Below are 59,697 nucleotides of genomic sequence, written 5' to 3' on the forward strand. Positions count from 1 at the left end.
GCTCTATCTGTAATGGCTGCTTTTTAAAAACAGATTCGCTGTTATAAAAAAGGGGCACTTTTCCAACATTTTAAAGCGGCAGTAGGGTTTTCGCACCTAGGACTTTGATTCTTCCAGTTGACTTAAGCGCCAGACTTCACTAATTAAAATTTTCATTGTTTAAGTTTCCCACTTACTGTTCCAACTGATGCCTTCAACCTTCTTGAGATGCCTACCGCTATAGAAAAAGCAACTTTGAGTACGGCGAGCAAATAGTGCCTTCTGCCGATTTTTAAAGAACATTGAACACATTTCTTAAAACACCCTATATATGACCCATAAAACCATATTTTGAAAAGGTGTACAACTACTATCATCTCGCCATTTCAAGCTCTATTGTGTTCGTGCTTTATCTTGTGTATCATTCAAAAGGCGTGCTCTCAATGAGATCTGAGCGATGCATACGCAGGTTCTCAATTTAAACTTAAATAAATTAGTATTTAGTACGTTTAGTTTGCATCATTGCCCACAGAGCTATGGTTTAAGGATGTCCTAATAGTACTTAGAAACACCAGTTATGACGTGGGTACAATTATGACTAATATTTTTGTAAATTATGAGTATTTTTTGTTAGGAAAAGAACAGGAAGTATTGGGCACTGCTTTTCCAGCTTATGTCGGAAATGCCGGGCAAAAATACTTTTCCTGGTCAAGACAATGGATCATATCTTCACGAGATCACTGACTGAACGTTTGTCGATTTGTTGGAGCAGAAACCAAGCATTTCGTTCAAAGGTCTTAATAAAGTTAGTTACCCCTAAAACCAGCTCAAAAAGATAGGGGTTATAAAATGGTCTAAAAGTATATTACAAACCAGCAGTTTTCCGGATGCAGTAAGTAGTCTTTCTGTGCGTGTCAATATGGATCCGGTGAATTTATTTCTCACCTTGTTATTGGCAGCTTCAATTTTGAGCCTCTCTACTCAGAAAAGTAAGTTAGGAAATAACACAAGATGTATGCTTACAAGAAACAGTTGAACCGATGAGAACGTGTTAGAAGTAAATTAATGTTTGTTGTTGTGAATAGTGGGCAGAACAAAAATATATATTCTGCATAATTCTTCAGTAGCACTAGACGGGGCAAAAGCTTGTCAGTATAGTCTCTTGTACAAGCCCTGCCGGAAAACGCTGCCGATCCGTAATTGAGACCCCTGAGAACACTTGAAGAAATTTGACAAACTTTTTTTTTGCATTCCGGGGATGGTTGTCACGGCTTCCAGTGGATGTAGACGCCACAATGGCAACGAAGGCCTTGCTGCGTGCGTGAAGTTCGCGGGAATCGCCGTGCTTGTGGAGCAATAGTAGTGCAGAACTCAGAGCGTGGCCTGGAAGTTGGAAGGGAGGCGAGGTGATGCGATTGAATCCGGGTGGCATGTCTATGTCTTATGTGTGTTCTTAAAACATCGACACGAATGTAGGTTGTGATAGGGTGTTCATGAGCGATTGCGACAGTCGCAACTGAGGATGCGCATCTTAGAAGCTGGAGGCATATTCTCAGTGATTGAGCTATTATTGACTGGAGGACGCGTACGTTTGTTATTAGGGCCTTGCGAGCACAGGTAGGCTGTAGCGCATAAAGCCGACAAAAAGTGCAAGTACACAGTTGGAGCATGGCTCGTACCGATGCACCCCATAATTTTCCCGAAAAAAACCTTAAGACATGGGTGATCATGGTGAGTTTCTTTTTCATGTGAGCCATGTGAGGGCTCCAGGAGAAGTCACGATTCATTACTGCTCCTAGGAAACGGTAGGTCTTTTGATAGATGATCATGTGTCCATTAACTGTGATGACGTATGGGGTCATTGCCTTGCACGTAAACGCAACCAGCGAGCATTTCTCAGATGACAGCTCCAGTCCCCGCCCTTGAAGGTAGTTTGACGTCAGTGTAGCCGCTCTCTAAAGCCTGGAGCGTACGTGTAGACGTGTGACCCCTGATTCCCAGATGCCGATGTCTGCGTAGATCGACAGATGCACGGAGAGCAGTAGGACGTCAACGAGGCCGATGAGCACAAGCTTGAAAAGTATGGGGATTAGGACCCCCATCTTGAGGTAAACCACGATAAGTATAATGGTGCCTTGTTGCATCATCTTCTGCCTGAACGAAGAAGGTTGTGTCATTCAAATAGCTGTAGACCTATTGGAAGATGCGGCCCATCAATCCAATGTTGCCCAAGGCGTCCAGGATGGTTTCATGCAATACATTGTAATGTGTACTTTAAACATCCAAGAACAGTGCCGCCGATAATCTCTTTCGGCTTTTCTGCTATTGTACAGACGTGTCAAGGTCAACAACATTGTCTATGGAAGACCGTCCACATCGAAAGCCGATCAAAGCATCGGGGTACACATTGATATGCTTAAGGTACCACTCTAGGCAAGTCAGCACCATTTTCTCCACCACCTTTTTAGAACAGCTGACAAGCGCGATGGGGCGATAGGAGGCCCTGTCCAGTAGCGATTTGCCTGGTTTGAGCAGGGGCACAAGGTGGATGCATTTCTACGAAGAAGGAAATCAACCGTTGGTCCACAAGCAATTGTATACAGCTACAACGACACGCTGAGCCGTTTGTCCGAGATTAGCAAGGACCATGTAAGTGACTCCATCGGGTCCAAGCGATGACGAGTGCTTGCATGCTGCCAATGCTGCCTGAAGCTCCTCTAGAGAAAACGTATTGTTCATCCGAGTGTCTGTGGACATCGGCGCGTTTCGAAGGTTACTCACGGTGATCGCGGACCCCTTGTTGGCAATCCTGGCGCAGAAGTGTTCTGCTACATTGATTTAACGTTTGCTTTGGTGGAGAGCAAGGCATTTGAACGGGAGATGCTGTTGTGGCAATGTTCGTAGGCCGCGGATCATTCTCCATATCTTCGAAAGAAGTTTGGGGGGATCGAGCGACTCGCATAATGACTTCCATGGTAGTGACTGTACTGCATTGATTTGATGCTGAAACTTCTTTCGTAGACGTCTCACATCCCTGAAGTCATAAATAGATTTCGTGCACCTATAACGTCGTTCCACGCGACGACGGACTGCTCGAAGTCGCTCGAAGTCCACTTCTTATTTGCAAAAATCTGACAAAAGTCCACAATCAACCGTTGCCTCTTGGATAGCGGCTTTCATTATACCATCTTTCAAAAGAACCTTCTTGGTTGCATGCTAAAATAACGCTACAAAACTCCAAGTGGTCGAAATTTCCGAAGCCCTGCACTATGGCGTCTCTCGTAATTATATGGTGATTTCGGGACGTTAAACCCCCCATATCAATCATCAATCTTGGTTTCCCTCACACCGCTTCTCTGTGGATGGCCTTTACTTTGACCGGTCGATCCGTGAAGAGGAAGCGATCTACGACTTGCTTAGCCCCTTGATTTTTATATAGGTGGGGATGTGATCACTTCCATTAGTTTCATTGTCCGCAAACCACTGCACCATGGTACTTAGGCTGCTTGACACAAAAGTAAGGTTGAGACAGTTACTATATGTCAGACCCCGTAAACTTGTAGTAGTGCCGTCCTCTAAACAATATAGTTGGTGGTTAGATACAAAGAAGGACACACGTCTTCCCCGATGGTCCATCTTCTGGGTTCCCCATAGCGGGTGATGATTGTTAAATCACCAGCAACATTCCATGGCCCAAGTGTCGCTGATATAATGGCACCTAATCTCGCAGGGTCAAAGCTGCCTGAAGGCAAAATATATACTACTACTAGCGTGAAATTCGCGTTCTTACGCTGAAATCTCAGGCAGACGTATAGGTGGCTGTCATCCGGTGCTACTGGATGCTCAATATATGTGAGTTCGCACCTGATGTAAACAATGACTTTACACTTTTCGTTACATGTAGTAGATCTAAAAGCTTCATATTTGAATAGTCGTATAGCATTGTGAAGACGTGGTTCACAAATGACGATAATTGGGGAACTGGTTCTTGAATACAAAAGGTATCACGAACATTGCGGTCTATCTACAAAGTATTTCCGAGACCTAGCATGGCTCTATGGTAGAATACTTCAATTCAATTCAACTCTTTATTTGGAAACTGTGAAACATTCAGAAACATCACCACTGGTTGGACACATAGCCGAAGGCTAGTTCAGGGTCCAAAAAATAACTAAGGGTTCCATGTACAAAAAAGATATATCAGACGCACGCAGATAGTTATCGTGCATCATTAATTTGCACGAGTGACACAAAGGGAGAGCAAAAGTGTCGGTAAATGCACGATTGTATTTTAACAGTTCTAACTTACGAAAATACAAATGAACAAAGCAGATTGTTGCATTATTATGAAGGTTAAAATAAGCATAGCTAATACCGAAAACAAAAACCTAATCATTGCGTGACAATGGTATTTTTAAACGATTTCACAAGTTTCTGGCAGACACACATGCATACATACACACACACACACAAATGGCATCGTAATTGTTTTCATTGATAAACATTGTTCTCTGTAAGTAAGTATTTCTTGAGAACTGATGAAAAATTATTCTACTGTTTTATTTCTGCTGGTAGTTTATTCTAAATTTTTGGCCCTGAAAACTGCAGCAAACGTTGTCCGGAAGTGTTCTTCGTTGAAGGAAGATTGAAATTTTCATATGTTCGATTTCTCGTTACACGAGGGGATGTGCAAAATAAAGAAACGTGAAAAGGCGGATTGTTTTTGACAACATTGAAAACACACGTGGCAATTTTTAATTCGTGTACCTTATATTAAGGCAAAATATTCATTTTCATAAACAAAGGCATACTTGGCTCATTGTAGCAAGATTGGGTGATTATTCTCAGGGCTCGTTTTTGAAGTTCGCGAACAGGTTCAAGATATGTTTTATATGTCGTACCTTCTGACTTATTGCAGTATGAGATGTGGCTGTGAATGAGTGAAAAAATATAAAGTACGCACAGTATTGGTATCAAGATGATGACGTGCTTGTGAAAGTGCGTAGCATCCCGAGGAGAGCTTTGCACAAACTGCGTTTATTTGCTCTTATCAGTGCAGATTTTTATCAAATATCACGCCAAGATATTTAATTGAGCTGGCTTCGTCAAGTTGAAATTCGTTTATTTGCAAATCTAGTGATATAGGAGGCATGATGTTGTTGCGTGATCGAAACACTATATATTTAGTTTTTTTGACGTTTATGGTAAGTTTGTTCTTCACGAACCATTCATTTGGTTTGTTTAGCTCTTTGTTGGCTTTAGTTTGCAGATCTTGAATGTTGTCCGCAGTTATAACAATACAAGTGTCATCGGCGTACATAATAACTTCACTAGTGTCTGAAATTTGTGGGAGGTCATTATATATAATAAAAATAAATGTGGCCCTAGGACAGATCCTTGAGGGACTCCAGTGCGCATATACTTTGGTAATGACGTAATATCGTTCAATCTAGCTACCTGCACGCGCTCATGAAGGTAGCTAGTGAGAAGATATAATGGGCTACCGCGACAACCATAATGCTTTAGCTTATGTAAAAGTAATTTGTGATTAACCGTATCGAAGGCTTTTTTCAGGTTCAAAAATATGACACACACAAGTATATTACTTTGCAAAGGTACAGTAATTTTTTGAGTTAGTGTTAACACAGCTGATAAAGTAGAGTGATTTGGGCGGAAACATTGTTGCTGTGGGCACATAACCTGATATTTTTCAATGAAATTGTGGAACCGGCTGATCAGAATTTTTTCAAATATAATATTAATGGTTAGTGAGCAAGGATATTGGCCGGTAATTAGAAGATTATGATGATTACCACGCAGAATGTTAGGGTTCGATTCCTGCTGGGACACTGAAATTTATTCTAGCATTCGTCCGATCCACGCTGCCTGTGTTGCCCCGCCGCAGTGGTCTAGTGGCTAAGGTACTCGGCTACTGACCCGTAAAGCGCGGGTTCGTATCCCGGCTGCGGCGGCTGCATTTCCGATGGAGGCGGAAATGTTGTAGGCCCGTGTGCTCTGATTTGGGTGCACGTTAAAGAACCCCAGGTGGTCAAAATTTCCGGAGCCCTCCACTACGGCGTCTCTCATAATCATATGGTGGTTTTGGGACGTTAAACCCCACATATCAATCAATGAATCAATCAATTCAACGCTGCCTGTGTTGCCTCGCAGTGGTACATACCCTCCCTCGGGTATGTACCACTGCTTTTTGGAAAGTGTATGAACACGTACGTGACGAGATTGTGAGAGTATTCATACCATGACTGGCGCGTCGTAATCGTCAAACTATCTTGCCCTCCCGTACAGTTTTGGGTGTACCTCGAGCTCAGGGGATGATCATGACAGCACCGAAACGTAGGCGGCTAGATAGAGATGGATAAATGGGTATGCAGATAGACGCCAAAAGTGTCTCGAGTACTTCGAGGACTGCTTTTCATTCAAAATGCTCAAGATCATGACACCTGTAGACAAATGCATGAATATTTTTTGCCCCTTTATCACGTCCCTTATCTCATTCCCCCCGTTTTACGCAAATTTCATTGAACTCGCTGGCACGTAAAAATACAGCACTTTAGGCGCACGACAAATACTTCTAACGCCGCTTGTATTTGATGGATTCTGAAAAAGATATTGCCCCAGTCAGTTCGTGAAGCAATGCGTTCTTTTCATAAGATATTTTATGATTATTCGGAAATCATGCTCAGGCAAGCATGCTGCTCGTTACATAGTAACACACGTTCCAACTTACCGACTCGACCAACTTACTTTGTTTATTCGCAACAGTATGTGGGGTTTTACGTTGCAAAGCAACGATAATGCCATGAGACACGACGTACTGAAGGGCTGTGGAACCTTCAACCAACTTGCGTTAACGTCCGCTGATATCGCTCAGACGACGGTCCTGGGGCATCGCACCTCTAACGATATCTGACCACCGTGGCCAGGACTGTACCCAAAGCGATTGGGTGAGCTGTTGAGCATCATAAACATTCCTCTACCGCGAAGAATGCTGGGTAATTCAGTACCTGATAGTGCATTGTAGGGCCCCGTTATTACTATGTGGCGTGCAAGCTTGACTAGCTTATCGCACGCTTCGTAGGGTATGCGAATAATTAAACATACACTTGTATTTAATCCGTCTTGGGCTTTCGCATCTGGTGAGCCTCAGTCTAAAAACTTTAAATGTTGTTTTCATGAATGAAAAAAGATTATGCTGCTTGGCTAGTGGTACATTTGAGAAACACAGATCATCAATTCATTGACTTGAGGACATTTAAAGAACTCAGCTTACCGATAATACGACTGTCATGGCATTTTATTTCTTTTTCTTTAAGTATTTCTCAGTATCACCTTTCCTACAGTGCATTGGTTTTCTCAGTGACATTTTCGTCTAAGTCACGTTGATGTCCAAACCGCCATATCTTTAACAGTATAATTGAGGATTCACGGAAACGGTTGCCACCGGTTCTGTGAACTTGAATCTTAGACACTGACTCTTTTACTCTTGAATGCCTGACTTATGAAGCCCCCGAGCAAAACAAAATCATTTTCATTTTCCAACTTTAAGTAACAACTTGTAAATGTCGCCCATTGTCTATATACCACAGAAGCAAGAACCTTGCAACAAAAACCGTACTTCAGAGCTGCGCAGCATGTTGTGTGCCACCTACTCAGTACACCACACACCAAATAAACAAATTTATTGACTATAAAACTTACGTTCTCAAGGCGATACAAAACGAAGGAGTGAGAGTTGTTGCAGGCGCTCCTAAATGAGTTCCAAAACGATTGGTTATATCTTAGCGTACCTTGAACGAGACGGCGCCAGACTTTTCATGCTGAAAGCTACATGCCCCATTAGTGCTTGGCTGCCGGCAGTAAAGTTTGCACGCATTTCATAAATTATTTGCTCGGAGTTTTTTGGTTCGTTCCAAACTCGTGACGTCCGGCAGTGTAGGGTTGACATCAAAGCGTTGAATAGCTCTTTTCGCAGGAATTATGGTGTCGACATCGACCTGGGCGTTATTGGTTGTGAGCGAAAAATTATGTCTGTGATTGCAAAATTTAAGAACGTTGAAATAAAATAAAAAAAATGGCAGATCCCACGTACAGTGGGAATCAATGATATGCGAAGCACGAATTAGAAATGTAGATATGTCACTGTAACTTCAGCAGAACGTTATAAAGTGGAGGTAAATGATGCCGTACATGACTCCTGTGTCATGATTATCATGTTTGGATGTGCCGTTTACCTGGGTCATTTATTCACGTCCCGTGATACCAAGTTTAGTGTATGTGGAGCTAGCGAAACGACCGCGAGCGCGCTATGACCGTGGTATGTTGTCATGTTCTTACATGACACGCTTGTCAGGATTATCATGTGTGCAGCAGTGATATATATCGTCATCCGTTGACGTCACGCAACACCAAACTTGGTATATGTGGAGCTAGCAAAACGGCCGCTACCACATCATGAAGAGCCCAATATACTCCGATGTAGCGTTGACGCGCGCGTACGTTGGGGACAGCGACGCCATGTCAGCAAAACGCGAGAACTCTATAGTCTGACGCCAGGCGCGACCAGTGTCCGTCGGCGCGGCCCGATGGCAAGCGGTGTGAAAGGTGACATGCTGCATTTTGCGACGATGCATTACCCAGATGACACTGCGTCTCCCTCTTTTCGTGACGGAGAGACGTCGGACGCACTGAAACGTGCATGCGTCGAAGCAACACAGCGCGGCACACACCTGCTACTCTATGGCAGGACCGGCGCATGGCGTGGCAACGCCAGCGTGACGCGATGAAATGAACACCAGTAAGCACGGGAATGGCGTCACGTCGAAGTGTATTGGCGCCTTGACTGTGGCATGTAGTCATGTTCTCATATGACACGCACTCATGATTATCATTTTTGCACTAACCACATACCTTCGTCATCCATTGCCGTCACGTATAACCAAATTTAGCATATGTGAAGCTAGCGTAACGGCCGCAAGCACATCATAAGTGTGGCATGTAGTCATGTTGTTACATGACACGCATGTCGTGATTATCATGTTTCGATGTGTCATTTACCTATGTCGTCCGTTGGCGTCGCATAATACCGAGTTTGGTACACGTGAAGCTAGCGAAACGGCTGCGAGCACATCACGAGCGTGGCGTGCAGTCATGCTGTTACATGATACGCACGTCATGATTTTCAAATTAGGGTCTGTCGCTTGAGTGCGCCATGCAATCATGTCATACCATACCAGTTTTGGAGCATGCCGTGTGAACGAAACCACGGCAAGAGCTGCAGGACCATGGATTGTAAATGATGACATTCATGACATACATGTCATGATTTTCATGTTATAACTAGTCAAATGTGTTCTTCATACAGTCATGTTATGACAAACCAAGTTTGGTATCGATGCCATTATCGAAACGGCCAGGAGACCGCTAGATATAAAGATAGTAAGATAGATAGATAGATAGATAGATAGATAGATAGATAGATAGATAGATAGATAGATAGATAGATAGATACGCTCAAAGCCACCTAAGTTTGCTAAGAAATGCTTCGCATTTAAAATGCCCCTCCTCCCCAAAGTGAATCGTGAGGAAATGAGAATTAATTTCTTGCGCCGAGAGTATATGGCGTAGTAATTTTAATAACGTAAATTAATGACAAGACGAGGATTTGTTTCGTAATGATTTATTTACGCATTCATCAGCACTTGTTTGTGTTGTCATTGTACCTGATGGCCATAATGTTAGCGGCTTATCTATACAAATGCTACACAAACGCTGGAAGGCCAAACGCTACAAAGTCGTTTCAAGCGCATCGCACTCAGACGGTGGCAAGTCACGTTCAAGTAAAGGAGGTGGGGGCTCTAGTTCCTAGGGGTGAGAATAAGTGTGCTGTTGCAGACAGCTGCCGATGCTGGAGCGTAACATGGTGGGGCCTCCGGTTGCTAGGCACGCTTGTGCCCGCAGCTGTTGCTATGGGAGAGGGCGTTGGACGGATCCCGACGGACGTCTGACATAGGCCGACAAGGAAATGCATTCGCAATTTAAAAATGTCCCTATCTCCCCGATGGGAATCGTGGGGAAATGCGAATGCATTTCTTGCGCTGTAAGAGTGTAACGTTGCCGTCAGAAATTTGCCTTCATCGATTTCCGCCATCGCCTTGAGAGGTGCCCAGTCAGCTAACCATTGAGAGTGAGGAATGAGCAAAAGGGAGAGTAGCGTGCCAGTTTTCTCGGCTAGGCGTTGTCGTTGCTCACCGGTGTTAGCGGCATCTCGAGCACGCATTTCCAGGTGTTATTGAGAAGTGCCCAGAAGCGAACGGTTGGGAGTGAGACGCGAGAGAAAAGGAGAGTTGGGCGAAGCGAGGAGAGAGCGAACGGAGAAAGAAGGAGCAGCGAAGAACTACACCTACTCTCTCCTGCACTCTCTCGCACCACATGCTCAGTTTGCTTGGGGCCAGTATAAGCATGCTCGCCCACAGCTGTTGCTATAGGAGAAGGAGTGAGAGCGGAGAGATAACACCTGCTGGCGCTCGGACGCCGCGGACAACGCCGTATGTCTGACACAACCCGATTAAGAAATGCATTCGCGTTTAAAACTTCGGCAGGTCCAACGTACTTTGGGAATCGATTGTATGCGATGAATGCGGAATAAGGTCACTGTGTTGAATTTTTTTATTGCGTGAAAAATTAATAATTGTTGATAAAGATATGTCCAAAAAACGCAGAGAGATATGTCATACAGCTGCATACGTTTAATATGACCAGTTGTTTACAGCTGGGAAACTATGCCAACAGAACATGAAGACGTACCAGAAGCGGTAAGCTTATGTGAAGCGCTGGTGCTCGCGAGGATAGTGGCGTGATGGCTGTATCATAGGACTACACATGAATTATTCATAGAAACTGAATAGCAAGCACTGGCACCATATGTAAGTCTATGTGCTCAGATTTGAATGCATGTTAAAGAACGCCAAGAGGTCGAAATTTCCGAAGTCCTCCACTAAGGCGTCTCTAACAATCATAAGTTGGTTTTGGGACGTTAAACTCCACAAATCAATCAATCAAGCACTGGCACCATAATGTACGCTTCACAAAGATTAGGGTATATTTGAAAAGTTCTTCCGAAACATGCCGTGGCTCTGTCTTAGAATGCATGATTTCCGCGCACAATGCTGTCGTTTGATTTACCCTCAGACCCTAACATTTACTTTTTGGAATCGTTGCGTGAACGCTGTAGATGTCAGCTTTTCTTAATGCTCACGGGTAAAATGTCGGTTCTCGCCGTCCCTGGGTAGATGTAAATTGTCAATCACCTGCGGTACATACCCGCAAAACCTAGCCCATATCTTCCGTAGATGGATAGACAGACATAGACATACAGAGTATGCAACAAGGCCGGATAAACATACGGACACACGCTCAAAGTATACCTGCTGAACATGAAGAAAAGTATTTTTGGGGGGTTGGAGTGAAGATCAAATACACGCCTTCTGCGAGTCAAGCAAGTGAACCACAAAACCCCGAAATTTTTGAAACTTTTTTGAAAAAAAGCTATTATAAATGACGTGTAGTGTAAGGACCCTCCTTAAGGCATCACATATTGGATATCAGAAGCGATTAATAGCGCCAGGACCTGAAGATGTGAATTGAGAAACGAGTGGGTGTTCTAAAAGCCCACCCTCTACGAAATGCTCACACATATTTTATCATCTGCAGCAGAAATATTTAAACAGCTGCGTAGGTTTTGTTGCCCTAGGCACACGCAGTAGACCCTTGGCTGATTCGCAAAAAATAATAATTATGGTGTAGAGGGCAGCTAACATCTGTACTTCCAACCAACATTCAGTTTCACTTTGAAAGAACTAGTTTGAAGCGCACAGTCACAAGTTTTTTCACAGCACGGTTGAAGGATGCACCAAGAACCGAAGCAGACTAGCAGTTAAAAAAGCTATGCACACGAGGCCCGATTAGGCTGTCGTGATCTGCTCTTGAAGGCGACGCTCAAAGGCTTTCCGAATTTCGCACAGTACATTCGAGTACAGTCTAATTCGCATTTCTTCAATCAATTAATCAATCACTCAATAAATCAAAGGATCAATACACCAATAGTTACCAACGCCCTGTGTATGACCTCTTATGATATTGTGTAGTTACCTTCACCATCGGGAAAACTTTTGTCCTTAAGAGAAAAAAGAAATTCCCTGTAATAAGTCACCTTCCCTTCACCCTGTGTCGTATCAACTGGCCCCGCACTGCCTCATTACTCCAGACTGCTGACTTCGATGCGGTAGAGTCGAAATCAGAGTATTTCTTTTCTACATTTAGACAAGGTTCATATACCATACTCATGATAGTTTCATTGTTATGAAAAGCTAAAACAAAAAAGTGAATCAGTGAAAACATAAAACTTGAATGAACACTTTGTCATGCGTACGTCATAATACTGGCAACAATTGGCAAGATTGAATGTTTTGGTAGATTTTACAATTTAGGTCTAGAGATTAAAAGAACCCATGCATTTACGTCGTATATATAGTAATAATAACAGTTTTTGAAGTTTTACGTTGTAGAACCGCAATTTTATTTTGAGGGTTCTGGGAATTTTCAGTACCAAGGTTTGTTTAATGTGCACCTCAATCTAAGTACACGGGCTTTTAGCATTTTCCTTTCATTTAAGTGCAACTGCAGCAACCGGGATTTTATTCCGTGGCCTTCAAATCAATAATGACGTTGTAATTGTTTTAAACTATTTTGAATAGCTACGAGAATTATAAATAACGCTTCTGCGGCTTAAATGCATCAACAGGTAAGATTTTCAGCAGCTATGTCAACGTGAGAGCTGCATTTTTCTTACATTTATAATCACTAATTTAGAATAGCACAACGTGACGGCGCCTTCTCCTTCTATGACTATATAACTGGTCCACTTAGCAGAGCACCGGGACAGTTCAAAGTCGTGATGATGATGATGATGGTGGTGGTGATGATGATGTTGATGATAATGATGAAATATGGCGCTTTATGGTACAACAAGCCAGAAAGTGCCCACTCTCAAGTGCATAAAAGTAGCGATATATCCACAGCACTGAGCAAGCTTTAGCGTAGCGCGGAATAGTTAGTGGAGGCGGGATATGCAATGCTAACGCTAACATAGGCTGCACTGATCACAAACAAAAGTTTGTTTTGTGATGGAAAACACAATACACCGTGGCTTACTTGTGACCTTGTCATAGGAAAAGATGAATGAATCAAAATGTACACAAAAGCACCCATGCCATATTGACGCGGCTACAGAAAACAAACATGATCGTATTCACTCGTTAGGCCTCCTGCACGAAAGTAGTAGAAATAAGTTAATAATAAATATGTTAATCTTATTACTAATGTGTTACTTTCGGGCACGAAGCAAATACTGGAGCACATTTTAGAGAGCACGCAAACTACCAGCAACTCTGCTGAAATGTACACACCAAGGCTCATATGCCAGAGGATCATACTATGTTCTAGTTTATGCAGTGAATGGCGGTGCTCACCACTTACGCAGTAGTTATGTTCTAGTTTATGCAGTGAAAGGCGGTGCTCACCACTTACGCAGTAGTTTGAGATTTGTCTGTGGTGTGGTGCTCTGCTTGACACAGCTTTGATCAGCAATGACCTTATTTATTCCTGTCTCAACATCAATACTACTTGACGGAATGATGCTCCTATAGATGAAAGTTCCTTTTTTGTATAGTGCTTCCGTGCTACTAGAATTAGTAACCAACAAGGAAGGGACCACTCCCACGAACAACTTATGTACGCCGAGGCTGGCAACAACTATCAAACGCATGCGGTGGCCGAACCGTACGTTAGATGCTAAGAAAAGACACAAACAGACATCTCAGGTTCCGAATATGCTGTCTTGGTATGGTTTCTCGCTACATGTGTATGGTAACTTCCGCCATCCATATAGTGTACTTTAAACCACGAACTCCCCCACAATTATGAGTATGCTGTCATCGCATACATATCGTGAGACCAAGGTAAGTAAGTTCTGCTAAGAAATTAAGGTGACACCATTTTATTCCTGGGTTATTTGAATGGCAAATAATCTCGGAAATACAAGGCTGAAATTCAACAGCTTGCCTGCAATAAACGCCGGATTGCATGACTCCCTAATAAAATTTTAGCTACTATGGATTCTGAAGTAGCAACTCATAAAAGAATGGAAACTTTTTCGACCTTAGCATGCGTGGATAAAAGTGTATCTCTAGTGCTAAAACTAAAAAAAAAACTGGAAATCACATTTATTGGCACTGATTCTAAGCAGTGAGTCTCATACGGGCAGGCGAGAATTGTAACACGGAGTGGATGCGATTACCGAAATTATGGTTGATTACCTTTTGCTGGTGCGTTTATTATTCTAGATAATATGCCGTGGAGACGAGTCGGTGATGGTATCACTGTACATGCACGAATATTTTATGATTCAACGCTAAATACAATGGAAGTTTTCGGGAAGAATAAAGAAGTGTCCCAGAAGCCCCGTACGGAAGACTTCAAGAAGTTTTTCAAAAAGGTGAGATAGAAACGCTAAAATGTTCTTGTTTTCAGTGGAAGCTTTAATCACTGACGCAAAAAAGCTAAATAAATACGTGTGATCATAATGAATATGGTATAAAATGTATGTTCTCCGCAATATTAGAAGACGTTTCTAACTACCTCCATTTTGCTGTCAATGCATAAAGTTATGCCTGTGATATTATTGTGGTGCATAAGTAGCACAAATAAGAAAAAAAAAGTATATCATAAGAAGGGTTCTGATGCCATCGGAAAGCGTTTCATGGCTGCGTGGATCAGAAAGATCTAGAGAAAGCATTGTCAGGAATGGAGAAGTATACCTGAGAACAATCAAGAGCAACAGGTAGTGAAATGGACATTAAGATCAATAACTCTACCTGGGTGTTTCATGTAACGCTTAGACAAGACAACCGATTGGTAGTTGATTCGAGAGAATCAATACTAAGAGAACGAGAACAAAACCTAAAATAGCAAAAAATTTGTTGCCATTATGAAATAAATCAGTAGGCAAAATTTTAAATAAGCTTGCGCAAAAGTTTTATCGTTCTAAAGTACGAATAAAAAGGCCAATAATAATAGTTATGATGAAGGCGCCAATGTTGACTACATCTTATTGCTTGTCTTTATACTGATTGTATCTAAAATGTTAAAAAGGAAGAAGCCTAAAGAAAGTCCATCAGGCAATTTCGGCGACACAACCATCCTTACAGATCAGATTACCACCAGATTTCTTCACGTTAGAGAAAATAAGTAACCGATTACCCTTAAATGTGATTGAATACAGTAGTCAATTAACAGCCCCAGAAAACAAACTTATATATAGATATCACAGAGGTGCAATAGATTACATCAATTACTTTTCTTCGAAGTATTTATGTAGCACAATAAAACTAGTTTATTCAAAGTCCAACAAACTACGGTGACCTGCATAGTACAGGGAAAGTTGGAAGCTGGCACGAAGGCTGGAAGGCTTACTGTGGCTGATATGGTAAAGTGTTATGTGTTAACTTTAAATAAGAGTTGTTTTTCAAAGCTGTCATCATGGTTATTTCACGTTTCTTCGTTAAGATGTCACTTGCTACACTGAACTCTCTGCTAATGCATGAGCTGGTGTGCAGTTGTGTTATAATGAAGGAACACTTTGCGCATCAGCTAGCAGCTGCAAAGTTCTTGGATGCTAGTGTGCAAGTCCTCTAAGAAGCGTCGCCGTTCACTTTTGCTGGTGCTCAGGTAGGTGTTGCAGCTAAGGCCAAGAAATGGGGAAAAAGAAAATAGGCTCTGTACATATTTTCGGTTTGGCAGGACGAGAGTACCTGCAGGGAAACCGCTGGCAGAGAGGACTGCAACCAGAGCACGGGCCCCTTCAAGAAACAAATGGGCAGCCCCGAGTTTCGGCATTGACAGCAGCTACAAAGACCAACCCTGTGCAGCCTGCCCCGATTGTTCTCTGCCAGCCCAGAAGCCATCAACCTTCCGCAAATCGTCAATCCAGGACCTAGAAAGTGAAACCATTCTAGCGATCGAGCGGGCAGAGCTGCGCAAGCTGTTACCTTTGCCGCACCGTGAAACTAATTCGGTCGCCGACCATATGCGCGAAGTTCGGCAGTCTCTTGAAAACCCCGAAGCACCGCAGCAAAAAGCGAAAGATATGGGCTATACCACTGCAGTGCACCGCAATGCTTCTCCACGCCCGAATCAGAACACTACCCCACTGCAGTTCCAGCGCCATACACCACCGCCGCCACCACGGATGCCGAACGGCGCTACGCTTCTCGGAAGAGTGACGTCTGGCGCAACTCAGGCTACCGCCCACTGTGCTACGAATGCGTTGAAGCCGGGAACACGTACCGCTGCTGCTATACCACCAGTTGAAACTACATGGTTTCGCCATCGACGCGGTGCATCCGTAGCGGGGTGGAAGACCATGTGACATCGCTGACTATCTTACCAGAGCGCAGAGGACACCACGGGAGCATCTCGTCCACCCTCACCCGGCCGCTACATGTGATCGCACCGTCGGCAGTACACTGGGGCAAACCGGGGCCGGTCGCCTAGCCCGTATCAGAAAAACTGAGGACAGCGTCCGATGGAGGTGCGGTTGCTGTATGACGAACCCCTTAAGGTCCTCCGCTGACAACGACGACACCACGACGAAACATGAAAAACCCACCACAACGTCAAAACTGTCTCGACGTCAAAAATTAGTGGCCAGGAGAAGACTTGATGACGCAACGTCAAAGCAGCTGTACCAATCGTCATAGCCGTGATCCGACGCCACGACCCAACTGCAACGCGAGGCGACAACCTAGCAACCTCGACGTTCTCATCGACGTACTCAGCGTAATAGCTCTCGTCGACACGAAAGTGGACTCTTTCGTCATCAGTGGAACATTCGCCGCATTGTTAAAGAAAGTCAGGACCACCTGGGAAGGTCTCGAAATCCGTACAGTTAGTTGGAGGTCACCTAGTTAGGCCCGCGGGAATCTGTACAGCCAGGATAACCGTTAACAGCAAGATTTATCCCGCAAGCTTCGTCGTACTCGAGAGATTTCGTCCTTGGTATAAAGTTCATAAGGCTTCATGGTGCCGTCATCGACCTGAAAACGAAGGCGATAACGCCATTCACAAGAAAAGCACTACCGCCGTGCAGGACGCCAGGAAGCAATGCATTAAATGTGCTGATAGAAGTCACCATTCTACCTCGCCCAAGCGTCTTCATTTCCGTCTGCACTCTGAAACTAAAAGACTTCGAAGGCGTCGTCCAAGGCAATCAGCACCTGCTGGTCAACTGCCATATTTACGTCGCAAGAATAATCACCGAGCTGCGTAGAGTAAAAGCAACACTGATGCTCAAGAATTTCAGCAATGAGTACAAGCAAAACAGCAAAGGAACGACGGTTGCCTAGATCGAAGAATACTGGAAGTCAGCAACGCTTTCATCTTCACTGGTACTACCGAATTTGCTCCGACGACTCAAGACCTTGAACTAGCTTTTGACGTTAATCCGAGCCTTCCGACACAAACAAGAACTGCTCAAAAACCTGCTCTGCGAATTCTAGAACTGCTTTTCGTCGTCGTCAAGAATTCGACAGACCCTTTTCACGGAACATCAAATCGTAACAAAAAAAATACCAAGCCACTCTGTCAGGGCCCGCCCATAGTTTCGATTTCAGAACGCGAAGCCATAATAAGCGTCTTACAAAATACTACTCGACGAAATTATTTAACCTTCAAAGAGTTCATGCGTGTCACAGGTGGTGTCAGTGAAGAAAAAAGATGCAGCACTACGCTTCGGTGTTGAATAGCGGTGCCTCAGCAAGATCACGAAGAAGGCCTATATACGTCTCCTGAATTGACGACGCCCTTGATTGACTCCACAACGCGAAAGACTTTTCATTAATGGACCTGAAAACAGGCCACAGGCAAATCGAAATAGACAAGCGAGACCGACAAAATACCGTCTTCATTGCACCAGATGGTATCTTCGAGTTCAAGGTCATGTCCTTCGGTCTTTGCTCGGCGGCTGCGACATTCCAGCTTGTTAGGGACACTGTGCTCGCTAGATTGAAGTGGCAGTCTTTCTTCGTGAACTTGGACAATGTCGAGTGTTTTCCTGAAGATTCGACGAGCATCTCCGACGCCTTGAAGCTACTTTGAGTAATCAAGATCTCCGGACTCTCTCTGATGCAAGAAAATTGCTGCTTTAGATATTTCAGAGCAAAAGTTTTCGAAAAAAAAACTGCTTGCAGCTTGACATAAAAAAGACACTCATTGATTTTTGTAATTGGTTGCCAATAAATAATTACAAGAAAAACTAAATAAATTACTCAGGGCGTTATTTTTACGAAAAAGCAATTGATTATGCGGCAATGTTAAAGAAATCATGACTGAATACAGGTTATCAAACACTTGTAACGCATTGCGTAGAACAATGATTGTCAATAGGTTGTGTTTGAGGTACAGCCGCGGCCACGTCTGTGTAGAGAACGCGAGCAGCAGGTTTTCGCCCAGCGGCGTGAAAGCTTGAGTCACTTTTGGTCTCAGAAGTGGTGTATCAGGAGCATGCGTGGTCTACTTGTCAGGCTGACCGCGTCACAGCCCAATCAAGGTTTCGAGCCACAGAGCAAAAACCGACGGCTCGCGTGCTACCAAAATAAGCAACACACTGGTTCTTATGCCAGTGCTTTCTCGCACGGTACTTAGCAGGACGGCAGCCCGTCACAATAAGAGGTCTGTTGTAAACACAGTGAGACACAACTAATATAAGCAAAGTGATATGTATACCTGCATAAACCGCGACTGTCAAACAACTCGCGTAACTTCGCATACTAAACACATTGCAAAGTGGTGCTAATCACCTTAACTTTATTTTTTGTATGACTGCATGAATTCTGCATTCCTTTTTGTAGTGATTTTTTTTGCTAAAAGTCTTACCATAAATTGTAACAATCACCGAAAACCAAATATTCTGTTATGGTGAAAAAATGCCCACACCTCAGGATGCGCTCGATGGGAATCGTGAGAAAATGTGAAGGCATTTCCTGCGCAGAGCGAGGGTACCATTTCCGCCAAAGATTTGCCTTCACCGACTTAGGCCACCGCCATGAGATACGCCCAGCCAGCGAACGGCTGAGGGTGAGCAGCGAGCAGACGGGAGAGTTGTTTGCCAGGGTTCTGGGCTCGGCGTTGGCGTTTCACAGCGGCATCTTGAGCACACATTTCCGGATGTTCTTCAGAAGCACCTATCCAGTGAACGTTCGAGAGTGAGGCTACAGTGGACGGGCGAGTGGGGCGCAGAAAAGAGAGAGAGTGAACAGCAACAGAACGAACAGCGAAGCACTGCACGATACCTTCTAATTCCCTTTCATGCACAACATGCTTCAGTTGCAAGAGGTGAACATAAGTGCGCACGCCTGCAGCTGTTGTTATGGGAGAGGGAGTGAGAGCTGAGAGATAACACCGGCCAACGTGCGGGCACCGCGGCGGACAACGCCGGATGCCTGACATAGCGTGACTAAGAAATGGTTTCGCGTTTAGGACACAACATATAGCATTTGTTTCCTGAGAGAAGCTCAAGTACCACGTCTGTAGGGCGAGTTTGCGCTGTGGACTGCACTTAACTCAAAAGCACCAGCAGCCTATCTTCGCAGAGAGTCTACCAATTCTGATGACTAATTTTGCCAACCATCCCACAATGCAGGGCTGGTGTATGCTGATACGCGTTTATTGATACCAACATATAGGTGAATAGTAGTTTAATCGATTATCGCGCTCATACATTCATCTTTAAGTTAATGTCGCATCCCGTATAGCCGCTAAGCACCTAAAAAGAAACAAAAAAAAATAACCGAGGAAAAGATGTCTCGCTTACAAAAAGGGGAACTTTGTTTGAAACGCCGCAGTATTAACACTCGCTTACAATCACAAAAACAAAAAGTTGTTACAGACATTATCAACACAATCAGCCGGTGCGCAGAGAGAAAGAGAATAAAATTTATCTGAAGTAGAAAAGTTTCAGCGGGGGTGGTTCATAGCCCCTGATTGTCAGTGTCCTCAGTCTGGGACACCTAAGACTCAGTCGCCACTCTTGCCGTTTGGACTAGGGCCCGTTGCAAAGCTGTCATAGAGATTAGTCTCTCATGCCTTTCGAGGGGGGGATTAAGAAGGTGGAAGACAGGGATATTACGTGCGTACTCCCGCTATGTGAAAACGTCTGGTGTGCCCCTGCAGTGCGGACACTTCCATGAGCTAGATTTCCAGAAACGACTTATTGAAGGGCAGAGCTGTGTATTAGCCTGTTGCTTGCGAAGCATTCGTCCTGATCTGCTCCACGCAGACCCTTAACAGAGTCACGGTACAATCGCTGGCACTCGAAAACTGAGTACGATTTCTTCAAGGTCACTAATCATATCTTGGTTTCCGAGTCTGTAAGGGTGGGAGAACAATACTCCATGATGCGAGTGCTCTGGACATGGCTTCCGCAGTCTCAGTATCTCGCCAACCCTGATATTCGATAATGCGTTTGAACTATAAGTGTTCAGCCACTTTTTCGATATTTTCTCAGATTTCCGCTGGCAAGAAATGACACCTCTTCTAGGATGTATTGTAAAGAGGTGTTAAAGGAGTCTGTGGTAACCGTAATGCATCTGGGATCGAAGGCTGCGAGAGCTATGACTTCTTCCGCTCTTGTTGAATTTGCATTTACTTGAACATGCTGAAGGGCAGCCGTCGTGTAATTACCCTGTGATGGTGGTCCAGCCTGGTCCATAGAGTTTCCTAATAAGCACTAGAGGGAACTCTGGCACTAGTGTCTAAGGGAGCTGCAACGCACGGCGCTTCAGCAAGCATGGGAATTATGGGTAGTACACACATTTGTTTAATTTTCGTACATCTCGCCTGCTTCTAGCTCCGTGTGTGTTCATGTGGCTTGGAGCTGTTTTTTCACTAAAACATAAACTAGCAAATGTTCACTGTTTCCACTTCACAACCTTATTCTTTTAGGCTTACCATTTCGAATCAGGTCACTAAGTTCGAAAGGGTTTGTTCTTTTTTTTTCAAAACAAAACCTTTACCCGCAATAAACGAAGCGCAAGTATGATTCGCCGCCCGCAAGAACGAAGACTTGGCAAATGTGTGTACTACCCATCATTCCTATGGTCGCTGAACGATCGCAGCGCCAGAGTTCCCTCTAGTTAATTTTAGGAAACTATATGGCCTGGTCTACGTAGAACACACCTTGCTCAAGCCCATATTAGCTCACCACGTTTTTTAAAGAGCCTCTCGTCGGCCTTCGGCATAGTGAGCATCGATGTTGACTGGTGGGAGTTGGAGATCAAGTTTTTACTTCAAGGTTACCGGTGCACATTTGGGTGCACGTTAAAGAACCCCAGGTGGTCAAAATTTCCGGAGCCCTCCACTACGGCGTCTCTCATAATCATATCGTGGTTTTGGGACGTTAAACCCCACAAATCAATCAATCAAGGTTTCCGGTGCACGATCTGTTGTGCCTAGATGTGTTTGATGTGTGATATTCAGGTGTTTAAAGAGACGATCATCTTGCTTACTACGCCCGATACGGGCATATTTATTTTAAAAAAGCGTCTGATGCAATGCTGAAAGAGATCTGCAAACCTACAAAGCACAAAATCAATATTTTGAGGTAGTGATGGAGAGCAATCGTGATGTTTTCTATATGGTTACATAAAATATGCCGGCGAAATTGCTGCTAAATGTTATATTTGAGATGTTTTCAAGACAAAGTGGCGGAAAGGCCCTTCAATATAATTTACGAAGAAAGTGTTTTGAAATGTTTGTATTTTTTCAGGTTCAAGACCACTTTCACGATCAATTTGTTATGGTAAACTTTCAAGTCGAAAGAGCAGAGAAGGTGCGTATATGAACTTAAAAAGTCTAGTATGGCGGCTCTTGGAATCACCAGCTTTTTTTTGTAAATTATGTGCTGTAGGACTAAATATAAAGCTTCATTATCAGCCTCTACCAATGAGTCAAGTTTAGGGATCATAAGGAAGCAAAAAATGTAGGGAGGAAAGTGAAAGCTGGAAGGAAGGAAGGCCAACAAAAATATCACCACACAAGCACTCCACACAGATGGTTAACCAGCGAAGCCTAAACGTGGGGACACATATGCCGCTGCAGATATTGCAGCCAAAACGAAAGGACCACTCGAGAAACTCCCGTTGAAAGCGAGCGTCGGCCGCGGCGAACGCGTTTCCGCAGTTGCCACTTTGATGTTGCGCTGCATGTAACGCCGCTCTCTCGGCTCACCGTTGTCGCTTGCATTCGGCTCCGAAGGCTCGAGAATCCTCGGTGTGGAGGGAGGAGTGCGCAGTTGCTGCGTGCGCTTGGCCAACTAGGTCTGGTCTCGCGCCCGCACCAGGGGCGTAGAGAGAAAGTTTTTCTTTTCAGAAGGTGAAGGGGGGGGGGGGCAGATTTTCTTGACTCAAGGTGGCGGATGGGCATATCAGTGCTCGTTTCGTGCTCTTTATGCGATATATATAATAAAATAGAGGCGTTGTACGCCGAGAAAGGTACAGACGAAGGTTGGCAAAATGTGCTTTATCAGGCAGGTCTGGCTAATCGCAAGCGGCGTGCGCGAGCTACAACTACAGCCACAGATCATCATCGTCTTCTTCATTACCAGCAGAGCGTCCGTTATTCAGATTCATTACAATTACTCCCCGCGAAATAAGGAGCCATCCTGGTCACCTATGGACAACTAAACACGGGAGGGTCGTAGCAGGGCTTAAGTCTCGAGACGTGGACAATTTCCTGGCCACGACAACGTTGGTCAGAAGATGGTTCCAGTGACTCGATGAGGTAATTCACTGGTGACGTTTTTTGTAGCCCACGATATGGGCCGTGATACTTGGGGACCGACTTGGTAGAAAAGCCAGGTGTAGAAAAAGCGACATGCAGCCAGACGAGTGAGCCTGGATCGCATGAAGTAGTGTTATTTGATGCCTCATGATGGTGCTTTCGGCGTCCTTGGTATTGGGTTGTGAATGATCTTGTCAGTTGGCGGCATTCCTCAGCGTATGTAGCGGCTTCAGACAATGTCGTGGACTCTGAGTCAGGTTTGTACGAAAGAATGGTGTCCATAGTGCACGAAGGTTCGCGTCCGCAAAGAAGAAAAAAAGAAGAGAACCCAGTAGTGCTTTGAATGGCAGTATTATAGGCGAACGTAATAAACGGGAGCACTCGGTCCCCATTGGAGTGGTCTGACGAGATATACATAGACAGCATGTCACCAAGGGTGCGGTTGAAGTGCTCTGTCATTCCATTGGGCAGAAAATGATGGGCGCTTGTAGTGCGGTGAACGACGTGGCACTCACGCAGCGATGCTGCGATGACGTCTGACAAGAATACGTGACCACGATCGCTCAGTAACTCCTGAGGTGCTCCATGACGTAATACGATGTTGTGAAGAACGAATGTCGCAACGTCTTTTGCTGTTGACGAGGAAAGGAATGAAGTTTCTGCATACCGCGTGAGATGGTCGACGGCAACTATGATCCAGCGGTTACCGTCAGCAGTGTTGGGAAGGGGACCATAGATATGGATGCCGACGCGGTCGAATGGTCGGGATGGGCATGGTAAGGGTAACAAGGTACCGCTGGCATGATAAGGGGGAGTTTTTCGTCTCTGGCACGTCGAGCAGCCCCGAACGTATTGTGTTATAAAACGGTACATGCCACGCCAGTAATATTGGAGACGTATGCGAAAATAACTCTTCAGGAAACCTACGTGGCCACATTGGGGGTCGTCATGAAACGTGGAACAAATTTCGGATAGCAGATGACGTGGAATCACGAGTAGCCACTGACGTCCACCGGGTGCGTAGTTCAACTGCGCCGGTACAGCACGTCGTCGCGAATGGTGAAGTGCTCGACTTGCCGACGCAACGTGCGAGAAAGGGGGGGGGGGGAAGCCGTCCACCCAGCCAGGAAGTCTAGAATCGAAGCAACCCTAGGGTCCTTGCGTTGCTCAGATGGCATGTCGGCAATGGTGACGGCAGTGTCATAACAGGTGAGACTTTCGCAGCAGTCCGGGTCAGGGGACAGGGGCGAACAGATAGGGCGTCTGCGTCCGAATTTTTCCGGCCGGAGCGATAGACCACACGATTATTATATTCTTGGAGGCGTAATGCCCATCGGGCGAGGCGACCGCTTGGATCCTTCAGTGACGACAACCAGCAGAGGGCGTGGTGGTCAGTCACAACGTCAAAAGGGCGCCCGTACACGTAAGGTCGAAATTTCTCTATCGCCCAAATAATGGCGAGGCATTCCTTTTCAGTGACGGAATAGTTGATTTCAGCTTTGCTAAGAGTTCGGCTTGCGTAGGCAACCACGTACTCTAGGAAGCCGTCTTTCTGCAGTGCAAGAACAGCGCCTAGCTCGACACTACTAGCGTAAATGTGGATCTCTATGGGTGCCGATGGGTCGTAGTGTCGCAGAATAGGAGGCGAGATGAGGAGGTGGCGCAGCTCATTGAAAGAATCGTCACAGGTGGCAGACCAGGCTGAAAGGTCCTAGAGCCAGTGAGGAGCTTGGACAAAGGAGCGATGATCATCGCGAAATTGCGCACGAAGCGCCGGAAGTAAGAGCAAAGGCCTATGAAGCTTCGGAGCTCTTTCATGGTGGACGGTTTGGGAAATGCTGAAATGGCTGTAAGTTTGGCAGGGTCAGGAAGAAGGCCGTCTTTTGAAACCACGTGGCGAAGGATCGTAAGCTTTCGAGCGGTGAAATGGCACTTCTTCAGATTCAGTTGCAGCCCGCGGCAGAAATAAACGCGAGGACTTTCTGCAGGCGGGTTAAATGGGTTGCGAAATCAGTTGAATCATTCCATAGCTGTCCCGCACACCATCGCGAGAGTACGCCACAACCAGACCTATTTGTCTCTTTTGAACTTTGGTTTCTCCGCACACGTGCTGCCTGCTGGTATTAAACTAGGCGTCGTGTTGTCGTTGAAAGAGTGTGATATATTTGAACTGTCAGCTCAGCAACCTAGTCCTCACGTCAACTTGCTCACTGCGCCTAACCTTCCAAGCATTGATATTGTTACGAAGCAGTGGGCATGGCCCCGCCATCGTAGACGAATCGAAGAGGACGAAACGGACTGAGCGCGCGAAAGGCTTGCAGCCCTGGTGGCTCTCACCTACTTGCAAATTTTGGTATTACACTCATTTCGTTCTTCCGTGTGTTTGCAATCCCCATAAGAAATTGGTGGACGTGCTGGGTTACAAAGCGCCATACAACGGAGCTCCGCAGTGGTCATTAAATTGGAGTTTCCGTGATGGAACACGGGTCTGATCCCACGGACACTTCTGCATCGGCCTCGGCCGCGCCTTCACCATCCACAGCAACGCCTCCACTGGCCCCACCCCTACCCACGTACGTGCTGACGCATCCTAAGCATCCAGGAAAGTTCTGTAGCACGGACGAGTTGATGTCGACGACTGGATAGCTGACCACGAACGTACCAGTGCGCTCAACCGGTATGACCCGACTCTCATGCTGGCCAACGTGCTGTTTTACTTAAAAGGCACGGCCAAAGTCTGGTACGAGAACCATGAGGAGGAGATCGGCCGTTGGGACACCTTTAAAGAGAAGCTTCGCGACTTATTTGGGAAGCCCATCGGTCGAAAGGCGGCTGCGAAAAAGGAATTGTCTAAACGTGCTCAGACGTCCGCAGAGCCGTATATCTCGTACATACAGAACGTGCTGGCTCTATGTCGTAAAGTCGACAACGACATGTCGGAGTCTGATAAGGTTGGCCACGTCCTCAACAGGATAGCGGATGATGCGTTCAACCTGCGAATGTGCCCAAACTGTGTGACTGTCGAGGAAATTATTCAAGAATGCCGGCGTTTTGAACTGGCTAAAAGCAGACGCATTTCAAGATCATTCACTCGACTGCCGAACACCGCTGCGACGTCTTCCTGCGAAGATGGATTGACCTCTAGTCAGCAGTCTTCACCGGCGTCTGAAATTACGCAAATCGTACGGCGGGAAATTGAAGCAATTACACTTGCTCTGCCGGCCTACGGCCACATCGATTCGCAAGTACCTCACGTTTGCTTGGTACAGTCGATTGTGCGCGAAGAACTCAGCGATTTGGGCTTCGATATGTGCGCGGTTGCTCAGTCTCAACCAAATAACTTCCGTTCAAGCTCGCCGCCTCGTGCCAGGTGACCGCCCCAGGAATGGTCTTATCCACGCTCTCGCAATCCGGCCTAATGGAGAACTGCGGATATTCATCCGATCTGCTTTAACTGCCGCCGCATAGGTCATGTCGCACGGTATTGCCACACAACCATTGGCCTCCGTCCCGAACCCAGTATAACACTGCTCACCACGCCAACAGGTACCGCCTTTTCCATCCCCTTGCACCGATCCCCGACAACTAGCGCCGCCTTCCACTCTAGGCCTTCGATGCCCCTGATATGCAGAACAGCCTCTCACCATCGCCTCGATGTCATCAGTCTCTTTCGTCGCTTGGACGTCGCCCGTCGTCCCCTTCTTCTCTACGACGACGCCCGACCTCCCCTCTCAATTCCCACCAGGGAAACTAAGCGGTGCAGCTCTTAGAGGTGAAGCTGCATCCTCGATCCCGACCTCAAATCCTCTCCTCGTACTGCCGACACGACGAAATTGAATTGACGTCGACGTTGACGGCCTGACTGTTTCTGCACTTATTGACACCGGGGTTCATGTTTCTGTGACAAGTGCCCGACTTCGTCGCCGCCTGAAGAAAGTGCTGACACCGGCTCGTCCTGGCATCATACGGGTCGCCGACGGAAGAAGCCTTGCCATGACAGGAATGTGCACCACACGCATCACAATCGCCAATCACCCCACATCTGCGCTCTTTGCAGTTATTGAGCAGTGCCCCAATGACCTAATTCTTGGATTGGATTTCTTGTCCACTCATGCCGCTCTCATCGACTGTGCAACCGGCGTTCTCCAACTTGAACTGCCTCGACTTGAGCTGTGCCATCCTCACCGTCGCACCGCTTGTGCGCTGTTGATTATGTTCGGCCGTTGCCACAAGCCACCATGTTTATGGCCTTAACAATATCACCAGTGCTTCTTGACGGTGACTACATAGTGTCTTCAATAGTGGATGTACTCTTGGCCCGAAGTGTTGCTGTGCCACATACCGCTGTGACTATCGTGGACAATTACGTTCAGCTTCCGCTCCACAACTTTAGTAGTTCGAGCCAAGTTCTCTCGCGAGGTATTTCGTTAACCCACGTTTCCCCACTTGATGCATGTAGCATCGTGGCATTAGACCCTGAAGACTCCTCGTACCCTATTGCAGCCAACCGAGCAAACGCACCTACCGACAAAATCACGACGATGAATGCCCCTGATCTTCTTCCCTGTCAGGCTGCGCAACTCCACCACGTTCTGACCACCTACCGAGATATTTTCGACATCGATGACCGCCCTTAGGTCAAACGTCCGTCGTGCGTCATACGCAATACATACCAGTGATGCTAGTTCAGTTAGATGGCAACCACATCGTGTTTCCCAGTCCAAACGCCAGGCAACACAACGAGAATACGAGAAGACGGTCGTCAAAGGATTCATAGAGACATCTTCAAGTCCATGGGCGTCACCTGTTGTTTTAGTCATAAAGAAGGATGGCAGTTGGAGATTTTGCGTTGACTACTGTGCCTTGAAGAAGATAACCCGCAAAGACGTATATCCGCTGCAAAGAATCGACGACGCCCTTGACTGCCTTCATGGTGCGCGATACTTTTCATCTATAGATATTGCCACGTTCCATTTCCCAAGCTTTTGTTATCGTCCCAAAACACCACACGATTCTCAGCGCAAACCGCGCCTGCAGTTTTCGAGAGGGTTCCGGACTGTAGTAGATCATTTCGATAAGATCACGCCCACTGTGCGAATGGTACAGATTGTTCTGGAACGTACGCCGCCGCCAGCGGTAGCGATAGAACATTCGACGGCGGGAGTATAAATGCCGACGCGCTTCGCCGCTTGTCAGTTGTTGATCGAAGGCCGACGCTCCGTTCGCCGCTATCAGTTCGAGACTGCTATCTGTGCGAGACTGCTGCTGTAATTGGACTTTCCGTTTACCGGGCACAGGTTCGCTCAAATAAACAGCTAAATCCCAACACGAAGTCTCTTGCTTCGGTCACGTCACGACCTCGTGACAATATGCGTTCGGGCTATGGGCAAATTTCTGTCAACGACTTAGACCAAAAACTGCCTTTGTCACACCGCATGGCCTTTATCAGATCAAGGTTATGTGTTTTGGGCTGTGCAATGCCCCAGCAACGTTCGAACGCATGATGGACTTTCTCCTCCATGGTTATAAATGGTCCATAAGCCTTTGCTACCTCGACGATGTGATAGTTTTTTCCCCAGCATTAGAAAGCCACTTAACTCGTTTGTCGACTATTCTAGCCGTTTTCTGTCGAGCGGGTCTCCAGCTTAACTCGAAAAAGTGCGATTTCGGCCGACAAGAAATCACGGTTCTTGGTCATCGTGTAAGTGCTGCTGGAGTCCAACCGGACCCTGACTAGATTAGCGCTGTTAAGAACTTTCCTCTGCCTTCTTCGACCAAAGATGTTCGTTGTTTTGTGGGCTTATGCTCGTACGTCCGACGTTTTATACGCAGTGTCGCTACAATTGCATGACCACTAACTGATCTTCTCAAAAAGAACGCGCCATTCTCGTGCGGCCAAGACCAAGCAGCTGCGTTTGCCACGCTGATCGACCTGCTCACTTCACCACCAATACTGGCTCACTTTGACCCGTCCGGGACGACTGAAGTTCGCACAGACGCCACTGCTCACGGCATCGGCGCCGTCCTCGCTCAACACCAGGGAGGCCAAACGTGTGTTATTGCGTATGCCAGCCGCCTTCTCTTCACATCTGAGCAAAACTATTCAATAACACAGCGCGAGTGTCTTGCGCTGGTCTTGAATGTAGCAAAGTTTCGCCCCTACTTGTATGGCCGGGTGTTTTCAGTTAATACGGACCACCACGCTCTGTGTTGGTTGTAGTCGCTCAAGAATCGAACTCGTTGCCTAGGTCACTGGGCTCTACGTCTTCATGAGTATAACTTCGACGTAATTTATAAGTCTGGCAGGTTGCACCGAGATGGCGATTATCTCTCGCGCTATCCGGTGGACCCTGGTAGCTTCGCTCTGCATGAGAGCGATTCTTGTGTGCTCGCCATATCTGATTTGCGCGACATCGGTACAGAGAAGCGCCGGGACGCAACCTTCTAGACGGTCATTGAGCGAATATCTTCAGGACATTCCAACCCTTCGCTCTGTCAATATGTCCTCCGCAACGAAATTTTGTATCGCCGCAACATGAAGCCTGATGGTCCTGAATTTTCACTAGTTATTCCCCGACACCTACGTGCGACCATTCTTCAACATCTACACGATGCTCCAACGGCAGGACACCTGGGGTTTGACGCACCTATCACCGCGTGCGGTAACGGTTCTTTTGACCTGGCCTGTATAAATTTGTATGCCGCTATGTCGTTGCTTGCGATCGCTGCCAGCGTCGCAAACGTCCTGCTCTTCATACGGCTGGCCTGCTCCAACCTATCGACATTCCCCCGGAACCATTTTTCCGCGTCGCTCTCGACTTGCTTGGTCCTTTCCCGACATCCGTGTCAGGCAACAAACGGATCGCTGGGGCAACTGACTATGCGACCAAATACGTTATAACTCGTGCTTTGCCAAGTAGCTGCGCTACAGACGTCACAGACTTTCTACTGAAGGACGTCATTCTGCGGCATGGGGCTCCGCGCCAGCTTCTGACGGATCGTGGCCGCTGCTTCGTCGCAAAAGTTATCGGTGAAATCCTCCGCACCTGCTCAATCGAACATCATCTTACTACTGCCTACCGTCCGCAGACCAACGGTCTAATGGAGCGACTCAACCGAACTCTTACACATATGTTGTCCATGTACGTCTCTTCTGACCTCCGTGACTGGGGTGCAACGCTCCCCTACGTTACCTTTGTTACAACTCGTCAAGACATGACACCGCCGGCTATTCTCCGTTCTTTCTTCTGTACGGCCGCAACCCTGCGTTGCCATTCGACACACTCCTTCCTTCTCATACCACCGAACCAACGGCATATGCTCAGGACGTTGCTTCTCGAGCCCGCATCGCTCGCCAAATCTCGCACACTAGGCTCACTGCTTCTCAGGCCTCACCAAAAGTCCGCTACGATGACTGGCACCGTGACGTTGACTACCCTGCTGACTCTCTCGTCCTACTTTGGATGCCGCATCGACGTGAAGGCTTGTGCGAGAAGCTCCTCCCACGATACGCAGGGCTCTACAAAGTTCTCCGCAAGGTCACCGACACCGACTACCTCATCACTTACGTTCAACCACACTCGTCTTCTGCCATACCAACTGCTGATGTTGTTTATATGTCACGACTAAAACGGTACTGTACTGCCAGTCCTGATTGACTTAGCGGCTCCGTGACGGCGCTTCGTACGCCGGGGGTGAAGTTTAGAGGCAGTGGGCATGGCGCCACTGTCGTAGACGAATCGAAGAGGAATAAGCGGACTGAGCGCGCGAAAGGCTGGCATCCCTGGTGGTTCTCACCTACTTGTAAATATCGGTGCTACACTCATTTCTTTCTTACGTGTGTTTGTAATCCCCGTAACAATATTGCTGAAATGATAGCGCCAGATCTTTCGCCCTTCAAAGCACAAGATCTCCACCGTTTGTTGACATCCTATGCAGATATATTCAATCTAATCAACTGCTTTTTAGGCCAGACATCAGTTGTAACCTATCCAACAACACCAGCGATGCCAACCCAATATATCGCCACCCTTAACGTGTCTCCGCTGCCGAACGCTCTTACATCCCGAAAAAGGTTGAGAAAATGCTCGCCAAAGGCCTCGTCGAAAAGTCATCTAGTCCGTGGGCATCCCCGGTTGTGCTTGTCAAGAAGAAGGACAACACATGGCGGTTTTGCGTCGACTATAGACATCTCAACAAGTTCACTAAAAAGGACGTTTACCCCCTTACCAAGAATACATGAGGCCCTTGTCTGCCTTCATGGCGCAAAGTTTTTCTCGTCCATTTACCTTCGGTCGGGTTATTAGCAGATCGCTGTTGACCCACAAGACCTAGAAAAACAGCATTTGTAACGACCGATGGGTTATATCAATTTAAAGTAATGCCGTTGGGGCTTGCAATGCACAAGTCACCTTTGAGCGCATGATAGATTTCTTCTGCGCGGCTTCAAATTGTCTACATGCTTGTGCTACTTAGATGATATAATTGTTTTTTCACTGAAGTTTGCGAGCCACCTTGAGTGACTGTCCAGTATTTTCCAAGTATTCCGCAAGGCTGGTCTCCAGCTGAATTCCTCCAAATGCCATTTCGGCCGTCGCGAAATAACTGTACTTGGTCACTTCGTTAACACATCTGGGGTACAGCCCGACCCGGACAAAATTCGCGCAGTGACTCAATTTACCGTACCCTCTTCTGCTAAGGATGTCCGGAGCTTCCTTGGTTTGTGCTCCTATTTTCGCCGCTTCATCCGAAATTTTGCCGATATTGCGCGGCCTATCACCGAACTTCTTAAAATAGACGCCCCAATGACTTGGAATTCACCTTATCGTACTGCATTTTAGGCGCTCATTGCAGCCCTCACGACTACTGCAATATTAGCCCACTTCGATGAGAGCGCACCAACAGAAGTTCGTACTGACGTGAGTGGCCACGGAATTGGTGCTGTTTTAGTTCAGCGTTAGCATGGAAGTGACTGTGTCATCACCTACGCCAGCCACCTTTTGTCCCCTGCCGAGAAGAACTATTTCATTACCGAAAAAGAGTGTCTTGCTCTTGTTTGGGCTGTCACTAAATTTTGCCCGTACCTGTTCGGCCACAGTTTTACTGTTGTAACCAATCATCATGCACTCTGATGGCTTTCATCGCTCAAGGATCCCACGAGACGTCTCGGTCTTTGGTCTCTCCGCCTCCAAGAATACACCTTCTCAATCGTGTATAAATCTGGTCACCTCCATCAGGACGCTGACTGCCTGTCATCGTATCCAGTGGATCCACCATATGCCACTGAGAGAGCTACTAAGGCTTGCGTCCTATCTATATCAAACTTTCTTGATATCGCTTCTGAGCAACGCCGCAACCCGGATTTACTTCCTATCAACGAAGGCCTGAGTTCCGCTACTCCACCCCATTCTCTGTATTTGTATTTCCTTCATGAAGGGGTTCTCTACCGCCAACACATGCGCCCTAATGGTCTTGACTGCCTTCTCATCGTGCCTTCCCATTTGCGTGTAGATGTTCTCCGACAGCTCCACGATGAACCTGGCGCTGGTCCAGCTGGGAGTCACCCGCACCTATGATGACGTCCGGCGCCGTTTTTCCTGCCCACGCCTATATCGCTTTGTGCAAAAGTATGCCACCAGCTTCAACTTTTATCAACGTCGAAAACGACCAACATCGCTTCCAGCTGGCCTCCTTCACCGTATTGAGATCCCTGCTGAACCATTCTACTACTTATGGCTCGGCCTTCTCGGACCATTTCCCACTTCTGCATCCGGGAACAAATGGGTTGCCGTGGCGACCGACTACGCGACACGTTACGCGATCACCCGCGCTCTCCCAACCAGCTGCGCTACCGATGTCGCCGACTTTCTACTGCACGACATCATTTTGCATCACGGTGCTCCTCGACAGCTCCTTACTGACCAAGGCCGATACTTTTTATCTCGCGTCGTCCAGGATATTTTCACGTGCGTCCCGCGAAAAAGACGAAGGCGACAGCGCATACGCACATCTGCACGCTTTTATGCAGAACGCAACAACTATAAAGACGAGGAACTCTCTCTGGCGCGCGGTTAATAAAAAGACCGACCCACTGCTGTTTTCTCAGCGTCTTCAAGTACGACCTCTCTCTTGACGTTGCGACACTGGTGGAGGTGCTGGGGCCTGCAACCTGATGCAAGAAAGCGTTGTTCGGGACCGTACACCCTGTCCGGAGCCTCAACATCTTGTTGCGACTCCAGTATACCGATTCAGCCGGCACCTACTAGGCCTAAGTCCAGAACTCTTGACGGCATCTCCTGTTACCAACCTGGCGGCCCCTTCAACGTCTGCGAAGCTTCCTCCGGCCCAGACGACTCACCCTCACCAGGTAACTTTTGAGACTCCTCGTGTTCCCGAAGTCTTCCGTGGAGAACCGTATGAAGATGTCGAGGACTGGCTCGACCAGTTCAAGTGGACCACTGTGGTGAATCGTTGGAGCGTGCAAAAAAAACTTGGCCGTGCCTACTTCGCAATGGAAAATAGCGCTCGCACATGGTACGAGAACAGGGAGCCTACTTTCCAAACCTGGGACAATTTCCGCCAAAAGCTTCTCGAGACGTTCCTGAGTGCGGACCAATGGGATCTCGCACAACAGATGATTGAAGCCCGCATGCAAAAGCCGAACGAAAGCGTGGTCATGTTTGCTGAGGATATGGCCCGTCTATTTCGCCGCGCTGACCCTGAGATGGCCGAGGCAAGGAAAGTTCGTCACCTGATGCGGGGAGTTAAGGAACCGCTTTTTGCCGGCCTTGTACGAAATCCGCCAACAACAGTGGATCAATTCATCAAAGAGGCGACTGTCATTGAGCGGGCGCTCCGGCAACGATGCCGCCACTTTCACCGCCTGCCCGACCAAACGCCTGTTGGTGCCGCCGCTCAAAACGCTGCCGTTTTGGAAAACTCTTTACGGCAAATGATTTGACAAATCCTGCGGGAAGAGCTTCGGGCCCTCGGCCTTCCATATACCGATCCCCCAGTTGCTTCTGTTGCAGAAATCGTGCGCCAGGAACTAAGGCAAGCCTTTCCATTACTGGCGCCACCACCCGAACCACGTCCACTGACCTATGACGATGCCGTCCACCATCATCCGCCTGCCCCAGAAGAAGCACCCTTTCAGCCACAGCCCGTTACCTTGCCGTGGTGGCAGCGGGAACCTGTGCGGCGACCACCAGTACGTCGGACCAACTTGTGGCGCACTGCCGACCGTCGACCCCTTTGTTTCCACTGCGGCGAACCAGGCCACATCTCGCGCTACTGCGGTCATCAAGAAGCCCGGTTTGGAAACTTTTCTTGGCCCGCTTCCTTTTATTCTGAAGACCCTCGTGACCATGGTGCTGATCACCTGCCGACCAACCTAGCGTCTTCACCAAGTCGTCACTGGCGGTCTCCCTCACCTGCACGAGGTCAGAATTCCCCGAATCGCCAAAGGTACGCTGACGCCGTCATAAACCGCTCCCCAAGCCCGTGCCAGGGAAACTAACTCCTGCGAGCTCCGAGGGCAAGGTAGCCAATCGCCGAGACGCCAAAAAGACCCTCTACACAAAGACGACGTGACGACGGTGATGACGAAGACGATGACAACCACGAGTACTAATGCCAATGAATTTGTACGTGCCGACCTCAGCGTTATTATAGACGGACACCACGTAACAGCACTGGTTGACACTGGTGCTGACTTCTCTATTATGCGACAGGAGCTCGCCGACCCCCTTAAGAAGGTTAAGACGCCGTGGAGTGGGTCGAGCATAAGGAGTGCTGGTGGGCAGCTAATGACGCCAACCGGTAAATGCACCGCTCGGCTCGTAATCGATGATTCGAACTTCGTCGCCACTTTTGCCATTTTACCAGACTGTTGTAAAGAGTTGATTTTGGGCATGGATTTTATGCGAGAGTACGATTCTGTCATCAACATTCCAGAAAGTATCGTCACCTTTTCCGCCCATCCTTGCGTCGACGCCACAACTGAAGAACAACTGCAACGTTTACGTGTAGCCGATGATGTGATGCTCCTGCCAAGATCTTGCTGCATTGTGTCGGTGTTATGTGAACGGCCGTGCCGTAATGAGGTGATAGCGGAGCGAATAGACACGCTATTGCTTACGCAAGGTGTTTCAAAAGCGAGAGGCGTTCTGGCACTAATTGATGGGCGGGCAGAAGTGCTCATCACTAACTTCAGCAACGAGCGTCGTCACATACAGAAGGGCGCCGCGATTGCCTACTACGACGACGTGGACCAAGCCAGAGATTGCTTCGCTTTGCAACCGGACGAGGCGACCACCCCAGCCTCGACACCTTTGTCTGTCAACATTTGCTCAACTCTGTCAGCCTCGGATAAACAGCGCCTACTAGAGCTGATACACCAGTTCGAAAATTGTTTTTCGTGCACGTTGAAAGTCAAGCAAACACCACAGACCCGGCACCGAATCATCGTTGAAGGAAATACGAGACCGATCCGTCAAAACCCATATCGTGTGGCTCCGAAAGAACGTGAGGAGATCCAAAAGCAAGTTCAGAAGATGCTCCAAGAGGACGTAATACAGCCTTCCAAGAGTTCCTGGGCATCCCCCGTGGTATTGGTTAAAAAGAAAGACGGCAGCTTGCGTTTTTGTATAGATTACCACAAGTTAAACCAAGTAACGAAGAAAGACGTCTACCCACTGCCACGCATAGATGACTCTCTTGATCGGTTGTGGCATGCACGCTATTTCTCTTCGATGGACCTTCGAAGTGGCTATTGGCAAATAGAGGTAGACGAGAGAGACCATGAGAAAACTGCTTTCGTGACGCTTGACGGTCTTTATGAATTTTAAGTACTTCCAATCGGCTTGTGCTCAGCGCCAGCCACTTTTCAGCGTTTAATGGACACTGTGCTATCAGGACTGAAATGGCAGACAAGCTTGGTCTATCTAGACGACGTTGTCGTCTTTTCAGCTACATTCGAGGAACACCTAAGTCAATTATTCGCAGTTCTACAAGCTATACGTTCGGCTGGCCTGACTTAAAGCCAGATAAGTGCCATTTCGGTTTCAGCGAACTTTGATTCTTAGGCCACGTGGTCAGCCACGAAGGTGTTCGACCTGACCCGGGCAAAATCGACGCTGTCGCAAAGTTTCCCGCACCGCATGACAAAAGAGCAGTGAGACGCTTCTTAGGCCTCTGCGTTTATTACCGACGATTCATCGCCAACTTTTCGTCTATTCCGGCGCCTCTGACGCGGCTCACACGAGAGGATGTCCCCTTTCTTTGGAGCGAAAAGGAACAAACAGCATTCAACGAATTACGCCAACGCCTCCAAACACCTCCGGTTCTTGCGCACTTTGACCAGGAAGCGCCAACAGCACTTCACACCGACGCAAGCAATGTAGGCCTGGGTGCCGTACTGATACAATGGCAAGATAACTCCGAGAAAGTGATAGCCTATGCCAGCAGAGCTCTCTCTCCCACGGAAGAGAACTACTCGACTACCGAGAAAGAGTGCCTCGCCGTGGTTTGGGCGGTTCTAAAATTTCGACCGTATTTGTACGGCCGCTCATTCAAGGTCGTCAGTGGTCACCACTCGCTTTGCTGGCTCACTAACTTGAAAGACCCATCCGGCCGTTTAGCACGCTGGAGCCTTCGGCTTCAGGAGTTTGATATGACCATTATTTATAAATCAGGGCAGAAGCACACCAACGCTGACTGTCTATCGCGGTCACCCGTCGAGCCAGCCGCTATCAACGACGAGTTTATGAACGCCGCATTCTTGGGAGTCATCGACGCGGCCACTATCTCACAAGAGCAGCGCAGTGACCCTGACCGGCTTTCGCTTATCGATTTCTTAGAAGGATGACGGGAAGAGGTGCCGCCAGTTTTTGCGAGAGGAGTGCCATCTTCTTGTTTAAGGAACGACGTCCTATACGAGAAAAACTTTTCTCCCACCGGCAGCCCATACTTGCTCGTCATCCCTGCATCACTGCGAAAAGAAATTCTGGAAGCCTGCCATGACGAAGTCACCTCCGGTCATCTCGGTTACACTCGAACATTGTCCCGTCTGCAAAACAGTTACTACTGGCCGAACCTACCTGCTGCTGTGAAACATCACGTCCAAACATGTGCCGTCTGTCAAAGACGCAAAGCACCACCAGACAGGCCGGCAGGCTTATTACATTCCATTCAAGTACCAGCAAAGCCATTCGCCCAAATCGGAATGGATTTCCTGGGCCCATTCCCAACTTCTACCACAGGCAACAGATGGATCATTGTCGCCACCGATTACTTGTCTCGCTACGCAGAAACTGAGGCCATGCCGAGGGCCACAGCAGCAAAAGCGGCTCATTTTTTCATAGAAAACGTCGTCCTTCGGCACGGTTCTCCAACAGTTCTCATCACGGATAGAGGAACTGCGTTCGTGGCAGAACGTTTGGAGTCGGTTCTCAGGCTCAGTGGTACAGCTCACCAGAGAACAACGGCGTACCACCAACAAACGAACAAACAGAGTGGCTTAATAAGACCCTCGCAGACATGCTCTGCATGTATGTCAACACAGAACACAAGAACTGGGACGAAATCTTGCCTTATGTGACCTTCGCCTATAATACTGCCTGGCAGGAAACTACTGGAATGATGCCGTTTAGTTTAATACACGGGCGCGAAGTCACTACAACGTTGGACGCTATGCTGCCGCACGAGTGTGACGACATTCACGCTGACGCCGAAGAATTTGGTCAGCGCGCCGAAGATCGCCCGACAGCTAGCCCGCGTGTGTATTTGTCACCAGCAACACAAAGATGCGAAACGGTACGACCTATGACATAAATTGGTAACCTACTAACCAGGCGACAAGGTATGGGTCTGGATCCCAATACGTCGACGCGGACTTTCAGAAAAGCTATTACGACGATACTTCGGCCCATATCGAGTCACCCGACGATTGAACGACATCAACTACGAAGTTAATCCCGACGGCGATTGCAGTTCCAGTCACCGAAACTGCTCACCCGAAATCATGCATGTCATCCGGATGAAACCCTACTTGTCCAGCTAACTCTCGTCTGTCCAGTGGGTGCCGGTGCATATGTGCGTTTTTATAAGTAGAGTGCCTTGGCTGCGCATCGTAACGATGTCATTTTTGGAGGGAGGCAAATGTCACGTGCGTCCCGCGAAAAAGACGAAGGCGACAGCGCATACGCGCATCTGAACGCTCTTATGCAGAACGCAACAACGAGAAAGACGAGGAACTGTCTCTCACGCACGGTTAATAAAAAGACTGACCCGCTGTATTTTTCTCAGCGTCTTCAAGTACGACCTCTGTCTTGACGTCGCGACAATATCGTTCGTTCCTGTTCCACGGACCACAAGTTCACAATGGCATACCATCCACAAATTAATGGACCTACAGAGCGCCTGAATTGCACTATCACCGACATGTTGTTGATGTATGTTTTTCCAGACCACCGTGAATGGGACGCAACGTTACCCTACATCACCGTTGCTTACAATTCCTCCAGACATGACGCCAAAGGCTATTCCCCGTTCTACCTTCCTTATGAACGTGAACCCTCTCTGCCTCTCAATGCACTGTGTCCCGCTGGTTCAAGCTCCTCTGTCACATACGTCCGCGATGCCATAAAACGAGCCGACGCAGCACGACAGGTTGCCTGAGAACGATTCACACTTTCTCAAGCCTCTCAGAAAGATCAATACGATCGTCACCACCGTGAAGTTTCGTATGCACCAGGTTATCTCGTACAAGTGTGGACCCCCTGTCGTCACATCGGCCTCTCATCAAAGCTCTTATTTCGCTATGACGGACCATACAAAGTCCTGAGCAAGGTCACTGACCTTACCTACGAGATACCCCAGTGGTTGTAGTCATGTTTTCTGTCTGAAAAATAAAAATAATTTGATTTGGTTTGATTTGATTCGAAAAGCGAAAAAGAGTGTTTGGCCCGCACAGGACGGAAGAAGCGAGTGGAACGTCCATCTCTGACGGCCGTCAAGCCATGAATGAACGTCGCAGATAGGTCACCTAGGCAGGAGCGGTAGCAAAGTCGATATACACGCCAATGCCACTGTATCCCGCCGAAGGGCCTTTAAACAGGACACTAAATGCAGAAATTTTGAGCCTGCGATGTCACCCTTGCAAGATCGGTCAGCGGCGAGTGACTAACATGCATTGGAAGGAACAAACAACAGGTAAAGGAAAGGCAGGGATGTTAACCAGTCTAGAGTGATTGGTATGCTGCGCTACACTGGGGACAGGGATGAGGGGGTTTGAAAAATGAGGGAGAGAGAGAGAAGATCATGCACACGCGAAGTGGCTCTGCAGTCATAATAACACTATAAGTCAATAACCACCGATTCATGTCTGTTACATTCAAAAAGGTGAGAACTTCTTTCACCCCGCCGTGGTTGTCTAGAGGCTAAGGTACTCGGCTGCTGACCTGCAGGTCCCGGAATGGAATTTCGGCTGTGGCGGCTGCGTTTTCGATGGAGGCGAAAAGCTCTAATTCAGATTTTGTTATATTGAGATTTGGGTGCACCCTAAGGAGCCTCAAGAGGTTGAAATTTCCGGAGCCCTCCACTACGGCGTCTCTCATAATCATATAGTAGTTTCGGGACGTTAAAGTCCACATATCAATCGAGAACTATTTTCGTCACCTTCACTCATGACGACCTCTCTGGGCGACATTCCAGAATTGTGTCCGCTGTCATCGGTAAGAGATCTCTGTGAGCTAGCATGAGTGCAATTGATTTTTCCTGCTCATTGTAGGAAGGACAGTCGCAGAAGATGTGTTGAGTGAGTTGAATGAGTTGCAACATGTGATTTATAATGGCAGTGAGCGCAAACACTGGACCAAATACAAACGAGAGGACAAAGGCGCAGGCACTCCGTTCTTAGCTGGACTCTGAATTGGTCCCCAATAGCGGCAACATTTGAAGAACGTCGCCGTGCCTCATCATAACACTTGCAATTTCATATAAGGATGCTCTTCGGCTATGTAAAAATGCAAAGTGTATACGTGTGCAATGAAACAGTTTGTTAAACAGAGCGGTGATAAGAATGCTTAGAGGCTTTTCGCCGCCATCTTAATTTTCACTTCACGACCGAGTAAGGACCAACCTGTCCGAATATTTTTCGCCATATGGTGGGAGTACATGCTATTTCTTTCTCCTCCAACAATAAAAGTTTTCATTTGATGTTTTTTGTTTATCTAATGTACGCAATGTCTATCTATAACTATATCAAAATCTCGCCTGTAGATGTCCACATAAACTGAGTAGCTTCAAGGCGCAAGACATGTTCGTGTGTAAGTAGTGATTACAACCGCCTAAAATTTGTTCAAGCACCACACGTTCGAAGATTTGCATGCTTGAATATGTGCTTCAGTTCACAGGATTTCAGATGCCAAACCGACTCCAAACGGCAATAATTCAGTGTACGAAATCCCATAGTACCCTTCAACAATGTCACCTTTTTTGTGTCAAAGATATACAGAATAAATCATTATTTGCTTGAAAGTTATGTACAAGAGAATAATAACAGTAATTCGTCGGGTTTAACGTCCCAAAACGACGTTATGGCTGTGAGAGATGCCCTAGTGGAGGGCTTCAGAAATTTCAACCACTTGCGGTTCTTTGACGAGCACCTCAATTAGGTACACGGTGCTCGAGCATCTTGTCCTTCATCGTAAGTTCTGCCGTTGCGGCTGGATTTCGATCCCGCTATCTGCGGGTCAGCAGGCGGGCACAATGCCCACAGACCAACGCCGTTGCCTATACAGGGAGATGAAAAATATTGCTTTACTCTTCACCCTGTGTAAATAAATACTGAACGTGATAGCGCTCTATTACTGTGAGACAAATATTTTATACTTCTCCGCTTTTGCTCATAACGCACACGTATTTTGGTCCAGAACGTCTTTACTCTCCATGACGTCAAGTTTAATGGGTACTGCTGCAAAAAATTCTATTCGAGAAGTGTGAAATGCACGCAACAGGGCTTATCTTGAAAGTGAGGTAGCTCTTCTACGGTACCTTGACATGGCTCCTACCTCGTTCTTCGGTAATGTGATGTGCGTCATTGCTTGGTTTACTTAATTACAATGAATTTATAGGAAAAGTGATCATAATTTTGGGCTATCGCAGCTATCACTATATTGTGTTTTTTATTATTTTATGTGCTAGGCTTTCCTAGGCGTTTTTATTGAACCATCATTAACAAACAACAGGTCCGACGAGTGTTTTTGATGTGTATAATGAAATAAACTTTTATTTGGTTCTTTTTTCATGACGCAATGTTTGTCACAGAAAATGTATATGTAGCTGAAACTAGCCACGGAATATTGGCGCACAGAAAACAAGGCCACTGGGGTTTTCTCTCAATATTTATGCTTTTGTATGATTGTTAGGGCTTGCAGACGAAGGCAAACTTCCTGACGCAAGTTTAGTTTAATCTAAGCTGTCTTGGTTGCAGAATGATGCGCTTGTTGTTCACAGTCACTTTAACGATTACATCATTGCCATTGAGACGCTTCATAACGTGACAAAAAGCGAACCAATGCCCCCAAAGAATGATGTTGTCACCTATCTGTTTACAAAGTAAGTGAAATTCACGCATAAAAAATTAGGTAAAACGTGCATCACGAATCTAAGCACAGTCGAGAGAATGCTACAGATAACGTGAACATTATTCTGCTGCATTACTCCATGCATTTGTTGCCATTTAAACGCTGTCGTGCACTGTTTAGCATAAGCTAGCATAACTAATTTCGTACATTTGAACACAATAACTTTTTGTTCCTCCTGAAAGCACGATTTCGTATTCAGTGCTAGATTATTCTGATTCCGACAAAAGACATTGTATATGAAAATACTGAATACGCAAAATGAAGAAAGTAACGTTGGTAACGTCCCAGTTGCAAGGAAAATCACTTGAAGGCAACGTCGAGCGTTGCTTAAGAACAAGGGCTGCACTCCGCTAAAGCAACGGTAATTGTACCAGCGTAGTACAAAACCACTCTACGGCTCAGAAACAGTCGCAATGTGAAAATGAAAAGGGAGCCAACAGCTCTTCTCGACATAATCGAATTGACAGCAAAGCAAATGTTCTCTTTTGAGCCATCGTAGTCAAAGTAAGGTGGGCATGCACTGCTTGGGAACTCACCGATCATGGCACGGACCTTTGTTTCGTCATTCATTCAGTAGGTGAAGCACCGCTACTGTTAGTGTGCCACGAAGGAATTCGAAACGGATAAAAAAATCTTTGCTTTGCAGGAAGTGTGAAACCTTCAATGCGACAATGAACTCGCTTTTTATACTATAAGTGGAAAAAACTAGCCACTTTTCTCACAATCTTGTCTGTCATAAGTAAAAAAAATGCTGGTGTAATGAAACATGACTGCTGCAGCGAGGGAAGGGACCTTCGAGCTGTCTGTCGCCTAAACGCGAACTGAAGGCTGAGACCACGGCACGTACGAAGGTACCAACCATCTGCTGATCCCTGCGAACCGAAAACGTGTGTGACCTCGCCTGGCAGATCAATGTACGTAGTTTATGTGGGAGCGTTCTCACATTTGGGGCTCATGTACTTTCAGTGCAATGAGACAAGGCTGGTGCATTCACTCTCTGCTTGGTCCGCTAACGTGAGCCATCTTCGCAAGGTTTCAGTCGTACGTGAAACATAACATGTGCGTTGTGATGTTAATAACTTGAATTCATGCAGACTTTCAAGAAAATTGCAACGAGTTTATCTGAAATGCGCTCAGAGTGTTCATAGATTTGGTACTACTATAAAAATTACACTGAAGCCTGACGCACGCTCTCTACTACGGCATGAGAGACGGGAGGAAAAGAGTTTCACTATAGCTCACTGTGGCTAAAGCAATAGAAAACAATGCAGAGGGACGTTTACCTCCTGGCTTACATTAACAACCTACCTAAGTTTTTTAAAAGTCCTTGAGCCATAAACTAGTGCACAAAAACATATCTAGGTAAAATGCTGCTTAATGCGGGCCTTAAACTTGAGTTGTGTGCCCGAAATGTTCAATGCAGCCTCAAAAAGGGCCTTGTACACAAAACCTTTAGTTTTAAGCTGCAGTTAAAGGAAACTGGAAACCCATCTCACAATTTATAGACCCCCCTTACACATAGCGACCACGAGTGACCTCACTACGCTGCTTCTCTGTTCTGTGAAATAAGTGAGACCCTCGTCAATCATTTCTCACTTTTAAACTCCCTTCTTTGATCAACGCTTGCAGGTACGGAAGGGCAGTACGATTCCACACTTCATAGCCTATCCTCATGGAACATTGCGCAGAACGATTCCGTAGTAATTTGACATGGTTAAAGATGAGGTACTACGGCAATAGGAGACCACTGTCGTATCACTATGGGAGCTATCCTGAGACCACTTGCGTTGGGGGCAGTGTTGCTAGCCGTAATGTAACTACCATGCTTGTAAAGTACTGTTGTAACTTATTGGTTAGCATGGGGTAGTGGGCCGGTCATAATATTTTTGTATAAGACGTAGGGTAAGTTCAACATTTCTCTCGTTGTCGGTCAGCGAAAAATACAAGCGTTCCATGAGACATATCCTCGGTTTACATTCCTAAAGAAAATCGAAAGCTAAGCCTTTGAATAATTTTAGAACTTCATTAAATCTGATGTTACCAACATAACGCAGACACAAAAAATACGTCACACATCTCTGTGTTAGCATTGTTTTTCTGTGGTTTATTATGTCCCTCTCAGCCATCTTCCAGTTGTTGTGTAAGACATTTATTTGATTTGATGGTGGTCGGTTTCAGCCATGAAGCCAAAAATATTAAGTCTTACCTTACAACAATTGTGTACATCGACAGCAACGCAAAAACTATCCGAAGATTATAATAAAACTACGTCACCTCGTGACGTCATCGCGACCTCAATTTGACATTCCAGTTTGACCTGAAATGATGACTTTACCTCATGATATTGTCACTTGATTATTGGTCGGCTGATTTCGAAGCCACGTGAAGGGCAGAAGGTTTGCTATATTTTGGATTCCAGAGTCGCGCTGCTTATGGCGTGCCAAACGGTTGTCTTGTCTGCGATGTACTCTCATCGGTGACTGCTCGGCCATCGGGACCCCGTCCACGAACCTGTCTAACCAGCTCCGAAATATTTTACTTTTTTATCAATCTTTACTTTTCTCTCAATCCCTTTTGATTCCTTCTTATGCTACTTCCTTGTGAGCTACTGCTGAGATGTCGCACTCTGATACAGACAGTATTTCTAGGTGATGTGATTAGTAGAAATGACACATGGCCATCCGATGAACTCGTGGTGGCGGTGAGAGTCTTTCACCCAGCGAAAGACATAACAGCTGTCCTCGGGTTTCTAAGCTTGAGAAATTATTTTGGGAAATACTTTCCAGACTCCGCAACTATAGGGCTTCATTACTGCATTCGCTGATGAGACCGAGAGTGTCATTGAGGGGCCAGAAGCTTTCAAAAAATAATATTGAGAGCTCAAGGGACTTCGCATCAAGAAATACGAGGTTGTGAACCAATGCGGGACACTTCTGCCCTGGAAAGGGACAGCATGGCCATAGGATTGTGTGGGAGTACACCTTGGCCAATTCAACGAGCAGCATTACCTGGTTGCGTGTAACGCATTCTCAAAATTTCAGGAAGTTGAGTTATTGCGAAAGAGTAATGCCCGGGAAGTTCCTGATGTGTCCAGCAGCTAAGCAGACACGGTATCCGATTGGATGTTGTAGCAAACAACAGTTCACATTTCACTTGCTGCGTATTCAGACAATTCGCAACGTCCTTGGATTTGATCACACAACCTACAGTCCACAATTTGCCCGAACGACTTGTCCAGCTTGGAAGGCATGCGAATTGCTGAGCGGTTGCTACAAAGATATAGAGTGCAAAAGAAAGTTTCTGGTTGACTCTGTTCAACTACGAACCTCTCTACTTGAAGATGAATGACACACGAGCGAGCTTCTTGAGGGCCTCCGCCTGAGAACTCGAATACGGCACTTTAGTGCAGATGATCATGAAGATGTATGGAAAAGCGAGGAGGTATGCTATCAGTCTTGAAATAGGGGGACGTAGTAAGAGTTTGCGAGCAAAACGGGTATGAAATCAAAAGTCAAGTACAGCAGCCAGTCACACCGACGTTACACGCTGTGGTCATGAAAGATGGGACCATTCTCCGCAGAAACAGGCAGGGTCAACTGTCAACCAATGAACAGCACGAACCCGTCTTTACTGATGGTGGGGTTGAACAATGGGCATCTTCGAACACCAAAATAGAATCTGATCCCGGTCACCGAATCGACCATCTGCAGTTTCACAGCGTCAAATGCCTCCAGCCGCATGGTCACCACCACGCGATGACGTATAACGCCCATCAGCCAGACATACTGGAGCCCAAATAAAGCTGAACTACGACAAACATTTTCCCTAGCTAACTTCACACTGATGCAGTTGATTTCAGCGATGTATCTCAGAAAGTTGGCACGACAACGTTTCTACAATTGGTCTTAACGACATTTCTGTGAATGGTGTGCATCATGTGTGGCTAACGTGGACAGTTATGAGCTTTTAAGCTTTGTATTAAAGAAGATAATGCGTATCTTGAGCATGCAGTTGAAATCTGCCACCAGCCTTTCACAGCTGGCAACCCTGATTGACAACAAAGCGGGTGGTGGCAAGCAATAAAGATCAATAGCCATCTTGCAAATGTCGATGCGGAAACACGCTGATCGACGAGAACACAGTGTGATTTTGCGAGCAATTTATAAGACGACCGTTCCCGAGCTTGATGGCTGATTACAATGATCTAGGAGGTTTTCCTGCCTCTACATAAAGAATAGTTATCGTGGCTAAATCTACTTCATAATAATATTGCAATCATTAATTGCTGAGGTTTAACGTCTATAACCACCACATAATTATGAGAGACGCCATTGTGGAAGGCTCCGGTGATTTCGAACATCTTGGTTATTTAACGTGCACATATGTTCAAGCAGACCAGTCTCAAGCATTTTCGCCTCCATCAAAAATGCCACCACCACGTCCGGAATTCGACCCTGCGACGTGCGTTTCAGTAGCCGAGTGCCTAAGCCACAAGACTATACCATGGTGGGTCCAAAATCTATTTCAGTGACTCGTGGTATATGTATATAAAAATAGGGTGAACTTAAATAGTTGGTTTAAGCATACATTGCTTTGACTAGGTCATGTGTCGACGTAAATATTAGCGCAAAATCTTTTGCCCTAGACATAATAAAAGTACACATAAACTTTCACTGAATTCCATTATATTTTTTTTTGTTTTAGGGGGCCATTGTATGAAGGAAGATGGCAAAGCGACCTGCCTGGCGGAGAACTTGATTGTAAGATGAGTAAAAAAAATGAAATGGTCTAACTTGTGGGATGCCTGCAACCGATAAAACGTGCTTTTATCTGAAGAGCTTGCTATACAATTAGTTCTTATTATTCGTGAAAAATTTGTTGTTGACAAAAAAAAAACAGCAAACGCTTCTTACATATTCACAACACTTCATTTATCTGCTTTGAAAAGTTTACGTGAACCCTTAAATAGTTTGTTCATAATAGCAAAAGAGGCTTTTTCAGAGTTATAGTATTGTCACGGCTGAAGGCCGGACAAGAAGACAGAGGACGACGAAGTGATGAGCGTGGACAGCACCCACGGTTGCTCCGAGGAAGACGACGTCGAAGCGGCTGCTGTTCTCATTGGCCACGGTTTCACACACCTCAGATAATGTTTGCACAAGAGAATCTACAAAATATAAATGTGAACATTAGAAATGTAATTGAGACTAATGACTCGAACTGTCATGCTATATTTGAGTATGATAATATATTCCCCCAAAACGCCAAGTTACAATTTCTCAAATTTTTAAATAACATATTATTAGATTACTTGGAGCATGCAGAAACTAGAAATATAATAGCCACAGATGCTTCCGTAAATAATCAAAAGGCAGGTGTAGACATTGCCTCTGATGCGCTTGATGGGTCTTTTTCAGTGAGACTGCCTGATTTCACTCCAGTTTTTGAAGCGGAGCTCATGGCGATTATTTTAGTTCTTCGAAAACTTCCATCAAATCAAAACAATGCAGTCATAATGACGGATTCTCTTTCAGTTTGTGCAGCTCTGGCAGCTTCAGAGAACTCTCGAATTGACCATTTGCGGAAAAGCTTCTGCGCATGCGCGGTAACGGCGCAGCTGGCGCCCTCTATGGGCGCTTTGGTTTTTGTTGAAAAACACGAGCCGGGCCGGCCGTCACTCGTGCATCTCTGTGCCGTCACTGAACTAAGTCGCCTCGCTTTAGCAGCGTACAGAAATGCCAGCGCACTGTGTGACCTACGGCTGCACGAATTATTTTACTCAGAAAGGAAGCACGCATTTCTACAGGTTCCCGTCCGCGAGGCTACGTGCCGAAAAGAGAGATGCTTGGGTAGCTGCTGTGAGGAGACAGAATGCCGATGGTTCGCCGTGGGCGCCCAACAAACATTTCCGGATCTGCAGCGCGCATTTCATAACAGGTACGGTAATTTTAAGTGCTTATAACTTGGTTTGTGCAATCAAAAATCACGTTTACTGCAGGACGGCCGTCAAAGTTCAAGAACCATCCTGACTTCGTCCCCAGTGTGTTCACCTACGTGAAAAGTCGCGGCGATGCTGCTGTGCGTCGCCATAGCCGATGGTGGAAGCGATGAGCCGCGATGAGCCTGGCGAACGGTCGAAGTAGCGGAGTGTAGGTACCGCCACACGTCGTCGTTGCTCAGGCTGCAACGCGAAAAATCCTCGCTCCATCCCGTTTCCACAAACACAAACGGGATGTTTTCTTCTTCTATCATGTTGTTTCCGTAAGCAGCGCACGTTTCCGGCAAAGAAACAAAACTAAATCAATAAAACAAGCGCACGCGAGCCGCCGAACGCTGCCTAGCACATGTTAGTTCACGAATGCCTTTCCAACCAAAAGCGCGAGCGCTGCTGTTTAGACGGCAGGTGGCGCTCGCTTTTCCGCAAATGGTCAATTCTAAGCGCATTCAAAACATTAGTATCCGCGCAGTTGAGGCTCCTGAGGTTATTATGGGTTCTGGGACACTGTGGATTAATATTAAATGAACCGGCCAGCTCCTTAGCACGAGCCGCACTTGATGGGCCAGTTTTATCTATACTGCCAGATGTTAAATAAATTGACACAAAGTAGGCTGGCAACTATAGTGGCCAGCCTTTGCAGAGGATAACGAAGTACTTCTGTGGGCGCGTGCGGTGGTGTTCGTGCTTTTTGCCTTCGGTCACGAAAGTAAACGCCTTGCTTTTGTGCGTGCGTCCCTGTGCCTTTGTGACATTTTCTGGCAATAACATATCGAAAATTAGCAATCTCCACTGATACGATAGAAAAAGTAACTACATGGACAAAATATAACCACCTCATAATTCTATGGCGACCCTACTTTAGCCACTCAAGAAAGCTCGAAGTTCTATTACTAAACTTCGATGTCGTGCCCCCCCCCCCCCTAAACCTGTATCTACACAGAGCTGGTCAGACATCACCCCTCTGTGCATTCTGCGGAAAAACGGAATCACTAGAACAATATTTTTTGTATTGTCGCTGCTACGCTCTGCTTCAAAAAAGGTTACCAGTGATTCCATTTCTGAAAATAGGTGTTAGATTGGCGGTGGAAACGGCGCTAAGCTTTGGTGCCTCAGTTTTGGGACATTGCCAGAGGGATGCTTTCAATGCTGTTTGCGATTATATTCAGGCAACTAAGCGTATAACTTCGTGATCTCCAATCAAAAAATTATTATTTATTACTCTCCAGGGCAAAGTGAAGTAAACGCAGCTGAGTGGTAATCATACCACCTCAAATCTCAAAATTGCTCAACTTGACTTTTCTATTTTTTTTCTCGGTTGATCTTTCTTATGTTGTTTTCCGTACATTAGTCTTATTGTAATACGAATTCACTGCACATAGTTGAAATGATCACAGAAAAACTGCACTACACTTTCTTGTCCTATCCCCCTGAGTGCATATGAGCCATCATCCAAGGGAAACAAACAAACAAACAAACAAACTTTGTTCTTTTGACACAGACCTTGTTTTTCCTGGTCGCGCCGTCATCCTGTGTCCTGTTATTTTACCGTCGCGACATTGGCGGAGGTGCTGGACTTCTCCAACTAATGCTTGGGGTACCTCCGTGCCCTGGTACTTCGTGTCAGCCACCAAAACCTGTTCCTGCAAGGGATACTCCTGTCCACCGCTACAGTGGCCGACAGCGAAGCCTTAGTCTCGAGGCCATCCCCCTCGACCTTCTCCAGCAACACACCGTGCCCGGAGAAATGGCTACTGGAGGGCCTTCACTGCTTACTGTTGAGCAGCCTCAAATTCCCGAGATCTTTTACGGTAAGGTCTATGAAGACGTTGAGGACTGGTGAGCTCAGTATGAGCGATTCGCCAAGGCCAACCGCTGGCCCACTGAACAAAAGATATCACGCGTCTACTTTGCTTTGGCAGACATCGCCCGGCGTGATACGAGAACCACAAGTTAACCCTGTCTTCGTGGGATGAATTTCGGCAGCAAAGTCTCGGGACATTCGCAAACACCGACCACCGGGATTCTGGTCTGCAGCTCATCCAGGCACGCATACAAAAATCAAACGAGAGTGTCGCCATGTTTACGGAGATGACCCGCCTATTTGGGCAGGCTGACCCCGAGATAACTGAAGGTAAAAAACTCCGACATCTGATGAAGGGCGTGAAAAAAGAGCTGTTTGCTGGTCTCCTAGGCAAGCCGCCAACAAGCGTAGCGGAATTTATGAAATAGGCTACGACAATCGAGCGAGCCCTGCAGCAATGGCGCCGATACTATAACCAACCAAACAACACATCTACCAGCCTCTCTTCTTTGACTGCCAGCAGTGAGTGTTCTCTGCGTGAGCTCATTCGTGAGGTCGTTTGTGAGGAGATCCGAAATCTCCTTGTGACTCTGAAAGAAAATACCGTGGCTTGCATTGCAGAAGTTGTGCGGCAAGAACTCCGCCAGGCATTTTCGTTGCCGAATCGCTTTCAGACTAGCGGCCTGTAAGCTATGCACCGGCCGTCCGTCAACCCACTCCAGTGGCGTACAACTCGACACCACTGGCTTATCGCGACGTCAGCCACAGGCCTTACAACGTGCCATGGGGTGTTTGCTAATATGCTAATATATTCGAGATCACACCATCTGACAAACCAATCGGCCAAGTGCAAATAGAATTTGACAATATCTTCTCCATAAATGCTAAACACTTGCCCTCTAAATATTTGATTGGTTTATTAAAGCAACACCTGTCTCAAAAAGGTACTAATATTGTAATTGCAACGAATGCATATATGAGTGGTGAGAAGGCACGTGTGGATATTTTTTCTCTCTCAGTATTCGGGTCATTTTCATTACGCCTCCCAGATTATGCACAAATATTTAAAGCGGAATAAATGGCCGTTATACTAGCTATTTGTCAACTTTCTGCGACTCATTCGACAGCTGTGATAGTGTCTGACTCGTATTCCGCGTGTTCATTTTTATCATCGTCGTCGACATCAGCAGTACTAGAGACTTTTAAATCATTAATCCCAGCAAACATTCGTCTAGTGCGAATGATATGGGTGCCAGGCCATTGTAGTATATTTAAAAATGAGGTGCTGACACACTTCTTTAGATTGTGCCAATCATGCCTCCTACAGCTTATGTAACAGCAGCGAGGTTTAGAAAACTTTCCCTTCTTGAAGGCTCATCAAAAATTACGATACCGAATCCATATTCCTCGCACCTGCACTTCGCATGGAATAATAAATAGTGTCCCACGCGTAAATTGGAAGTCTCTACAACAAAATACGTTGACGTGTGCCACCTCTTAATTACTACTTAAACAGGTCTGGTCTGGTGCCATCCCCTCTGTGTTCAAGCTGTAACGAACCTGAACATATCGACCATTTTCTTATCACAAGTCACCGTTTTAAAAAAATTGCTTCGAAATTTTATTAAAAAAACTAGGAATATCACTTACTACTCGTAATATTTTGTCTTTTGAGGCGGCTTCATTGCACCACAGCAGCAGGTACATCTGCGGGGCTCTCGGCGAATTCCTATTTAACAAAAGAAGATTACCTTCCTGAGCCATTGATCAGCTGTCTAATTTTACTAGTCAGTCTACCATTTATTGTTTAGCGTAACACTAGAATGATTTAACCTTCAGAAGAATTTAATATTACAATTACACCTCTGATATTCAACAAATTCTATTATTTCTCTCTCCCCCCACTTTTTACATTGCACCAAATTAATTTCACAGTCAAAACAAAGTGATCCTATTCCCCTAGTCTAGAAAACCTAAAGGTATCCACTTGCATTGACCACCGGCTTCTTGGCGAATCCCCCTTATGGGGTGAGAGCCACAATAGAAAGGATCAAGCAAGCAAGCAAGATTGGGCCAATTACTTGCTGTGCTTGCAGCGGTGGTGTTATTCCCGCAAACTTCTTGAAATAATCAGCGAACTCAGCTTTGTGCGTAGGCAAAGTGTGCTCTTCTAAGTGAATGTAATTTGTTACTTCTTATCTCACAGAACTACGGCCACTAGCGTGGGTTTGCTTAGAGAGACCACTAGTCGCGTTCGCAGTCGCCTTCCGTGAGCTTGTGCGTCGCTGCACACGTATGTTTGGAGAACAAAAGTGCCGAGTGTAGCCAGACAAGTACACAGTGCTGCTCTCAGAAAATACGTAACGCTTCATTTATGGTAACACGAGAAACAATGAACCACGCTTGCTAAAAATCAAAGAGGCTTACCGATGCCATGGGCCAAAATACAAAATAAAGGGTGCTTCTAGCAAGCCTCCGTGGGCAACGGCTCACGGCAGCACGCCGCTAAGAAAAAATGACCGCAGTTTACAGAGTGGGAACACTGGTGAGCATGCGGAGCATATATGTTGAACTGCGACAAATGTGGTTTGTAATTTGCGACATGCGTGTGTGTTATGAGTGAACACGAGTGAACACGCACGCACGTATGCTGCGAAAGACGATGTTTATTGATGAGACGCTTTGGGTATTTTGAGCAAGATGGCTTTATGGTCCGTAAAGAGAAGGGTGAGTGGGTCTGGTTGCAGTGGTTGAAGGTCGAAATTCGCAAAGACGTGGTCGATGCACGTCCCGCGAACCATGGTCGGATGATGCTTGCCGTCGTACGTTGCTCGTTTCAGCGAGTGCCGCGAGTCAATGTAGTCGACCACCCAATCGTCCTTGATGACGTCGACATTGAAGTTGCCAACTATCACGAAGGGTCATCGTTGCGGTCGTTGTTTTAGGTATTCTTCCACGGCTTCGTCGACGTACTTCTCTTAGGCGGCACGCTATAGGTTGGGCGCGAGGTACATCGTCATGACGTCGACTCCGCAGACGCCAGCGACGCAGTGCTCGCCGTTGGCGCGTTGTTAAGCGCCGGGCCGCAGCGCCAGTCCCGGCCTGCGCATGCGGGCGTTAGCATACAGGTGTTGCACGTAAAACTGAAGGTCGCCCGGCGCGCGGAGGGGAGAACCGAGCGCAGCGCGCGCTGTGTTGAGAGGAGGAAGGGATGCGCAGATGGCTAGCAGAGGAGAAGGGGAGGCTGCGGACGGCGACGGCGCATGACTAGCCCCTAGTATAACATGCTCCGCATGTAAAAGTCCTTTGCGACCATGCTGCCTACTTCAAGATCAGTGACCAAGGAGTCCCATCACTCGAGGAAGAACCCAAGTCCGTTCGCGACGGCTATCGATAGGGGCGGATCAGTGTAATATGTCCACGCGCGAACACACTACTCTTCAGCCAAGTGTGCGGAAGTGTGAACAAAAAGGTAAGCGTTTGCCGATAGCCCCAGACAATGTTAGTGACCTTCGTCCGAGCAAACCTGAAACAAAGGAGCTAAAGGACAGGGGAAAATGACAACATATCTGCATGCTGCGCTGCAAATGGCATCCTTCTGCTTGGATGGTTATGAAGTTGGGCGTGTTGCTAAGACATAACTAACGACGTAGTGCGTCAAATATGTGAGACACAGGACAAGGGAAGGGACAAACGTGAGCTCTTCTTTGTTCCTTCCCTTATCCTGCGTCGCACGTATTTTACGTGCCACGCCATTAGTTCTGCTTGAAGGTGCTGCATGCGATGTGAATGGACGCCATCTGGTAGTTTTTAAAAGAAACTAGATATTCTGCAAACGCAGATCTACTGGTAGATGGTGACACCATATTGTCTTTGCGAAGCAAAAGAAACAGCCGCTTTTTGTGCATTGGAGCACTTTGTCAGCACAGCGTGAGAAGCACTATGGCCTTTAGAATTACGTATTTATGCATTTTGTAGTACAGAAACACAACACCTAGTATTTATGTATTAATGTCGCGGCAAAGATATGCGTGCTATTTGCTTTTTGACCGACAAGGTTGAAAAGTATGAATGCCGCCACAAGTGCCAGATGGCCGGGCGTTGAAGAAATGCTTAAAATTGGGCTGGGTTGCTGAGTCGTTTCAGTTCGCGTGACAGACAGACACACAGATATTCTGTGTTGAAGTATCCCAAGAAAGACTATCATCTGCAAAACACATGCTTACCCTACGCTGGCCAGGGAGAGTCACCCCACTACGCGAGAAACGTCTTGTGAAACTTGCACGCGATGCCACCTTCGTGATCTGATTTCGGGTGCGGAAGGCTAACACCATTCCCAACATGGTAGGAACATGGAGGAGAGTAGAGTAATAATCGAACGTGTGGACAGAAAATTTAGGCAAAAAAAGCCAAGGAAGATGGGCAAGACTGAATACCCTCATCCTAATGAGCATCGGTCGATTCTTTCTGGCTACATATACCGTGTCTTTGCCCATTTATTCTTGATTGCGGCTAAGATGTCCAAATAAACATTTGTTCACTGCTCGCTATGCTTTCTTCTGGTCCCTTGATGTTACCACTGCCCATATTTAAAGGTGAAACTTTTCTTTGCATACTGCAGAGACATTGTGCGTATCTATCTATCTATCTATCTATCTATCTATCTATCTATCTATCTATCTATCTATCTATCTATCTATCTATCTATCTATCTATCTATCTATCTATCTATCTATCTATCTATCTATCTATCTATCTATCTATCTATCTATCTATCTATCTATCTATCTATCTATCTATCTATCTATCCTCTGGGTGCTCTCATGGTCACGCCCTACACTTAAAGTACACCAAAAGTAATACAGGAATGTCAGATGGTTTGGCGAATACGACGCACTGGTTATGACTAAAATAATGCCATAATCTCATCGCGTATGTTGTCACTATATTTCCAAAAAACGTTACCACATACCCAAGGGCGGGTATGTGCCACTGGTATGCGAGTGTGTGCCACAGGTGATAATCCCTTTATATCTACCCTGGAACGGGGAAAACACGTTGGTAATTTTAACGCTTGAGTGTAAAAAACAAATCACAGCATATCCAGTAAGTAAATGATGACGAGTGGGGCAAAGAGTCCGTACGTCCATCCGTCCGTGTGTCTGTTCGTTCGTGCATGCGTCCGATCGCATTCGAGAATGCAGGCGGCGCACGGGTAACACCGACGAGACGCGAGCCAAATAAGGAAGCTGAGTGTAAGCGTTTTCGACGCGCCCGCCCCTCTGCTTCGTCCATGCCCCACCAACGATGCGCCACGTACGGGAACTATCCAGGAGACTTAGAGAGGCACTCGTTCTCCGTGTACTTAGTCATATATCGCGCAGCAGCCAATTGGAGAGTAGCAGTACAGCGCCATCTAGGATATCCTCACTCAACTGCTGTTTGCATGCACTTCTACGAGACAGCGGCATCTGTTATACCGTTCGGGAGATACTGCCTTCTTTTCTTTCTCGTCTCTTTTCTCGGTCGCACGCGACGCATGATGAGGTGCGACTAAGAGGAGTTTCACCCCCAAAATCTTACATAGCTAGCGTGGAACATATGAATGCAAATAATAAATGTCTGTGTCGCAGCTGGAATCGAAGCTTAGAATTCTGTGTGAATTTAGTATTCTTCGACAGAGTCATGCCAAGTTTCGAAAATACTTTAAAAACAGATTCTAATGTTTATAAGATGTCAGTTAGGGTTGCAGTACTCGCTCTCAAATTTCATATATACATTACATATGTACTCCTCGATACAGCTGGCATGTCAAGTTGACGATAATTGTAGTGAAGCGAATCCAGTTAGGTTGATTTGTGTAGCAGTGTTGAAGGTTACCATACTCGTGAGGCCCAACGCAAACACCAGCGTTTCATATCAGCTTACTGCGTCTGGTGTTGCTAATATCCATGTTGCTCTTGGCATCGTTGCGCAAGTGCAAGCAACGGATAATATAAAATATATCGTATATACGAGGCTATTTAGTGTATGTGTGTGCGTGGATTCGTTCACAACTATTGAGAGCCAGTTTATAAGGTCTCATTCATTAAAAAAATGAAAACATTCACCTTTCATCCACATGCTTCGCATAACATCGAATCCCAAGGTACGTGCGATCTGCTGAATTTTTTATGAATTTTTTCGCAGATGAAGCTACTTTTGATACGTTTTGCAGTGAAAGAAGCAGTGCTGCTGTTGTAAAATATATCTCTATGAGCAGCTATGACTATACTGTGGCAGCAACTGCCTGGATGTAAGTGAAGCATTTTTGTATTTAGATCACTTTTAGCATTGAAGTTATATCTTCGTCTGAATTAAAAGGGCAGAATTATCGGTGGTTGTTTGTTCCTTAAAGAAGTTATGTATCTACGCGAAAACAATTCCACAGAGTAGCCAGTTTTTTAGTACTTTTGCTGCGCGAAATTGTCCACGTCTTCAAGATATTTTGCACAATGAACGATCTAAAGAGAGATAGCAAAAAGAAAAAAGGCAGGGAAGTTTGTCAGACGAGCATCTGGTTTGCTATCCTGCACCAGGAATAATGGGATGAGTTATAGGAAAAGGAAGAAAATAAAAGAGCACAGCGTGATTAAACGAACAAAGAAAAAACGACTAAAAAAGAGCGCAAACTGTAAACTGGTGTTATTCGTTCTGGAATCCGCCTATACAGTTGCATATACAACTGAGGCGGAGGGAGTTAGAAAAAGAGGGCCAACATTTTAGAGTAAGTCGAAGCAATGCATGGTGACACTACGACTCCGGATAGGCAGCGCCATCTTTGGTAAAAAAGTAGAAGTCGGGGATGTATATCGCGCGTTCTCCCTTCCCGCCAATGCACTTCCACTCGCTTACGTGCCCGTGCAGAAAACATGCGCTGTGTTTAAGTCACCTCACAATGGACCGCCTGCTGTGCGGCTGGATAAAAGTTTCTGAACTGGACAAGCACTTCCGAGAAGCGAATCTAACAAAAGGAGTAAAGCTCATTAGTCAAGCTTATGATGTGGAGTAAATGGAAATATTGCTATGGGCTCACGGTGAACCGGTTCATAATGTTCCTTCAGAAACGTGGCTAAAAATTGCTAAATATTTATCCAAAAAAAAACTCTCAGCATGAGGTACAGATTATTTGAAACAATGGCTCAAGTCTAACACGTGTATGTAAAGCGATGTGTAGTTAGAAAAAAGAGTGATCATTCAAATGGTCGTGCTTTTTGTTAGGCACCGTATAGGGAAAACAACAAGCAATGAAGCTAAAGAAGGTGTGGAAGACCATATCGCGATGTTTAAGTACAATGAAAAGTTCCACATATACCATCATGGCTGCGACTGACACTGATTAACATCCCAAGGTTTACGCAGACATAAATGCCCAGTTGAGCGGCTGGGAAAGCGACTGCGATTTTATCTCCCTTGGTAGAGTGTCCTAAACGTTATTTAAAGGTTATAGGCTCGATCTTAACCTGTCGTTAGTTTATTCTGATTCACTTCAATTCGGTTGAATAGGTGGTGTAGTTCATATACCACATTCAAGCAACAAGGTAATGTCTGCAATAGACTCCTGAGCTTCATTGTCGGTTGGTTTAATTAGGTTGTACACAGGTCCTCACATGAGGTCATAAAAGGACTGAAGGGCACTTGAATGCACTCACTTCACTTCAAAGAATTTGAATGCCGTTCATAGGCGTGGTATACGCGAATTGCATGCAATTATCTGCTTTGTGTTCGATGCACTAAATTGTGAGATCATTCAGCAATATGTCTGTGGACATATCACCATGTGCTTGTAAAATCAAACGACACAGATAGGCAGATGTCTACACAGATGTCGGGGCCCTTCTAGCTCAGTATGCTACTTGCTGGGATTAATCTGATTGCTTTTCAAAAATACGGAGCAGGCAATCTCATTGCAATATTTATTGCCAAAGGCGCAACTTCAGTTGGCGTAGCACTGAGTTTGATGATGCATATAGCAAAGAGTTCTCTGTATGTCGAGTCTTTAGAAATAAATATCTGAGATGAAAATTCTTGTGAGCAAAAATGTGCAAGGTTGAAATACAAAAAAAATGATACTGAAAAGTTGAATTTCATTAAAATTGTGCCCCAATCAGGCGCACAAAGCCAATTGTTTTGTAAAAGTGTACATAGTAGTACGACTGGAGCCATTCAATAAATTAACTGGTGTATGATCATGTATTATGTAGTTGTACCGATAAAATAAAAATTCATGAAAATACCCACCACATATACCTATGCGCAACATTGTATTTCTCACATTACACCGTATATGAGAACAAAAGCATGCGGCAGCGAATTCTATAGAAAATTGAGGCTCCAAACTCTTGTTCAACTTAAGTGCAAGTGAAAAAATTTCTTGTGGTTATAATTTCCGAAGCCGCCCACTGCGGAGCCTCTCAGAATCATGTAGTGATTGCTCAATGTAACACCTCAACTACTAATATAACTTTTTAATATAGAATAATCACTACAAGCAGACGAAAAACACTCTCCGACACGGGTAGGAAGAACGACCCGAATACGATGCAGTAGCTTGAATTTTCTCAAAAATATTTTGGTTTTGATGCTATGTGAAAAAAATGCTATCTTTTTAAGGCTCCTCAGTAAACAGCTATATTATCTGATTATCACTACAAAAGATAAAATAAATAGATCTATCACGTCTCGTTTTACCTCACATTGATGTATTGATATAATACACATACCCCCGCCTTTGCAGCCTTGGCCTGAAGAAATACAAGAAATTCACCTATAAAGATTTTGTGCATATGAAGTCGACATTTTCGTAAGTATGCGTTAAACTCTTGATGCCTCAGTGCCCGGAAGTATTGACTGCAACAATTTTGAAACAGCGTTGGGTCCCTTAAAATTGTACCCCATATGTACAAGAAGAGCATTTGGGCGTTCAGTGATAACATGGATAATGTGCTCACAGTTTTCTGTGAACTGATCAAAAGAAAACAAGCAATACTAACTAGCCTAATCGCGGAACCCTTTCTCCCCATATTTCCTTGGCCGAATTGTTAGGTAAATCGAGAATAGGCTGAGTGTACGATGCGTCGTCCCCGTCCAATTAGGCTCATTTGTTTATTATTACACTAGTGAAGCATAGTTTACATGGCCTACAAAGGCTTATGAAAGTCCCCTAGTCGTAACGAGACAAAAGGCTACATAAATGCAAAATGAATAAATGTTCTGCATTGAAAATGCCGGATGCAAGCGTTAGTTTTCGTATTGCTCCGCGGAAAAAAGAAAGAATGAGCTTTTACTAGCAACAGCTGTCACTGCAACAACTGTGACAAAAAAAAACCACACCTTATGATTTTGCATTGTTTAGTTTGTCACACTTACGCATTTAATGCTAATCAATAAAATCAAAATGCATTTTCTGTAAGAAAATTACTTGAAGAACTTATTCTCGATATTGCCTTCAATTCTTGTGTGTTACATATAAATATTGGTCCCTTTTTTAAAGAATACAAGCAGTTACTGGTCGTAATTATATCAATTCCAATGTATTTAAGTATGCTGAAATGGACTCATGAGTTCATCCTTTGTTTACGTCGCTAACAAAGTATATAAATAGGCATGTACTTATTAGTAGGCAACAAGGCTAGTGGTGTTGTAATCTAGAAGTTTTTAGTAGATCCATAAAGACTTACCGGTGTCACCCAAAGGAGACAGAGCAGTGTCAGATAACTCGATATACTTAGAGGCAGCGAGAAATAGTAGTGAGAAAAAGTTAACTTTTATACCGTGACACATTGGTTGCAATGCCAAACAACTTTTATGGCAAATTATTTTGAAACTACAAGTATTATACCATAGTGTTAAAGCATACTGACTGCTACATAATATCTCTTCACGAGTAAAGCAAATTAGTTGTTATTGAAATACATACTGCATCCCATTTCAGACGCTGTGGAAAAAATGTTCGCTGAGAAGAATGACTGTGAATAGTTTCTCAAGAAAGCTTAGAATCAAATGGCCTGGGGAAGTTTAAGAATAATTTGCAAAAGGAGTAAGCAAGCGAGGTACTCAAGAAAATTTGCGAGTCAATAAAGCTTGTATTTTTACTCTTATTTTGAGATATTCCTGAAATAAAGCAGCCAGTGTCACGTGTATTATTTTTACAGTATGAAGTACTGTTATGCTATGGTTAAAAGCACGCGCAAATAGTTTATTAAAGGTGTTTAAACGTAGATGTGTCCCTGTAGGAAAAACCACTAAATTATAAATGCGTAATTATTATTTGGCTTTTACGTGAGAGTAAACACCACGTAAAACTGCAAGGAAAGGCAAAC

General features: G+C 45.9%; 1 protein-coding gene across 1 annotated transcript; it reads left to right on the forward strand.

The window, feature by feature from the left end:
• The first annotated feature begins 846 nt into the window (after positions 1 to 846).
• LOC142768940 (uncharacterized) lies at positions 847 to 59,475 on the forward strand. Its single transcript, XM_075871541.1, has 8 exons — positions 847 to 968; positions 14,400 to 14,551; positions 21,878 to 21,940; positions 41,384 to 41,508; positions 46,242 to 46,297; positions 55,526 to 55,631; positions 58,113 to 58,178; positions 59,310 to 59,475. The coding sequence occupies exons 1-8, from the start codon at positions 899 to 901 to the stop codon at positions 59,332 to 59,334; spliced, it is 663 nt and encodes a 220-aa protein (XP_075727656.1). The 5' UTR covers positions 847 to 898; the 3' UTR covers positions 59,335 to 59,475.
• Positions 59,476 to 59,697: the final 222 nt, after the last annotated feature.

Source organism: Rhipicephalus microplus, chromosome 8 (genome assembly GCF_043290135.1).
Source record: "Rhipicephalus microplus isolate Deutch F79 chromosome 8, USDA_Rmic, whole genome shotgun sequence".
Classification (NCBI taxonomy): Eukaryota; Metazoa; Arthropoda; class Arachnida; order Ixodida; family Ixodidae; genus Rhipicephalus; species Rhipicephalus microplus.

Excerpts from the sequence above, each read along its gene's own strand:
- LOC142768940 (XM_075871541.1), top strand. The coding sequence starts at position 899 with ATGGATCCGGTGAATTTATTTCTCACCTTGTTATTGGCAGCTTCAATT. Across the intron at positions 41,509-46,241 it reads GTCACCTATCTGTTTACAAA|GGGGCCATTGTATGAAGGAA; the intron begins GTAAGTGAAATT and ends TTTTTGTTTTAG. Across the intron at positions 46,298-55,525 it reads GCCTGGCGGAGAACTTGATT|ATGAAGCTACTTTTGATACG; the intron begins GTAAGATGAGTA and ends ATTTTTTCGCAG.